This window comes from Sus scrofa, chromosome 13 (assembly GCF_054392235.1).
Source record: "Sus scrofa isolate SSC_HxYL_T2T_F1_AM1 chromosome 13, Sscrofa_HxYL_maternal_Yorkshire_Landrace_v2.0, whole genome shotgun sequence".
Classification (NCBI taxonomy): domain Eukaryota; kingdom Metazoa; phylum Chordata; class Mammalia; order Artiodactyla; family Suidae; genus Sus; species Sus scrofa.
The window spans coordinates 169,449,644-169,521,732 of record NC_139395.1 but is presented as its reverse complement, the minus strand read 5'-3'; positions in this window follow the sequence as shown (position 1 = coordinate 169,521,732).

Sequence of the window (72,089 nt, the reverse complement as noted above, 5' to 3'; positions counted from 1 at the left end):
ACGAACCTTGTTACATATTATGTAACTTTCTGAATGCCATGTGACTAAAATCTTGTAAAATGAAGAAAATAATCCAAATTCATTTGCATTCCCAGTTAGAACATCAAAAGTAAAATAAAAGTGTTGCGCATTTTCATTACAGGAAGAGAATATGCATTGTCAGGATAGTGTAGTGGGTAGAGAATAGGATTATTAAAAATAAGATGAGAAGAGGCTTTATGACAAAAATACTATTTGAAATATATAGTCCAAAAAATAAAGGAAAAATTTAACATCAAAAGGATTTGTATGAGTTAAGTGAAGAGAGAGAAGAAGATGGCTGTTAAATTTCCCCAGTTTTTTTGCCTTTAATGTGGATTTGTATTAGCGCACCTCCTCTGTCTGTAGATTAATAAACAAAAAGAATCATGAACACTTCTCCCTGTCTACAACTAGTTTATACTTTATTTCATCATGAATTAATGTTTTCTTTATGCTCAATAATACATATTTATTTTTACAGGATCCTTCAATATTTAACTTAAAACAATGATCGATGGCAATATTCTATCACACATAGCAATGAAAAGAATATTTAGATATAAGGAGGCTTTCTGAAATACCTAAATGGACATTCTGCAGACTTCTTATACCAGAAGAGACAATGTTAATCATGTTCCATGGTAGTAAGTCACCACTGATAAAGTCCATTAAGGAGCAGAAAAAAATTTACAGAAAATTTAGTGGACCATGTCTTAAGCATCCATTGTATAGAGGTATTTTTTACAAATTTATTAATTTAAACCGCATAACCTACTAGTTAAATTTGTTTTCCTTACTTTAGCAGTTGGGGTAATATGGTCCAAGCTTAAGAATTTATTAATAAATTAAGTTAGTAGGAAATTGAGTGCAAGTCTTCTAGACTCCAAAGCCCTATTGCCCTCATTTATTATAGCAGACTTTCAAACATAGGGAAAATATTGAAAGAATGGAATGTTGAGCACATATATAAACAAAAATTTCAGTATTTGTTAACATTTTACCCTATTTGTTCCATATATCTAGAGAGAGGAGATTTAAATTAAAAATTCACCTTTTTTTGAATTTTGACATATATATAGTAATGTAAACATTATCATAATTAAAATACAGGCTATTTCCAACACCTGAAAACTTCCCATCTATCCCTTTGCTGTCCAACCCTTTAAGCTTGTTACCTGGCAAATTCTTATCTATTTCCTTTCTCTCAAGTTTTACCATTTTTAAAATGTCATATAAACGATTTAAAATCATATTTAGACTTTTGTATCTGGCTTTTACTTTACATGTTTTTGAGTATCAACCATATTGTAGCATAAACAGTAAGTAGTTCATCCCATTTTATCACTCAGTAGTATTCCACTATATGTGTTCAATAAAATCTTTTTTTATCTATTCTCAAATTAATTAAAATTTGGGATTTTTCCAGTATTTAGCTGTTATAATAAAGCTATTACAAATATTTATGTACAGCTCTTTGTATACCCATATATTTTCATGTATCCTTAATAAATATCTAGGAGAAATATCATGGAATTCTATGATAATTATATATATAACTTTACAAGGAAATTCCAAACTGTTTTACAAAGTATTCGTAGAATTTTACACTCCCCAGCAGCAATGTATTAGTTCTCTTTGATCCACATTATCATCAAGACTTGAAACTCATTTCTTTTAATGTTAGCCATTCTATAGGATATATAAATAGGGATTGCATTTTGGTTGTAATCTGTATTTCTTTGTCACATGTGCTTTTTTTCCATGTGTACATTTGCCATTTGTATATCTTTGTTGATATTTTGTACTTAAATATTTTCCATCTAGTATTCAGTTGTAAGAGTGCTTTTAAAAAATACTTTGGATATGGTTCTTTTACCAAATATGTTTTTTAAATACTTTTCACAACCAGCTTTTGTTTATGTTTTTAACAGTACCTCTTGAAAAATTGAAGATTCTAATTTCTATGAAAACTGAACACTATAACAAAGTCCGATTACATTTTTAAGTTTGTTGATAGCTTTTGTGCTCCACGCGTATTCCTTTGCCTTCTGTCCCACATCTTGAGAAGATGATAAGAAATTTCAAGTGCTTCCTCATTTGGTGCTGACAGGACATTCAAACCAAGCAAGCCCCAGGCCAGCGGGGCTTTCTTTAGCTCTATCTTTTAAACACAATAAAACCCCAAAGCCAGTGGTCCTTTCAAGCTCTCAAAATTGAGAAATACCTTAGTCTTCCCAGAAAGTCTTATTGTGTGATTAATAATTTTTTTCATGCCTTCTTAGTTCATATGTGACGTCATCAATCTTGACATAACTATATATCAACCAAATTCCTGCAAACTTTATGGCTTGAAACAACAAAAATGTATTTCTTATAGTTCTTTCTGTTAGAAATTTCACTGGACAAAAATTAATGTGTTAGTGTGACTTCATTCCTTTAGAGAGGATCAAGGGGGAAATTAATAGTTTTGCCTTAGGGAATTCTCATTGTACCCAACTAGTATCCATGAGGATGTGTGTTCAATCTCTGGCCCCACTCAATGGGTTAAGGATCTGGTGTTGCCATGAGCTGTGGTGTAGGTCACAGAAGCGCCTAGGATCTGACATTGCTGTGGCTGTGGTTTAGGCCAGAAGCTATAGCTCCTGTTGGACCCCCTAGTCTGCAATTCTTAATCAGTTGTAGACACCACTTCTGTTCCTTAGCCTCTATCTTCAAGTCTTCTCTCTCAGTGTCCCTATTCCACTCTTAGGAACTGTTATTATTACACTGGACACATCTGTATATTCTAGGGAAAAACCTCACTATTTTAACGTCAGTCAGTTAACAACTTTAATTCCATTTGCACCTAATTCCCTTTTATCATATAACGTTCCACAAGTTCAAGGGCTTAGTATGGGACATTCTCAAGGGGCCATTATTCTTTATACTACATCAGAAACAAATTGTTTCCTCTGTAGGGTGAGCACAAAAAAATACAAAGTTACAAATTTGTTTTCACTGCTTTTTTACAGAAATTTTATAGTTTGTTTATATTTAGGTCTGTTTAGTATTTGTGATAAATATTTTAAATATAGTTTAAGAAATGATAGAGCTTTGATTTTTATATAGTATATTTCCAAAATAATTAATGGATATATATATTTATATATGCTTATTTTATTTATACCATATTTAAATTTATTCCAGATGTATTTGTTTAAAAGACTATTCTTTCCCAACTGAAATCTGCTGGTGTCTTTCTCAAAGGTCAATGAACAATATGTGTGAGAATATATTTATGGACTCTATTTTGTTCCATTGATCTATATGCCTATCCTGACAACCCCACAGTGTCTTTATTGTAATATTTTGGTCAGTCCTGGAATTGAGTAGTATATATTTTTCAATAATGTCATCTAAATTGTTTTAGCTAATTTTAGTCAATTCAAATTTTCACATATATTCTAGAATGAGCTTGTCATATCTACAAAAATGCCTAGTCGAAATTTGAAGTATTGTTGACTTGATAGTCCAATTTGGGAAGACTTGATATCCTAAGAGTATTGAGTGTTCTGATCGATAAGTATCATATATGTTTCTGTTAATTTAGATATTTCTTAATTTCTCTCAATATTTTGTGATTTTTTAGGGCACATGTCTTATTCACAGTAAGTTAAAATTATTCTTAATTACTTCTATTTTTTTCATACTATTATACAAATAATTTTCAACTTAATTCTCAATTTTTTGTTGCTAGTATATAGAAATTTGGCTTTGGTATTAATATATTTGTAATAAATATATTGACTTTGGTATATGTATATTTGACATTTATGGGTGATCTTGGTAACACATTTATAAGTTGTATTGATTATTTGTACAGAGGTTAGGGTTTTCAATGGATAATTTTTCTTAGCTGCAAGTAAATGACTCTTATACTTTCTTACCAGTTATATGATTTTATGTCCTCTCTTACCTCATTACACTTACTGTACTTGTTGCATTCTACGCAGGGTTGGAGAGAAGAGGTGAAAGTATATATCCTTAGCTCATTCTCAATCCTCAAAGAGAAATATTCAGTTTATACCACTAATTGTATTAGGTGTCCATTTCTCTTAGATATGTTTTATCAGATTGGAGAAAATCCTGTATTTCTTGTTCTCCGAAAGTCTTTATTTTCATTAACTGAATCAAATTTATATTTTGTACAAATGTTGATAATGTTGTTTTGTTTATTTTGCTTTGTCTTACGTTTGTTGATATGATGAATTCCATTGATAAGATTTTGAATTTTGAACCAATCATGAATTCCTTTCATAACCCCTTCCTGTCACACCATTGTCTTCTTCATGATGTATTATCATATTTCTGTATTATTGATTTCAATTTGTTAACATTTTATTAAGGATTTGTGTGTGTGTGTTATTAGGAAGTATATTGAGTTATAATTCTTTTTTATTACAATTACTTTGGCATTGGTACTAGGGTAATGTAAGCTTCATAAAATGACTTGGAATGTGTCTTTCCCACTTTTATTTTCTGAAATAAAATGGAGAATTGGCATTTATCTATTTAATGCATATAGGATTTACCAGTGAATTATGTTGGCCTGGGAGTTTTCTTTGTGGAAAGAGGTTAACTACAAATTCAGGATACATACTTTCCACTTATCTATTTCTCCCTTAGTGAGCTATATATATTTAAAGGTACTTTCCACTTCATATTTTTTAAAGTTGTATTGATTTATAATATTCTCATACTATCCATTTAAACTCTGTAGAATTTATAATAATGTTTTTTTCATTTCAGATATTGATAATTTGAGACTTCTCTATTTCCTAAAAAATAATACTGAGAAGTTTATCACTTGCATTCAGGTTCCTATTTTATTAATTTTCACTTTCACCCCAATTTTTTTTTTTTCTTTTCAGGGCCACACCTGCAGCATATGGAAGTTCCCAGCCTAGGGGCTGAATCGAAACTACAGCTGCCGGTCTATGACACAGCCATAGCAACAATGAATCCTTAACCGACTTGAGCAGAGCCAGGGATCAAACCCTCATCTTCATTAGATACTAGTCAGATTCGTTTCTGCTGCACCACAATAGAAACTCACCTCAATTTTTTATTTCCTTTTTCTGTCTCTGTCTTTTCTTTGCTCATCTTTTTTCTAGTTCCCTAAATTGAAATTTTATCTTACTGGTTCAAGACATTCCTATTTTCTAAAATAATTATTTAAACTACGTACTTCTCTCTAAGCATTTAACTGGAGCAATCTACAAATTTTGATATATTGTACTTTTATTTTTATTCAGTAATATTTTTGTTTAGTCTGTGATTTCATCTCAATAGTCAATACAATTTATTTACAAGTGAGGTCTCTAATTTCCATATATCTTTCTATTATATATTACTGTTTTAATTCCACTATGGTCAGAGTACATGACTTATAGTATTTTGATTCTTTTAAGTTTACTAAGATGTTAGCATCACACCTTTAGTTAGTGTTTTATTTGATTTGCAAAGAATGCATTTTCCGTTGTTGATTGGAATGTTCTGTAATTATCAATTATGTCAGATTGGCTACATATTAACTGATTTTTGTCTGCTTGTTTGACCAATTAGAAAGAAAACAGTGCCAAATCTCAGACTGTAATTGTGGATTTGTCTATTTCTTTTCAATTCTAATAGGTTTTTTTAACCTTTCATTTTAAAGTTTTTTTATCAAGTGCATAACTGTTTAGGATTGTTTTGTGTCTTGATTAGTTAATTCATTATCTTTCTGCAATGACTCTATCTCTTTTAAAATTCCCTCTTCTGAAGTCTCCTTTATGTGATGTCAATATAACATCATAGTTTTCTCTTAATTAGTATTACCATGTTATAACTTTTCCCATCCTTTTATTTCTTTACAGTTGCAGTGAGTTTCTTGTGGCTTACTTCTTTAAAAATCAAATCTTATAATATCTACCTATATTCAAGAACTGATTCTTTGCTATGTAGAGTATTAAAATATTTTGCAAAAGTAGGATTTTTTCACTAGATTCTTTTTTTTTTTTTTTTGTCTTTTTTTGTCTTTTGTCTTTTGTCGTTGTTGTTGTTGTTGTTGCTATTTCTTGGGCCGCTGCTGCAGGCATATGGAGGTTCCCAGGCTAGGGGTCGAATCGGAGCTGTAGCCACCGGCCTACGCCAGAGCCACAGCAACGCGGGGTCCGAGCCGCGTCTGCAACCTACACCACAGCTCACGGCAACGCCGGATCGTTAACCCACTGAGCAAGGGCAGGGACCGAACCCACAACCTCATGGTTCCTAGTCGGATTCGTTAACCACTGCGCCACGACGGGAACTCCACTAGATTCTTTTAATATATTAGTTACAGTTATTTTAAAACCCCTTCCCAGTAGTTTTGCCATCTTGGTCATCTCTAAATGCAATTGTCTTGATAGTTTTTTCTTTTGAATGCATACGTTTTTTCATGTGTGTTTCATAATTTTTTAATTGTCAAACATAGTTTATAATGAAAAAGTAGTGGCCTAGGCAAATAATTGTTATGTCCAGAAATGGACCCATCTTTCCTGTTAGGCCAGTGATGTGGTGAGCTGAATCAGTACACTCTGTATAGAAATAATTTTGTTGTTGCCATGGTTACCTTAAGTTTAATGATGGGCCTCAGGCCCTTCAGTTTTGGCCTTATTGCTGTTTCCTCATACTTAGTTGGGAAGAGAGCAGTGATGGAAGGTTTTCAGAAGGCCATGTACACCTGAAAGACACAGAGAAGATGTTTTTCTAAGTTCTTCTAAGTCCTTATGTCAGCTTGGATTCAAATGGGGTCCAGAGTGTGAAAGGCATTCTCCAGAAACTCTCAATCTAGTCTCAGATGTTGGCATTCCTGAATGCTTGTGACATAGAAAGGGCATCTAACAAACCTTTCATGTCTCTGATATTTCTGTTGGGCTCCTGATAGAAATTGGGTATAGAGAAATTGTCTTTGAATTAGATATCTCTTTTGGTCTTTTGTCTCCCAAGGATTTTACACTGTCAGAGTAGCCACACTTGGCTTTCAAAGGTTATTAAACATGTTGCAATTTTTTTCCTGTTTTCCATTTCTCTCTCCTATGTTCTGCCAAAGCTGAGGCATTTTATGTGTCTCTACCTCTCCTCAAAAGGTTTGATACTCTCAGAAATTCTATTCTTCCAGTTGTCTTGCAATCTTATCTTTCAGATAGGCTCAAAATATGTCATTTTGTAGAGCTCATTAATTTTTTTTCGGTTTTTTAAATTTATGATATTCACTTCTGGCTTTCTTAATTTTAAGTAGAAATGCAACCTGACAAAGTACCGTTTAAAGTTCCTTCAGTGTTAACAGTTGAGTCTACATTGGGAAGAATAATCAGGAGATCCCACCATGGCACAGTGGAAACGAATCTGACTAGGAACCATGAGGTTGTGGGTTCAATACCTGGCCTTGCTCAGTGGGTTAAGGATCCATCATTGCTGTGAACTGTGGTGTAGGTCGCAGATGTGGCTCAGATCTGGCATTGCTTTGGCTGTGGCATAGGCCGGCAGCTATAACTCCAATTAGACCCCTAGCCTGGGAATCTCCATGTGCTGTGAGTGCAGACCTAAACAACAAAACAAAAAGAATCATTAAATCAAATTTTTGACAGTATTCTGTGGCCTCACTGAATGGCTAATACCATGTTCTCTTCTCAAGTAATAATAGCACTTTTTTTCCTTTTTTTTACAAAACAAGAGGAGCTTAGATCTGTATCCATTATTCTCATTTAATCATTAACCCCATCCCTTGAGGAAGTTTTATCATTTTCTCTGTTTATATAAAAATCACAAAATGCCTACAGATACACATCTGGAGTGTGGCAGAGATGGGATCCAAGTTATTTGATACAGACCTGTACTCTTAATCACTAAGTAATAAGGAGCCTCCATTTAATAATACATTATTTTCCTGTGGAAAAGTCACACATTTCTGTTTCTTTTCTTGTAGGTCATGACAGAGCTTAAAGTACAAATTTCTGAAATATGTAGTCACACTAGATCTTTCAACCAAGCTTCCATAAATATGTGACCCCAGTATCAATTTTCAGTTATGAAAACAACTCTTGTTCATGTTTTTATATTCCTCCTTTTAATGGGACTCCTGCCACAAGTTTCAGGTTTGTACCAGATGGTTGTAAATTGAAAAACAAATAGAAAGAGAAATAAAATACCCTATTTCTTTGGCTTCTTAGCCACAAGTATCCAATAAAAACAACAGAGGGCAGATTACTTCTGATAATTAATAGACTATTTTACCAGCTAGCATGTTAGCTTAAGAAAAATCTGACAAAAAATGTTTATGCAGCGTTAGAGAATGGGTGTCTTTTTTTTTTTATAAAGTAAGGGAAAAGAACTTCCAAACAAAAGTTGAATTTAAAAAATATGTTTCCTGAAATGAAGTAGTTTATGTCAGTTAAGTTCTAAGTGACTCATTGGTACTGGAGGTTGGCTGGAGATGATGATAGTGGAGGATGAATTTTACTGAATCATAAAAAATACGTCAAATGGTTGAATTCTCTTTTTGACCTGTTCTTCAGCCTTGTCAGCTTACTTTTTTCCACTACATTTAAGAATTTAACAGAGAAGAGACAGAATCAATCTCCAAAAATGCCAGAGGAAAATGGATGTGTCTTCATTCTTTTTGCAAATATTCTCCCTTGTTATGAGGAAGGAAAGGCATTATGACAGAAAAAGTGAAGGCTCTGCTCACTGAATCTACATTCTTTAGTTAGTCCCATCTCCCTTCCTCTGACTACCTTGTCATATTTCATAGTCATTTCTTTACCTTTTCTCATTAAACTTTTTACCGTTTTTCAGATCTTTTCTATTCCTCTTAACAGTGTCTTTTCTCCATTCCCTTCACAAAATATACCATATTTCATTTTTACACAATATATGTTTTCTTTTTTCTTCACTGTGACACTAATTCCTTACTTCTAAATTGAGTAATAGGAAACTGAATTGCTACCTATTTCCTTCTGTTCTAAGTGAAATAGCCAAAAATCAATAACTGGAGACAGGTCAACCAAAGGCCTTGTGGAAGAACATAGATCAGTGAAACAGCTTGTCCGTGTGTGTATGCACATATCTGTGTCTATATGTGGTGTAGATTGGTGATTATGTGTCTGTGTGTACATGATATTTATGTGTACATGATATTTATGTTCTGTGAGTGTGTGATGGTAAAAGGACCCAATGCATAGATAACTCATACAAAAATGCTAAGTGACTTAGGTTTGAATATATTTTTAGTAGATTTGTCTTAAATTTAATCCATAGTAAAGTATATGTAAAAAATAAACTTGCAAAAGTAATACTGTAATAAAGGAATTAAATTACTTGTGTTCTTTACATGTTATAGTTAATAATTCATCTTCACTGCTAATGCAAATTAATAATTTCATTTCTCTTATTTATTCATTGTATATATTCCATTCACAAAAATAATTTGTTTCAGTTTCATCCTCTTCCATATTGTGGAATTTTGAGATCAATGAAGTTTTTTATGTCCAGTCAAAGTAGCCATTGAAATAGTTATGACAAAAAAATTCTGATGATAATAATGGCCTTACTGGTTTGACTATGGTGAAGTTCCCTTGATGCCATCTGAAAAGCTACTGTAATTACAGCTGAAATACTTGCTTGGATACTAGATTCAATCAGACATATAGACATGGCCATGGCTTCAATAAATTCTCTCAAAAATATCTTTTAGACCACAACACTTGTGCTCCACCTCTCTCTCTCTTTCTCTTCCTTGAGAAGACACAGTGAAAAGGCAACCATCTATAAGCAGAAAAGGATTTTCTTAGGAACTGAATCTGTGAGCACCTTGATCTTGAACTTCTCAGCTTCCAGAGTTGTGAGAAATAAATGCCTGTTGTTAAAAATACACATACATTTTAATATTTTTTTTTTTTTTGTCTTTTTGCTATTTCTTTGGGCTGCTCCGCGGCATATGGAGGTTCCCAGACTAGGGGTCCAATCGGAGCTGTAGCCATTGGCCTACACCAGAGCCGCAGCCACACGGGATCCGAGCCGCGTCTGCAACCTATACCACAGCTCACGGCAACACCAGATCGTTAACCCACTGAGCAAGGGCAGGGATCAAACCCGCAACCTCATGGTTTCTAGTCAGATTCGTTAACCACTGCGCCACGGCGGGAACTCCCAAAAATACACATACATTTTAAATGTCACTTCAGCAGTGTATTTATTTGTAGGTGGCAATTTAAAAAATTTTCATTTTCTAGGTTAATGCTGAAAAGGTGAAAATGTTCATCCAATAAATATTACAAGGTATTAATAAGTGGTATTTTCTTTGGTAACTGAAAGTAAATAACAAACAACATGTGTCTCAATATAAAATCCCTAGTTGGTGTTTTTAGTCTTCTAGCCTTATTTTAATACACCCTTATTGGACCAGATGCTCTTTCAAAAAATAGTTTCACAAATTTGTTTATCTCAGAAAAAGTAAGCATGAGAGAAATAAGATGAACAGGTGAAATTGTTCTCTGATATTTTTCTTTGAAGAAATTATGAAGAACCTAATGTAGTCGAGCTAAGCCCTTTGGAAATTAAAAGAAGTTATATTCCTTATTTGATTCCACACAAATATTTCTACAAGTAAAATAAAACCCACCATAAAATTGTAAATAGTTCTGTCTGATAGAAAAATATTGTAAGAAGTATTTCAGAATAATACAAATAATATGAAGAATAACACATAGAACTGGAATATTTGACTCAGTGAATTTATTTTATCCTATCACAGTGACTTTTAGGTAAAACACAATACTAGAATTTAATCTTTGTCTTATAAGGTGTATATTAATCTAGTAAGTAACCAGATAAACCAAGATGATAAATTAGGGTATTAATCATACCCTGTTTTATTTTACAACTTTTTTCTAGAGTACTTGGTATTAAATGTAATGCAGATACACAAAATGGATATCAAATTATACAGAAAAGTTTAAGAAAGTTGTTTCTCATTATACAAAACTTTATTAGAAACACAATACATTTATAGATTACATTTTCTAAAATAGATATTAAAATGAAAAAATATGGATTTTTTAAATATTTGTGATTGTAGAGAGGTAATCTGAATTTGATCAATTCCATAATTTTAATATGTTTACCTTTAAAGTATTTGGTAGGACTTTAATCTGTACTGGTTATGCCAATTCAGCTAAATGAGACAAGAATCTTAGAATGTAATTTTTAAATTTTTTCTATAAAGTTCTCTCCAAATCTCTATCTATTGATTAACAGTCAGCTCTGACAACTTTCATAAAAGTTAAAGAAAATAACATAGTTAATGGATGATCTAAGAAATTGTTCTGGCTCCATCCTCAAAATATCCCTCATCCTCTCTTATTTTTCCTCCTATATAACTGTCTTGGTGATTGGGAACAAAATTGAATTTAAACAGTTAACACTGAAGTTATATATCATTGAGGGTATTAAATCTGAAAAACGGAAATTAGGAGTTTTTTAAAATATTCAATGAAAAGGAATAGTAATTCTGGAAAGTTTTTTTTTTTTTTTTTTATCGCACTTAACGGCATGCAGAATTTCCCAGGCCAGGGATTGGACCCATGCCACAGCAGTGAAAATACTGGATCCTTAACTGCTAGGCCACCAGGAAACTCCTAGAAATATTTTGAATGTAAATTCAACATAGCTTGGTCAATGATTTAATGTAAGAAAGTAAAGGAAAATTGAATCAACTGGCTTCTCTCTTAGTTCACTGGAATTGAGCATAATTCTAATGGAAATGTGTATTTATTTTAAAACTGAACTAATTTAAAAAATGAAAACTATCCATAATTTGCTATCCAGAGAAAAGTACTGTCAACATTTCTTAAATATTCCTTGTTTTATTCCAATACATATGTATATTTGTGTATAATTATATGAAACTTGTGTAATGGGAAACACTTTATAGGCACTTAGTATTAGTTAATTTATAAGCTAACTTTTACAACCATAATTTAATTATACCATACAAACAACTTTTATACATTTAAAAACTTAATGGTATATATAGGCTATGAGTCTTCATTTTATTAATTTTTTTTCCATAACATCACTTAAATAGCTATAGTTCTATAGGTTCTTATGATAGGCAAATGTATATAATGGGTGTTTGGTTTCCTCTACTTTTCTTCTTTGTTGTTTTATTTTGCTTTGCTTTGCATATTTTCATATACCATGATTTTAAATCCTACCAGTGTATAGTCATTTTTCATTTTAAGTGTGGTTCCTCTAAGGAAAAATAATACTTTGTGTATAAATTTATATTCCATTTATCGGTCCAAATATCTAATTATTGAATCAAAGTAAGATTTATTTTACTAAATCAGTTCCTTTTTAACATGTTTTTTTCAATCTAAATATTTCAATTTGTATTCTGTGCTTATTTGAACTCTATGTGTGTTCTCTCTTCCTCGTTTCTCTTCTGTTTTTGTTTGCATTGTGGATTGTAAAGTGAGAGAATAGGAATACAAGAATGAGTAGTTCAGTGGATATCTCTTTTTTTTTTCATAGGTTAATTTTCTTGGCTACTTTATGAGATATTTTACCACCTTTTCTATACTATTTCCCATAAATTGAAAAAGAGGTTATATATGCAAATTTATAAAATAAATATTAAATTATATAATAGCCTAACTAATCATATGATTCTTATTTTTAATTTTATTTTAATTGTTATTTCCAAAATATAATTTTTTTCTACTGTACAGAATGGTGACTGAGTTACATGTACATGTAAGGATTCTTTTTTCTCACATTATCATGCTCCATCATAAGTGACTAGACATAGCTCCCAGTGCTACACAGCAGGATCTCATGGCTAATCCACCCCAACGGCAATAGTTTTCTTCTGTTAACCCCAAGCTCCCAGTACATCCCACTCCCTCCCCCTCCCCCTTGGCAACCACAAGTCTGTTCTCCAAGTCCATGATTTTCTTTTCTGTGGAAAGCTTCCTTTGTACTGCATATTAGATTCCAGATATAAGTGATATCATATGGTATTTGTCTTTCTCTCTCTCTTACTTACTTCTCTCAGTATGAGAGTCTAGTTCCATCCATGTTATTAATTTTTCCAACCCAGGAGCATGAAATATCTTTACATTTCTTTACATCTTCTTTAATTTCCTTGATTAATGTTTTTATAGTTCTCAGCATATAAGTCTTTCACCTCCTTGGTCAGGTGTATTCCCAGGTATTAGATTTTTTGGGGTGCCATTTTAAAAGGTATTGTGTTTTTGTATTCCTTTTCTAAAGTTTCATTGTTAGTATACAGAAATGCGACTGATTTCTGAATTGTGATCTTATATCCTGCTACTTTGCTGAATTTGTTGATCAGTTCAAGTGCTTTTTAGGTTGAGTCCTTAGGGTTTTCCATATATAGTATCATGTCATCTGCATACAGTGACAGTGTTACCTCTTCTCTTCCTATTTGGATGCATTTTATTTCTTTTGTTTGTCTTATTGCTGTTGCTAGGACTTCCAATACTATGTTGAATAGCAGTGGTGAGAGTGGGCATCCCTGTCTTGTTCCAGATTTTAGTGAGAAGGCTTTCAGCTTTCTCCACTGAGTATTGTATTTGCTGTGGATTTTTCATAAACGGCTTTGATTATGTTAAGGTATGTTCCCTCTATACCCACTTTGGTAAGAGTTTTGATCATGAATGGATGTTGGACTTTGTCAAATGCTTTCTCTGCATCTGTTGAGATGATCATGTGGTTTTTTACTATTCTTTTGTTAATGTGGTGTATGACGTTGATTGATTTGCATATGTGGAACCATCCATGTGAATCTGGGATGAATCCCACCTGGTCATGGTGTACGATCTTTTTTATATATTGTTGGATTCAGTTGGCTAAAATATTGTTGAGAATTTTTGCATCTGTATTCATCAATGATATTGGCCTATAGTTATCTTTTTTGGTGGTATCTTTGTCTGGTTTTGGAATTAGAGTGATTCTGGCATCATAGAATGTCTTTGGGAGTGTTCCCTCTTCTTCAACCTTTTGAAAAAGGCTCTAAGCACCTAGAAAGTTGTCCATTTCTTCTAGTCGTCCAATGTCAAATTTGTTGGCATACAGTTGTTCCTAGTATTCGCTTATGGATTTTTGTAATTCTGTAATATCCATAGTGATGTCTCCTTTTTCATTTCTTATTGTGTTTATTTGGGTTTTTTCTCTCCTCTTCTTGGTGAGTCTAGACAGAGGTTTGTCAATTTTGTTTAACTTTTCAAAGAACAAGTTCTTTGTTTCATTGATTCCTTTTATTGTTTTTTTAAGCTCTATTTTATTGATTAACTCTTTGATGTTTATGATTTCCTTCCTTCTGCTGACTTTAGATTTTGTTAGTTCTTTTTCTAATTCATTTAGGTGTTGGGTTAAATTGTCAGTTTGAGATGTTTCTTCTTTTTTGAGGAAGGCCTGTATTGCTACGAATTTCCCTCTGTGCACTGCTTTTGTGGCATCCCATAGATTTGGAGTGATTGTGTCTTCATTATCATTTGTCTTGAGGTATTTTTTGATTTCCTTCTTGATTTCCTCATTGACCCCTGGGTTTTTAGTAGCATGTCGTTTAGTCTCCATGTAGTCAGTTTTTTCTCATTTCTTTTCCTGTGGTTGATTTCTAGTTTCATGACATTGTGGTCAGAGAAGATACTTGAAATAATTTCTATATTCTTAAATTTGTTGAGGTTATCTTTGTGCCCCAGGATGTAATCAATCCTTGAGAATGTTCCATGTGCACTTGAGAAGAATGTATATTCTGATGTTTTGGGATGTAATGTCCTGAAAATGTTGATAAAGTCTAACTTTTCTATTTTGGCCTTTAGGGTTTCTGTTGCCTTATTGATTTTTTTCATCTAGAGGATCTGTCCATTGATGTGAGTGGGGTGTTAAAGTCTCCTACTATGATTGTATTCCCATCAGTTAGTATTTGTTGGAGGTATCTGGGTGCTCCTATATTAGGGGCATATATATTGATGATTGTAATATCCTCTTCTTGAATGGATCCTTTAACCACTAAATAGTGTCCTTCTTTGCTTTCTTTATGGCCTTCGTTTTAAAGTCTATTTTGTCTGATATGAGTATTGCAACTCCTGCTTTCCTGTCTTGTTCATTGGCATGAAATATTTTTTCCTGTCCCCTCACTTTCAATCTATATGTGTCCTTTGCCCTAAGGTGAGTTTCTTATAGATAGCAGATTGAAGGTTTTTGCTTTTTTTATCCAATCTGCCACTCTGTGTCTTTTGAATGGACCATTAGTCCATTGACATTTAAGGTGATTATTGATAGATAATGTATTTATTGCTGTTGTAAATCCTGTTTCCCAGTTGGTTCTATGTATCTCTTTATTTCTGTTCTTTTTTGGGTTGGATAGTTTCCATTTGTTTTATGCTTGAGTACTTTTCTTTTCAGTTTTTGTGAATGTAATATTTGGTTTTGATTTGTGGTTGCCCTGTTTTTTTAAGTATGTTAACCCCTTCCTATATCTGCTTGCTTTAGCCTGAGAGTCATATATTCTTGAACACATCATTAAAATAAAAAAAAAAGAATCTATAATTTCTTACTTTCCTTCCCCACATTGTGTGATTTTGATGTCTTTTTTTTTTTTTTTTAACATCTTCATGTTCAGATCTGTATGCTGGCTTATGTGACTTTCCAATTGTGGTTTCCTCCATCCTAATTCTTCTTTTTTTCTTTTTTCTCTCTTTTCATTTTTTTTTTTAATTGAAAGAAGCCCTTTCAGTCTTTCTTTTAGAGTGGGTTTAGTATTGCTGTACTCTTTTAGCTTTGGTTTGTTGGAGTTATTCTTTATTTCCCCCTTCTGTTTTAAATGATATTCTTGCTGGATAGAGTATTCTAGGTTGCAATTTTTTTCCTTTCAGCACTTTAAATATATCTTGCCACTCCCTTCTGGCCTGTACTGTTTGCCCCTACCACCTGTAGACCATGCATGAAATCAGCTGATAGCCTTATGGAGGTTCCCTTATAATTAATGTTTTGCCTTTCTCTTGCTGCCTTTAAAATCCTCTCTTTACCTTTAACTCTTGCCATTTTTATTAGAACATGTCTTGGTGTGGGCCTGTTTGGGTTCAACTTGTTTGGGGCCACTCTGTGCTTCCTGTATCTTGAAATCAGTATCCTTTTGAATTTGGAAAGGTTTCAGCCATAATTTCTTCAAATATATTTTCAATCCTCTTTTCTTTTTCTTTTCCTTCTGGAATTCCTCTGCATTATTCATTCTGTTCTTGCCTTTAGCTCAGTTTGTATCTCTGCAAATGAATGTTCTAGTATTTTCTTGGCTCCTCCTTATATTTTCTAGTTCCTTTCTTAAGCACTCCGCATTGCTGTTCATATCTTCTCTTAATTCCTTCAGCATTTTCACTGTCTCCCTTGTGAACTCAATGTCTGTCAGACTGCAGAGGTCTGTTTCATTGTTGACTGCTTTAGGTGACTTCTCTTGTTCCTTTAACTGGGAATGGTTTCTGAGCCTCATCTTGCTTGTGTTTTTCTTTTCTGTGAGTTTGGGGAAGCCAAACTATAGACTTGTAAGGCTATTTCTATGCAAGAATACCCCTGTGTATGTTGGGGGGGATTACTATTTTTTTTTTTTTTTTTTTTTGGTGTGGGAGTTTGAATATTTGCTGTCTCTTTCCTTGGTGTGAGCAGGCTCTTATTCCCAGGATGCTCAGTGTGTTTTCAGGGAGAAGGAGGCGATGGGTAGGGCCAGCAGTCAGTGCCTGATCATTGGGCTCTCAACTGCAGCAAGGACCTTCAGGAAGGTGGCACAGGCTCCTCCTAGTTGCAGGATCCTGGGAAGTGGTAATAAGCTCTAGGCAGATCATCAAGGTGACCAGAGCATTTGGCAGTAGCAACAGCAGGGTGAGTGAGTTCCCAAGGGAGTGAGATTAACAATAGCTTGTGTTTGATTGCAATGCCCTCCTCTGAGGTAAATGGAACCACAGGTGGTGCTTGTTCAGGGACCCCTAGTGGGAGCAGGCCTCTAGAGTCAGCGATAACTGTGGTGGTTTGCCCCCACCACCTGTAGACCCTTCATGAAGCAACCTGTCTCACTTAGCCGCCACAGGAGGTGCTGCACAAACTGCTCCTAGTTGTGGGTTCCTGGGAATGGACAGTGATCAAGTGTCTGGCCACTGCCCAGAGTGTTTGGCATGGGCAGCAGCAGGGCAGGTGTGCTCCCAGAGGAGAGAGTGCAACAACAGGTTGTGTTCCATTGCAATGTCCTTCTCTGCGGTGCCCTCTGAGATGGTTGGAGCTGCAAGTGATTTTTGTTCAGGTATCCCCAGTGGTGGTGGGCCATGCCCACCTCTGGAATCAGGGATAACTGCAGACCACGCAAGAAGCACCCTGTCCCACTTAGCCCAGGTAGGAAGTGCTACACTAGCTGCTTCTAGTTTTAGGGTCTTGGGAAGGGACAGTGACCAAGTGTCTGGTTGCCACCCAGTGTGTTTGACAGAGGCAGCTGCAGGGTGGGTGTGCTCCCAGAGGAGTGAGAGTAGCAGTGTATGGTGCTTGATTGCAGTGCCCTCTTTTATTCTTTTTTGCCAACTGCTGAGGTGACTGGGGTCGCAGGTGGAGCCCACTCACAGGCCCCCAGTGGTGGCAAGCCATGCCTCCTTCTGACCTCTGAGATGACTGCAGCAGTCTGTCCCTGCCACCTGTAGATCATGCAAGAGCCATCATATTGCACGTAGCCCCCTGATGCCCTTGCCAGAACAAGAGGTCCTGGCCACTGGTAGCCTGCACAAGAAGTGCCCAATCTCCCCTAAACAAGCAAGAGGCTTCTCACCACCTGCCTGTTCCCTGCGCAGAGCCACCCACCCTCTAAGCCCAGGGGCATGTGCAGGTTTGGTGCAGGGGAGTTTCCTATGGCAGTCCACCCCTCCTCCTCTCACTCTCCCCAACAATGGCACCTTGCCTCTCTGCAGGTCTAGACCTTCTCCTGGCCTCCCTCTGCCATGGTGTTCCCCAACTCATCCCATGGCTACTGCTCCCTAGCCTGTGGCTCACTGCTCCTTACCCCCTTGGGCTGTCCCCACACAGCCAGCCCCAGTCCTCTCCCCAGGGCTACCTTTGGAGCCTGAGTCTCAGCACCCAGCCCCCACCCAAACATCTCAGGCTGTGCTGTTCAGGCCGGTGGTTCAGATGATCTGTGTGGCTCTCACTCTGCTTTGCTATTCTCACTCCAGCTGCTGTGCTTTTCTTGCTGACTTTCAGGTCCCATGACTCGGCTGATCTTTCCCTCATAGGTGGCTTCCCAGAACATGGGTTCCTTTTCTTCAGAGCTCCCTGTCTGGAATGCTACTCTGTCCTGATTCCTTTTCTCTCTCTCTTTTTTTTCTTTTGTTCTACCCAGTTATGTCAAAAGTTTCTTGCCCTTTTTGGAGGTTTAAGTTCTTCTGCCAGCATCCAGTTGATGTTCTGTGCAAGTCGTTTTACAAGTAGATGTGTTTTTTTGATGTGTTTTTGGGAGAGGGTGAGCACGACCTCTTACTCCTCTGCCATCTTGCTCCACCTCTCTGATTTTTAATATAGCAACAAATAATATATGGAAAATAAGGATTTTATCTGTAAAATCACTTGGACATTTTTCCTTCTGTTGAGAATCCCTGATTGACTATGTTTCATGCGACCTCATTAACATTCTGAGATCTGAAACTTTTCCATTTCATTTATTCATTCAATAAATGTTTATCTCAGTAAACCAAGTTTGTGACAGGCAGTTTTCTAGGTACTGGGAATAAATCAGTAAACAAAATGACTCAATATCCCTATGCTCATGGAGCTTGTAACCTAGTAGGGAGAAATAGACAATAAACAAATAATTGAAATCTATAGTCTGGCATATGGTGATAAAGACTAGGGAATAAATTGAGAAGGGAGAAGCATTAGAAAATGCAAAGGCCAGGACACAATTGTAAATAGTGTGCAAACAAGACTTCATTGTTAGGGGATCATTTGTGTAAAAACCTGAAGGAGAGACAGGGAATTAAGCCGTCCAGAGATCTGGCTAAAGTGCATTCAAGGCTTGGGAAAGAGCTGGTGCAGATTCCGAGAGAGGTGGACACTTGCCTGTAGGGAAGCCAGTTTGACTTGAGAGAGAATGTCATTTGTGGTTAGAAGTAAGAGCAGGCTTAGAGCACACATCTCTTTAGGTGACCTTCAGTAGGGTCTTTGGCTTTTGCTCTCAGTGAGATGGTCTATTGGGAGTTTGAGAAGCAAAATTTCATTATTAGTCTTATATAAAGATATAGTCTTATCTCTGTTCAGCTCTATTGTGGTGTCATTTACAAATACAGTTGTAAAATATTTAAAGATTTGGTATATGTATACACTGAAAAGGATTTCCCATCAAGGTAATTAACCCATCCATCACCACTTTTTTTTTTTCTTTGTAAGAAGTCTTATATTTTAAAAGATCTCTCTGGCACTATTCTCTTGGGATTAGGCTCTAGGAGGGTAAGGGAAAGGTAAAAGCTGACACAGTGACAAAGTCTGGTGTTATATTTTTGCAGCATTTCTATGCTTGGAATTTTATCTTGCCAGGCATTGCCTTATGTTACTACTTATTTATGGCTGCATAAAATCCTTTTCCACAATAACATCGCATGGTGTTCTGTGGTTTTCTTTGACATTACAACTGATAAAAGGCATGGTCCCCTTGAGGAAAGCTAAATGACAAAGGTGAGTGGCAAAGTAATTACAGCGTCTCCCTGTATGCTTTATAAGCTCTAATTAAATCCTACCATGTCTTTCTGTAATGCACAAATACCGTTAAACCTATTTTGCAGAGGGTGAAAATGAGGCAAGCTGAAAATTTACCAATTTTAAAAGTTCCAAGATAGGAATTATTCTTTTCTGTAAAAAAAAGGTATCATATTTTTGCACAGATGAAAAACTGTTTTTATCTGCATCATATATTTCTTACTATTTTCTTGATGTTCCATTTTTACCTTTCAGACTTTCTACTCCAGGAGGGAATTAGGATGTAGTGTCATGTGAGGTGCTGAATTGAGCTCTGAAGTTCGTACATGGTAGGTGAACTGTTGGAGATTAATTGCTTACTGACACTGTCACTGCTGAGCACTCAGGATGTTTTAGCTTTACTGGTTTTAGCTTTAATGAAACCTCACTGTCACAGCATTTGGGCCACTGGGTAATTATCCATGCAGCTGAAGAGAAAAGTAGGGATGTGAAGAAACAAAGTTAGTAGTAAAACCCAGGGATTATAAGGTGTTTCATCATTGTGAGAGGCAGTCTAAATGATATAAAAGTTGCTTGGCAATCATTGAATATTGTTTCAAGATTTTTGATTCATTTTATCAAAAACAATTTGAGATTGTCCCTTGCATTGAGATGTGAGCTCTATACATGGATGATAGGAAGAAAGTAACATAAGGACATAGTTAAAACCATAGGCACAGAGTACACGCAACATGTTTTTAAATACAGCCCATGCTATTCAGTAGTTCTATTTCGTTGTAAACATTTCTAAAATTCTCTGTATCTCATTTCTTTATATATAAAATGGGAATAATAATTATAACATCTACTCCTCTTGGTTTTGTAAGAAGTAAAGTAGAAAATATATATAACATGTGCTCAATGTTATGATTGCTGTTGTTATTATTACTATCACTAGAGTAGTATTATTATTACCCTTACATAGGGCACATTCCTGCTTCAAGGAGTTTATATTACGTCCTGAATTTTAAAAAATAGATATTCAAAGGTAGTGTGGCATGTGCGATGAAGTCATTAGTTCTGTAGAAGTACAGAGTAGGAAGGGAATAGTAATGGGGTACAATAATCAGAGAAGGATGGAAGACTTTAAATGTGAATTAGGTCTTGAAGAATGAATTGTATTACAACTGAGGTAGAAAAGATGCAATTCAGGAAAAATGACACATTAGAAGGCAAAAGGAATGTGTGTAAAGTTGGAAAAGCTTCTATAAGTTTGCACCTTTTATAAGATAGGGAGAAAATATGATCATTTGTTAGTATGTAATTAGACTATGAAGGACACAAAAGGCCATGACTTTGAATATGATAGAAAAAAAATAAAAGAGGAATTAGAAGCCTTTGAGCAGAACACTCACTTAGTGCAAGAAGTAGGAAAATATGGCATCGGAGTGTTGGGAAAATGAGTAATTACGGTTTGAATAAGCAGTTCTGAAGCTGACATAATAATAAAAAAAAAAATTGCCAGGTTTGAAGACCCAGAGCTACAATGAAGGCAGATGTACCTAAGATTAGAAATACTTCCTCAGGGGCACAGTCTTTAAGGCTTGCTGTGGCTCCCTTTGCCTGGCAAAGCAATAAAGCTATCTTTCTCTCCTTCACCCCACCCCCAATAAAAAGAAAATGCTTCCCCAAACTTCTTTACAGCCATAGTGACTGATCAGATATAGAGGGAAAGAAACCTAAAAGACTGGAGTGAATGAGAGTGGCTTTAACATTTTGACCAAACATACCCTCGAAAACACTGGTAGACACTAGGAAAATATGAAAAGTTACTGGAAGGAAGAGGAGGGGAAGATATGTTGGTGAGTTCAGATTTGGAAATATCGAGTTCACTAGGATATAGATTTGAGTGGAAAATGTCATTTATTTGACTGGAATTTAAGTGATATAAATATTAAATATAGCAAAGGTATACAGTTTCTAGCATTTATTCAAACCAAAATAACACGTTTCCAGACTGTTGTTCTTATTATAACATCCAGAAGAGTATGGAAACCTGGTCAAATATAATTAAAACCTAGGGACATAGTGAATTTTTTTTGTATTATCATAGTGTTTATTAAAAATTATTTAATTTTTAAAACAATAAATACTTCTTTTTTTTTTTTTTTTTTTTTTTTGTCTTTTTGCTATTTCTTGGGCCGCTTCCACGGCATATGGAGATTCCCAGGCTAGGGGTCTAATCGGAGCTGTAGCCACCGGCCTATGCCAGAGCCACAGCAACGCGGGATCCAAGCCGCGTCTGCAACCTACACCACAGCTCAGGGCAACGTGGGATCCTTAACCCACTGAGCAAGGGCAGGGACTGAACCCACAACCTCATGGTTCCTAGTCGGATTCGTTAACCACTGCGCCACGACGGGAACTCCAAAACAATAAATACTTCTTAATGCACTGTACCACCTCGAAAACTCTACCTACTAAGTGACAGTATTTATCACACATATGTGTTTGTCTTTTGGCTTCTTTGTTATATTACTTAACTGGTCTCACTAATTTCTCCTTAACTCTCATCTGCTTCATTTTTCACATAACAATCCAGGTTGATCTTTATAATCACAAAAATAAATCATGAAATACCCTTCCTGAAAACTCTTCAGTAATTTTCCCTGCACTATCAAGTTGTACTTTCTGGTCAACTTATCTATATTTGACTCTAGAGAATTAAAATCACAACCACAAGGTCTTGGGAGTTCCCATCATGGCTCAGTGGTTAACGAATCTAAGAACCATGAGGTTGTGGGTTTGTTTTTGTTTTTATTGTTTGTTTGTTTTTGTCTTTTTGCTATTTCTTTGGGCATATGGAGATTCCCAGGCTAGGGGTCCAATCGGAGCTGTAGCCACTGGCCTACGCCAGAGCCACAGCAACACGGGATCCGAGCCACGTCTGCATCCTACACCACAGCTCACAGCAACGCCGGATCCTTAACCCACTGAGCAAGGGCAGGGACCGCACCCGCAACCTCATGGTTCCTAGTCAGATTCATTAACCACTGCGCCACAATGGGAACCCCAGGTTGTGGGTTTGATCCCTGGCCTCGCTCAGTGGGTTAGGGATCCGGCGTTGCTGTGAGCTGTGGTGTAGGTCGCAGATGCGGCTCAGATATGGCATTGCTGTGGCTCTGTCATAGGCTGGCAGCAACAGCTCCAATTAGACCCCAAGCCTGGAAACCTCCATATGCCACAGGGGTGGCCCTAGAAGAGACAAAAAACAAACAGACAACAACAACAACAACAAAAAAACAACCACAAGGTCATAAAGGTCATAACTACCTGTCTTCTTTCTAATACTTTCCCAAAAGTTAACTTAGGATATTAAATACTCATAGTAGCACCTATTAAGTACTCAGTAAATACATATTAAATAAGTGACTGAAGAAATAATAAATGCAAAATTATTTAAATTAAAATGACTAAGTGAAAGAAATAAAATTTGTGTTGAACTCAGCTTAATTGGAAGAAAAGAATTACATAACCTTTAAAGTTGCAATATATTCTAATTAAACCATTGATATTTGTGAGAAATGAAAGAAAAATATAAAAGAATCAGCTTTAAAATATATATATTTTACTATTTATTAAAACCAATTTTTCTTCCATCTTTAAAAATCTAAATAGGAAAATTCTATTAAGTAATTTGGACTGAAAGAAATAAAAAAAATAGGAATCCATTTGGAGGACTGACACGGACAACTGTATTTTCACTCTGATTATTTCCTTATATTCATTGGTTGGTATCTGCATAGAGGATTGAAATTAGTACTTCTTTTCCAAAAATTAGTTCTGCCCTATGGCCTTCAAATGTATGCTGCGGGTACATGGAGTAGATATAGTGCTTTACACTATATGGATACAGCTGGTTATGTTTTTCAAGTTCTTGAACTCACTCTTTACAGTTTGCCTTAAAATGGTTATATCTACTCAGGGAAGATAACTCTGATAATCAAGTTTATTAGATGTCTATATAATTAAAGTTAATAGTCCTTGAGTGAGGTCTTGAGGGCCCTTCAATGGAGAAAGGGAGTGAGATTTTAAAGCTTAGACTTCATAAAATTTCTTTTGGTTACTCAGATAAATTTTGTGCTTTTATTTTTGTTTCAGCATAAATTTGAGGTTATTTACTGTTACTCTAAATACATCTATAAATATCTTTTTTAGTGCCATGATATATATACCTTATGAAAACATTTAAAATTCTCAAATTGTATTCAATGTTTATAGAAAATATGGATGATTTTAATATTTAAATTAATAATTAAGAATGTTAAATTGAATATTGAGTAATATTAGGAATTCAAATACCTAAAATTTAAATGTACAGTTTACGACATGCCCTAAACCATTCAAAATTGTACTAAACTGTATTTTAATCCCACTTTGCAATGGGGTTTATCGGGATTTGCAATGGATAAATGATTCTGTTTGATGCTAAAAAAAAATAAAAAATAAAAGGGAGTTCCCGTCGTGGCTCAGTGGTTAACGAATCTGACTAGGAACCATGAGGTTGCAGGTTCAATCCCTGGCCTTGCTCAGTGGGTTAAGGATCCGGCGTTGCCGTGAGCTGTGGTGTAGGTCGCAGATGCAGCTCGATTCCGCGTTGCTGTGGCTCTGGTGTAGGCCGGCAGCTACAGCTCCAATTCGACCCCTAGCCTGGGAACCTCCATATGCCGGAGGAGTGGCTCAAGAAAAGGCAAAAAGCAAAAAAAAAAAAAAAAAGATAGGATTTCTCATTCAGGAGAAATTTCAAACTCCATCCTGTGAGGTTTTCAGGAAACATGAACCTCAGGCTTTTCTACACCAACCCACACTAGCTCTTCCTTAGAAATGTGACTAGATTCTGAGAGATGCATATAGTACCAATTAGTTATTTGACGATGTCTCTGTTGTAAAACTGTCAGGATATGTCACTATAGGATAGGATTGCCTTGCTTCTGGGCCACGCTCAAGCCAGCAAATATTTATAAGACTTCACCACACTTAGGGAACTGTAGACTTTTCTGCTTCATTCCTACAACTGGGGTACAGGAAATTCTGTGAGGCAGTCTATGGGAATATCTGTCTGAACACATTAGACTGTCAGAAAATTCTTCATGATGCAAGGATTACAGTTAATCCTGTACCATCTCTCCTACAACATTCTTATGCTTTCTTCTCCCCAACCCCTTGACCAGCATTTCTTTTTTATAGTGGGATCTAGGGTAGAGTGGCAAGCTCTGTCTCTCCTTCAAAAACAATTTTTCCCCTATTTCATTTGGAGTGGGTAAGCAATGAAATCCTGCTATATAGCACAGGAAACTATATGTAGTCACTTGTGGTGGAACATAATGTGAGCAAAAGAATATATATATATATATATATATATATGTGTGTATGACTGGGTCACTTTGCTGTACAGTAGAAGTTGACAGAACACTGTAAATCAAATATAATGGAAAAAATGAAAATCAAAATAATTTTAAAAAACCATTTTTTTCCCTAGAAATTGAATCATCTTAGTTCCAACAAGAACTCGTGAAATCAAGTTATAGAAATCAAACTTCTCTGTGCTTTGTGCCATATAATACACCTTCCTGTTGACAAGAATAGAGGGCCTATTCCTAATTATATGCCTGTATTAGAATAGGAAAAGGAGACACCCTAGCCCAGGGACTACAGACGGTGAACGTCACATGTTGAAAGTAGGGGGAAACAGAATGAATTGATATTCAGAAATATTTTGTCAAAATAAAATCGGGCTTAGGTAAATTTTTAGATCAAGCATATACTTTCTGATTCAGCATGATCCTCCAAACCCCTATTTTCTTAAACATAGTTATTTCTCTGTTTACTTTTCATATTTTTCCTAATATTCTTATAGGTATTTGGGTTTAAAATACTCTGCTATGACACAACTATTATTAGAGAAAATAATATGTAAGGAACTCAGCATGCCTAAGAATTATTATGATCATATTTGGCTTCATCTAATCTCTAAATTAATGATTCTTAGCCATGGAATTTTACCCCATCACAGCATATGAGAATCTCCAGAGTTCATGTTCAGAAAGATGTGCAGTGATAAAATGTTGCTGGGCTAAATGGAGATACCTCTATCACCACAATATCACCTTTATTTCTGTAAACTTCTCTTTTCAGAGTCTCATAGGCTCAATAAGTAGTAGATACGATCTCTACCTACCTACCTATGTACTTGTCTTTTCATGGGAAGCATTAGATGACCTGAGATAATGTATGTTTTCAGTAGGTAGGCTACTGAACACATCTGTTTGCTAAAGTGATTCTAAAAGATTGGAGTCGCATAAATGCATGGTCTCAATGTGATGAAGAGTGGTACTAACAAAAAAATTCAAACCTGCTTGTAAAAAATCCTGCCTACTCTTTCTCATTTTTTCTTTCAAATCACCTTTTAAAACTGAAGGGAAAAACACAAGCTGTGATATCTTATTAGCAATAGAGCTGATTTGGCTTCTGACTGAAATTCAAATTAATAAACTCTTCCTCAGCTAGCTTCCCTGCAAATATATTTAATTAATTATTGCAAATTAAGGTTCATGAAGATAGGGATTTTTATTTATTTGTTTGTTGATACAGGGTGCCAAAAACAGTGTCTGGCACATAGTTTGCATTTAATAAATGTTTGGCAAATAAACATTTATATGTATTTTGTTGTGAACATATGACATACTGTGACACTCTTGGTAGGGATGCAGATGTATAAAAAACTAGCTGTGTGTATCTCTGTGAAGGAGCACAAAGTTTTTATGTTTTAATATACAAGTAAAATATGACAGCATTTTCTTCTATAAATGTTGAAACATTATATTGGGTATAAATTTGGCCTGCATTTCTTATGAATAGTAGCCACTGATAGCACTTTAGTGTCATTAGCCTTTCTTTATGCATTTAGAAACTGCCTAGAGATATGTTCATATACAATGTAAAACATATATTGTAGATAGCATTCTGTATATACACTTTTAAAGGCGTTTGGGAGGTGTTTGTTTTACATTAAATATAGTATAACATTGTTATTGAACTGCAGCTCCCTTTTGCTCCCAACAGTATGTGCTAGAGATCCATCAATGGTGGTACACATATCTACTTTATTGAAAAATCTGCATGGCACACACATGTGCCACTGGTTTGTGTAGTCCTTCTCTAATACAGATGCACATTGAAGTCATAGCTAATACTACTGTAGAAATTAGAATAATAGCTTAACGTTTACACAACACATGCATAAATTTATCTAGGAAAAGTCCTGAGAATTATTATTCTTAGGGCCTATGAATTTTCATTTAAAAAAATTTTATTGGAGTATAGTTGACTTAACAAAGTTGTGTACAGCAAAGGAAATCATGTGCATAAACATATATCCATTCCTTTCAGATTCTTTTCCCATACAGCTTATTACACAGTATTGAGTAAGTTTCCCTATGCTATAAAGTAGGTTCTTGTTACCTATCTATTATATATATACAGTAGTGTGTATATGTCAATCCCAGCCTCCCAATTTTTCTCTCTCCTGCCGTATTTACCCTTTGGTAACTATAAGTTTGGTTTCAAAATCTTTGAGTCTGTTTCTGTTTTGTAAGTTCTTTTGTATCATTTTTTTATTAGATTCCACATATTAGTGATTTCATATGATATGTGTCACACTAAGTGAAGTAAGTCAGAAAGAGAAAGGCAGTTTCATTTTTAACTGTATAAATTGTACTTCAAAAAGGCTACACTGCTTCACTTTCTCACTGTTTAAAAGTAATTTTCCTCACTCTTGTTAATCATTATTTTTAATCAAAATTTAAATTAAAATTGTGTAACAGATAAGTTATCTCATTTGAATTCTTTAACTGCCATTAAGGTTAAACATTTGTTGAAATTATTTAAAATACCTATAAAGCATTTTTAAGTGATCCCTTAATACTCTATGTTCAACATCCTATTTTTTTCTTGTGGATTTGTGGGGGTTTTTTGCCCATTAAAATATTCTTCCTTTATCCATTATACATGTATTACATACATTAAAAGCATTTTCACCCTGTTTTTCTTTTAAACTTATTTATGGTGACCTTAGAAATAATATATATATTACTTCTATATGAAAATGTATTTCCTATATATATATCTGCACTCACAGCATATGGAAGTTTCCAGCCAGGCACTGAATCTGAGCCACAGCTGCAACCCAAGTCATTGAAGTCAATTTCTTTACCCACTGTGCCATGGTGAGAACTCAAGAAGTAATAAATTTTAAAGTTCATAAAATTTTTGTTCATGTATTTTTTAATCTTGTTGAATAGGAATTACCTTATTCCAAAATTAGAACTATAGTCTCTCTATACTATCATGTTAATATAAATAATGTATGTGCATAATATCTAATATATATACATACATAATTGATAATTAAATCAAAGATAAATATTTTTATTGCTCATTATTTTATTATTTTGTCCTATTTGATGTATTTGATTTGATAATACCATATCCATGATTTTTGTATTTATTTTTGGTAAGTGAAAATGCCTCTATTTTTATTTTCTGAAACTGTCCTTATCTAATTTGGGTACTGAGAACACACTAGCCTTTTGAAATGATTTGCATCACTTCCATTGTCTCAGGGCAAATTGTACAACATGAAATTTACGTGCCTCTGGTGGTTTGGTGAACTTTGACTTTAAAACTATTCCTCTGTGTCTTATTTATTTAACGTATAAGTGTTTTGGTGGGGAACAATTTTTAAATATTGGTTTGCTTTCCTTAAATCATTTTATTCTATTAAATTCTTATTTATTATGGTAATTTAAAGACAAAGTTTTCTGAGTTTTCTGAGTATATTGGTTCTTATAATTTGTTCATAGACTTTAATTGTGATTTTTAAATTAATAGTGTATCTATAGTTATGTTCTTTTTTAAAAATCATAATATCCCACTCTCTACATTATTGTGAACATTAGGCAGTATTTCTAAAAGTTAATACTATAAAAATTTTCAAAGAACCATTTCTTGGTTTTATCTTAATTCATTTTTTTTCCTATTTTTATTTCTGCTAAATAATTTTCAATAAAATACATGAATAATATTATGCAATATAATTAATATAAACGTAACTATGTCAATATCATCTTGCCATTTAGTCTGATTTTGCTTGCTATAGTAGGAAGGATATATTGCTAGCTAAACACCTCTTAATTAAAATATAACACAGTTTATTGCATTTTTCCCTATCTTTCTCATTATTTCGAAATTTTTGAAGAAAGGAATTAAATAAATGCCTAGTGCTTAGCACAGTATCTGCACATATTAAATTCTCAATATGTTTTTTGAATAAAGTGAACAAATAGCTTTACTGAAGAAACTGTGTAATTTTTACTCCATAAAAACCTCTTTGAAGTTTTCAACAAATTGACCTGTATCTCTACCTTATATTAAAAGGTGGGGGAGTTCCCGTCGTGGCACAGTGGTTGACGAATCCGACTAGGAACCATGAGGTTGCGGGTTCGGTCCCTGGCCTTGCTCAGTGGGTTAACAATCCGGCGTTGCCGTGAGCTGTGGTGTAGGTTGCAGATGCGGCTCGGATCCCGCGTTGCTGTGGCGCTGGCGTAGGCCAGTGGCTACAGTTCTGATTCGACCCCTAGCCTGGGAACCTCCATATGCCGCGGGAGCAGCCCAAAGAAATAGCAAAAAGACCAATAAATAAATAAATAAATAAAATAAAAAATAAATAAAAAAATAAAAGGTGGATAGTACAAAGCCTTGTTCCAAATATCTGTAAATTATCAACAGCTTATATATTAGTAGGGTTAATTCTAGCTCTGGATTTTTTGACTAATTAAATGTTATATTTATGTTTCAGTCCTGCTATTGTCTCTAGTATAAGGCCAATAAAGCCATATTATGCAGCTCCTTTTTTGATTTGCTATCCCCACCCAACTAGTCACATAATTCATTTAAATAAATTAAAAATATATATATAAGACCCAATGCATATGACATCTACTATGCATCACCATGGCTTAGATATTTTAACTCATTTGATTTTCATAACAAATCCAGGAGGTAGATATTATAATGATTCCTTTTTTTTTTTTTCACGTGAATAAACTGAAGCACACAAAGTTAAAACAGAGGTCGCAAAGCTAACAAGTATGTCCTAGGATATAAAATACTTTTCATCAGAATCTCTTTGAATACACCCTTTTTTTCACTACCAAATATGATTTTTCACTGATTGTCTTTTCCCAAAGTGTCAGTCTTCTGCTATGTTTTGTCATTAATTCTCTCAATTATTCTCCAACCACCTGTCTACTGTCTTCTCTCATCCTTGCACATTTCTGTTGATTTAGCTATCTCTTACTTTATTTCCTTCCAAACAACAGAGATCAAGTCCACACTCAACAGCACTTGTAAATGTATTTACTATTGAAAATAGTCCCCTGCCTATGAAGAATTCAATCATTAACTGTTAAAATAACAATATTTTTTCTTTCACCTACAATGTATGGATGTAATTAAAATTGCTTTATCCAGGATCTGGTTAAATATATTGCTTTATATTACCATAATGTAGCTTCATGGGAAATATTTGTTTTTTTAATTTCTTGGGAATTTGGGAGATATTATTGGCAAACAGAAAGTCTGGCCTTTTCCTTCTTAGTCGTGCATTACACACACAAAGCATCAAAATTAAAGTAATAGTCAGTCCATTCATACTGACATTGACCTAATAAGTATAAGGTCTTTGCATTTCAACTAAATATATTTACAGTTTATACCCACATGTTCTAAGGCATGTATAGTATTAACAGTTTCCAATAAAATGAAGTAAGAAAAAAACTTCTGAATGAGAATAAAGGCATAGCAGTTGATAATACTGTCACACATCTGTAGTTTTTTGGCCTATAGTGGAAGAAATTTGGGGTTTTGTCTCTGCAAATAGATACATAGTTAGGTTTTATGAAGGATACTGATAAGGGTCTATACTGAAGCAAAAAATAGGAATTGTTTGTTTATATGATATTTCAGAGTAAATGCCCTAAATCATAAATCATTGTTTCTAGATTCAAGTAGAAAGTACCTTTATTTGCTCAAGAAGTGAAAAATCAGGTGAAAAAACCAAAATGGGTGATCTTATACCAAATCAGAATATGAAACCAAGCAATCTGTGGCTACTTAAATATTGCACATTCTTATGTTTTGATGTGCATTCCATGTAATGACTGTGGAGACTATGATTTAACTTGACACTTTATTTACATGAGTGCTATCACTCCCACTTCTTCCAAAAAGCTTGGGTTAATAACTTGGTGGGTATCCTTTCTTAGTTTGCCCCAGGTTTATACACACACACACACACACAAGAATGATGCATATCTATAATATACTCATATATATCTATAGTATATTCATATATATGCACAATATGTATATAAATGATAAAGATCTATCTGGTACAGACAACGTAACTATATAGATTTTTGTCACAATTTGCTTTTTTCAAAATGGAGTTATTTTGTACACACTTTTCAACACTTTTCTTTTTTCAGTTTTCAATTTTAATTGTTCTTTATTGAAGTATAACTGACATCGCATTGTATTAGTTTCAGTATGTACAATACAGTGATTATTTCAATCATATATACAATATGATTTGATATTTATATATATTGCAAAATTATCTCCACAATAAGTCTACTTAACATCCATCACTATACATAGTTACAATTTTTTTTCTTGTGCTGAGGGAAAAACTCTTGGAATTCCCACTGTGTTGCGGTGGTAATGAATCCGACTAGTAACCATGAGGTTGTGAATTCCATCCCCAGCCTCACTCAGTGGGTTAAGGATCCGGTGTTGCATTGGGCTGTGGTGTAGGTCATAGATTCGCCTCGCATCCTGCATTGCTTGTGGCTGTGGCATAGGCCAGCAGCTGTACCTCCCATTAGACCTCCAGCCTGGGAAGATCCATGTGCCACTAGTGTGGCCCTATAAAGCAAAAAATAAAATAAAATAAAAAAGTAAAATAAAATCTACTCATCAATTTTCAAGTATGCAATAATGATATTTGGTAACTGTGATCACTATGCTATACATTATATACACAGGATTTAATTAGGACTGAAAATTTGTAATTTTTGACCTCCTCGACCCATTTTCCCCAACCCACCACCTCCTGCCTCTGACAACACCAATCTCTACTTTTCATCTGTGAACCCGTTTTTTTTTTTTTTTGTTATTGTTTCTATTTTTCAGTTCAACATGTGAGTCATACAGCATTTCACTCTCTCTCTCTCACTTTGACTTATTTCACATTGCACAGTGCTTTCAAGATCCATCCATGTTTTCACAAATAGCAGGATTGCAACCCATTTTTTTTTTTTTTTCAGGGTCACATCCATTGCATGTGGAGGTTTCCAGGCGAGGGGTCAAATCAGAGCTACAGCTGGCAGCCTATGCCACAGCCACAGCAACATGGGATCCAAACCATGTCTGTGACCTACATCTCAGCTTACAGCAATGCTGGATCTTTGACCCAATGAGTGAGACCAGGGATCAAACCCACATCCTCATGGATACTAGTCCAGTTCGTTACCGCTGAGCCATAATGGGAACTCCAAGACTGCATTCCTTTTATGGCTGAATAATAGTCCATTACATATATTGCATATATATACCAAATCTTGGTGTTCCCATCATGGCTCAGTGGTTAGCGAATCCGACTAGGAACCACGAGGAGCAGGTTCGATCCCTGGCCTCACTCAGTGGATTAAGGATCCGGCCTTGCTGTGAGCTGTGGTGTAGGTTGCAGATGCAGCTTGGATCTGGCATTGCTATGGCTCTGGCGTAGGCCGAGGACTACAACTCCGATTAGACCCCTAGCCTGGGAACCTCCATATGCCGGGGGTGCAGCCCTAGAAAAGACATAAATAAATTAAATAAATAAATAAATAAACAAACAAATAAATAAATGCCAAATCTTTGTTCATCCACAGAAGGACAATAAGGTTGTTTTCACATATTGGCTATTGTGAATAATGCTGCAGTGTCCTTGGAGGTGCATATATCTTTTCAAATTAGTGTTTTCATTTCCTTCAGATAAATACCCAGAAGTGTAATTGCTGGAGCATATTTCATTTCTATTTTTAATTTTTTTGAGAAACTTCAATACTATTTTCCAAAGTGACTGCACGAACTTATATTCCGATAAACAGTGCACAAGTGTTCCTTTTTCTCTACATCCAGCCAATGCTTGTTATTTCTTTGCTTTTTGATAACAGCCATGCTAACAGGTGTGGGTTGATATTTCATTGTGGTTTTGATTTGCATTTCCCTGATGCTTAGTGATATTGACCATCTTTGTATATACCAGTTGGCCATCTGTATGTCTTCTTCAGAAAAATGTCAATTCAGATCCTCTGCCCATTTCTAAATTTTAAATTATTTTTGGTTGTTTTGCAGAGTTCTATGAGTTCTTTGTATATTTTGGATTTTAATCCTTATGAGATATATAATTTTCAAATATTTTATCCCATTCTGTAGGTTGCCTTTTCATTTTTGTAGATTAACATTTTACTTTTATTCATAATATCTTACAAATCTGACACATCCCCACTCTCAGTCTGTCAACCTGTGGAATCATAATTCATTCTTGTTAATAGTTGTATAATATGAAAGGTGGACATATTACACAATTTATTTAAACATTCTCTGTTACTGATCATTCATTTTAAGTTTTTTCAACAATACCTATCCTTGAACACATAACTTTTTAACTAGTGCATTTATTTCTAAAAGATAGATTTCTAGGATGAGATTACTCTGTTGAAGGCATAAGCATGTTTTTTCTTAGGGTAAATTATAATAATGCTAGTACGTGAAATTTTAGTTTCTGTGGAGCATATGTGATTGTATACTTTCCTCTACGTCACTCCCTATATATATTTTAAACTTTTTCCAATGTGAATGGTACAAAGAAACAGCTCATTATTTCAATTGAATTTCTCTTAATTCTTTTTTTTTTTTTTTTTTGTCCACAGCATATGGAGGTTCCCAGGCTAGGGGTCCAGTCAGAGCTGTAGCTGCTGGCCTATGCCACAGCCACAGCAACACCAGATCTGAGCCGTGTCTGTGATCTACACCACAGCTCACAGCAATGCTAGATCCTTAACTCACTGAGCAAGGCCAGGGATCGAACCTGCAACCCTATGGTTCCTAGTTGGATTCGCTAACCACTGAGCCATGACAGGAACTCTGAATTTCCCTTAATTCTAATGAGTTTGTTCATCTTTCTATGTTACTTAACCATTTTCTCTTCTGTGATTCAGTATCCACATGCCTAGCCCAATTTTACATTGGCTTATGTATCCGTTTATAGACTATAAGACTGTTCTTATTTTATATTATAAATATACTTTTTTTTTTTTTTTGTCTTTTTGCCTTTTCTAGGGCCACTCCCATGGCATATGGAGGTTCCCAGGCTAGGGGTCGAATCAGAGCTATAGCTGCCAGCCTACACCAGAGCCACAGCGACACGGGATCCAAGCCTCATCTGCAAGCTACACCACAGCTCATGGCAATGCCAGATCCTTAACCCACTGAGCAAGGCCAGGGATCGAACCTGCAACCTCATGGTTCCTAGTCAGATTCATTAACCACTGCACCATGACAGGAACTCCTGTAAATATACTTTTATCTGTCATTTTTGTTGAATTTTTAAAAATCTATCATTTTATTGGCTTTGTTCAGTATGTTTTTACCACAGAAAGGCTTTTCATGTTTACAAAGTCAAATATATTTTTTCAATGGTTTTTGTGCTTTCAGCATTCTCTACTGTAGTATACATTGCTGATTTTTGTTTTCTGTTAATTCATCTGGAATTGATTTTGTAAATGGTTTAAATACTGCTCCAATTGTGTATTCTTTTAAAAAGACAGCATGTTTAATTTTATTTCTTAATAAAGTATCCTTTTCCCCACTGAATTGAAATATCACATTCTTCATATATTAGAATGTCATTTTGTGAACTCTTTCTGGACTGTATAGTTGATTCCTCAGGTCATCAGCTTTAGAGCTATGTTTTGATAACTGAAAAGGACATTAACCATTCATGGCTCTATTTCTGAACATATTTCTTAATTCTTCAACAGCATTTATCCTTCTATATGACTTTCAGAAGAATAAATACTGCTTAAGACAGAGTATATTTTATACCACATTAACAAAAGAAAAGTCAAAACCACATGATCATCTCAATAGATGCTGTAAAAGCATTTGAAAAAAAAAAATCCAACATCCATTCATGATAAAAAATTCTTACCAAAGTGAGTATAGAGGGAATATACTTTAACATGATCAAAGCCATTTATGACAAACCCACGGCCAGTATAATACTCAATGGAGAAAAGCTGAAAGCCTTCCCATTAAAATCTGGAACAAGACAAGAATGCCCACTCTCACCACTTTTATTCAACATAGTATTGGAAGTCCTAGACACAGCAGTCAGACAAACAAATGAAATAAAATGTATCCAGATGACATGATACTATATGTAGAAAACCCTAAGGACACTACACAAAAACTACCCGAACTGTTCAACGAATCCACAAAGTAGCAGGATACAAGATTAACATTCAGAAATTGTCTGCATTTCTCCATACTAAAGTGAAATATTAGAAAAGAAATACAAAAATACAATACTTTTTAAAATCCCCCAAAATTAAATACCTAGCAATAAGCCTGACCAAGAAGGTGAAGGACATATGCTGAGAACTAAAACATATTAATCAAGGAAATTAAAGAGGATTCAAAGAAATGGAAAGATGTTCTAGACTGGAAGAATTTATATTATTAAAATGGCCATATTACCCAAAGCAATCTACAGATTCAATATAATCCCTATCAAGTTACCCATGACATTTTTCACAGAACTAGAACAATCCAAAAATTTATATGGAACTGTAAAAAAACCCAGAATTGCGAAAGCAATCCTGAGGGGGGATAAAGGAGAAGGCATAACTCTCCCAGATTTTAGACAATATTACAAAGCTACAGTAATAAAGACAGTGTGGTACTGATACCAAAACAGACATACAGACCAATGGAACAGAATAGAGAACCCAGAAATAACCCAGACTCTTATGGTCAATTAATCTTTGATAAAGGAGGCAAGAATATAAAATGGGTAAAAAGTCTCTTCAGCAAGTGGTACTGGTAAACTGAACACCTGCATATAAATCAATGAAACTGGAACACATGCTCTCACCATGCACAAAGATAAACTCAAAATGGCCTAAAGCCTTCCCACTAAAATCTGGAACAAGACAAGGATGCCCACTCTCACCACTGCTATTCAACATAGTATTGGAAGTCCTAGCCACAGCAATCAGACAAACAAAAGAAATAAAAGGCATCCAAATAGGAAGAGAAGAGGTAACACTGTCACTGTATGCAGATGACATGACATTATATATAGAAGACCCCAAAAGACTCAACCTAAAAACTACTTGAACTGATCAACAAATTCAGCAAAGTAGCAGGATATAAGATTACCTTTCAGAAATCAGTCGCATTTCTGTATACTAACAATGAAACTTTAGAAAAGGAATATGAAAACACAATACCTTTTAAAATTGCACCCCCCAAAATCAAATACCTGGGAATACACCTGACCAAGGAGGCAAAGGACCTATATGCCAAGAACTATAAACATTTATCAAGGAAATTAAAGAAGAGGAAATGAAATGGAAAGATACTCCATGTTCCTGGATTGGAAAAATTAATATTGTAAAAATGGTCATAATACCCAAAGCAATCTACAGATTCAATATAATACCTATCAAATTACCCATGACATTTTTCACAGAACTAGAACAAACAATCCAAAAATTTATATGGAACCACAAAAGTCCCAGAATTGCCAAAATAATCCTAAGAAACAAAAACCAAGCAGGAGGCGTAACTCTCCCAGACCTCAAGCAATATTACAAAGCCACAGTCATCAAGACAGTGTGGTACTGGTATCAAAACAGACAGACAGACCAATGGAACAGAATAGAGAACACAGATATAAACCCCGACACCTGGAGTTCCCATCATGGCACAGTGCTTAACGAATCCGACTAGGAACCATGAGGTTGCGGGTTCGATCCCTGCCCTTGCTCAGTGGGTTAAGGATCTGGCGTTGCCGTGAGCTGTGGTGTAGGTTGCAGACTCGGCTCAGATCCTGAGTTGCTGTGGCTCTGGTGTAGGCTGGAAGCTACAGCTCCGGTTAGACCCCTAGCCTGGGAACCTCCATATGCCATGGGAGTGGCCCAAGAAATGGCAAAAAGACAAAAACAAACAAATAAACCCCGACACCTATGGTCAATTAATCTTTGACAAAGGAGGCAAGATCATAAAATGGGAAAAAGACAGTCTATTCAGCAAGCATTGCTGGGAAACCTGGACAGCTGCATGCAAAGCAATGAAATTAGAACACACCCTCACACCATGCACAAAAATAAACTCTAAATGGCTGAAAGACCTAAGTATAAGACAAGACACCATCAAACTCATGGAAGAAAACATAAGCAAAACATTCTCTGACATCAACCTTACAAATATTTTCTTAGGTCAGTCTCCCAAAGCAACAGAAATAAAAGCAAAAATAAACCAATGGGACCTAATCAAACTGACAAGCTTTTGCACAGCAAAGGAAACCAAAAAGAAAAGAAAAAGACAACTTACAGAATAGGAGAAAATAGTTTCAAACAATGCAACTGACAAGGGCTTAATCTCTAAAATATACAAATGATTTATACAACTTAAGAGCAAAAAAAAAAAAAAAAAATCAACAACAACCAATGGAAAAATGGAAAAAATACCTAGACATTTTTCCAAAGAAGATATACAGATGGCCTAGAAGCACATGAAAAATGCTCAACATCCCTGATTATTAGAGAAGCTAATAAATCAAATCAAATCCAAACTACCATGAGATACCACCTCACACCAGTCAGAATGGCCGTCATTAATAAGTCCACAAATAACAAGTGCTAGAAGGGGTGTGGAGAAAAGGGAATCCTCCTGCACTGTTGGTGGGAATGTAAGCTGGTACAACCACTATGGAGAACAGTATGGAGGTACCTTAGAAAACTATATATACGTGGAACTACCATATGACCCAGCAATCCCACTCTTGGGCATGTATCCAGACAAAACTTTCCTTAAAAGACACATGCACCCATATGTTCATTGCAGCACTATTCACAATAGCCAAGATATGGAAGCAACCTAAATGTCCATCAACAGATGATTGGATTAGGAAGATGTGGTATATATACACAGTGGAATACTACTCAGCCATAAAAAGTATGACATAATCCCATTTACAGCAACATGGATGGAACTAGAGACTCTCATACTGAGTGAAGTAAGTCAGAAGGAGAAAGACAAATACCATATGAAATCACTTATATCTGGAATCTCATATACAGCACAAGTGAACCTTTCCACAGAAAAGAAAATCATAGACTTGGAGAATAGACTTGTGGTTGCCAAGGGGGAGGGGGAGGGAGTGGGATGTATTGGAAGCTTGGGGTTAACAGATGCAAACCATTGCTTTTGGAATGGATTAACAATGAGGTCCTGCTGTGTAGCACTGAGAACTACCTCTTACAACGGAAAATGACAATGAGAGAAAAAATTATGTATATATGTATGTGTAACTGTTCCCCATGCTGTACAGTGGAAAAAAAATTGTGTTGGGGAAATAACAATAAAAAATAAATGAATAGATTAAACAACCATGACAACAACAACAAAAATATCATATAATCTGCAAAGACAATTATATTTCCTCTTTTAAAATTTGCCTTTTATTTCTTTTGCTTGTCTAATTAATTTGTCCAGGGCTTCCAGGACTATATTGAATAAAAAAGATGAGACTGGGCACTGATGTTTTCTTGATCATGAAGCAAAAGCTTTTAACACTTCATCATTGAGTATGATATTATCTGTGGTTTTGTCATATATAGCCCTTATTATGTTGAAGTACATTTCTTTTATACCAATTTATCATGAAAGGAAGTTGAATTTTGTGAAATTATTTTTCTGTATCATTGAGACAATTGTGATTTTTATCTTTCATTCCATTAATGTGGTATAACATAATGAATTGCTTATATTGAACCATTGCTGCTTTCTAGGGATAAATACCACCTGATCATGGTGTATGATGCTTCTACTGTGCTCTTGAATTTGGTTTGCTCCATGTTGTTGATAATTTTTGAATCTATATTTATCAGCAATATTGTCCCATAGTTTGTAGTGTCCTTATCTGCCTTCAGTGTCAGGGTAATACTGGCCTCATAAAATCAGTTTGGAGTTTTCCCTGTTTTTTAATTTTTTGGAAGTGTGTGAGGAAGATTGGTGTTGATTCTTTTCTAAATGTTTGGTACAATTCACAGTGAAACCATCTGGTCTTGGGGTTTTTTGGTTTGTTTAATTTTTTTTTGGCAGGTTTTTAAAATTACTTATGCATTCTTCCTGTTCACTAGTGAGCTATGGAGATATTCTATTTCTTCATGATTCAGTCTCAGTAATGTTTCTAGGAATTTATCCATTTCTTTTAGGTTATTCAGTTTGTTAGCATGTAATTTTTCATAATAGTCTCTTATTATCCTTTGTATATCTGTGGTATCAAGTGTGATCTCTCTACTTTCATTTCTGATTTTATTTACTTAAGTGTTCTCTATTTTTGTCTCAGTACAGCTAAAGTTTTGTCCATTATATTTCCTTTCAAAAAATCAACCCTAATTTTGCTGATCTTTTTCATTGTTTTTCTGGTCTCTATTTCATTATTTTTGCTCAGATCCTTTTTATTTCCTTCCTTTTGCTAACTTGAGACTTAGTTTTCTCTGTGTTCTAGTTACCAAAGGTGTAAAATTTGGTTGCTTATCTTAAAGCTTTTTTTCTTAATGTAAGCATTCATCACTTTACACTTTCCAATTAGATCTGTTTTTGCTTTGTTCCATATAGTTTGGTACACTGTGTTTCCATTTTTGTTTCTTTCAAGGTATATATTTTTAAAATTTCCCTTTTGACTTCTTCTTTGACCCATTGGTTGTCAGGGAGTAAGTTCTAAATTTTTCTATGTTTACTTGTATGTACCTCTTTTCCTATATTTTCTAATTGATTCAATCTAGTGGACTTTTAAAAAAAAATAACTAGAACCATTTTTTATCTTGGTTTGCTGGATTAAAATGGTATTCTAGTTGAAAAATTCACATTTATTTAAAAGCAAAATAGGAGTTCCCGTCATGGCACAGTGGAAACGAATCCTATTAGGAACCATGAGGTTCCGGATTTGATCCCTTCCCTCGCTTAGTGGGTTAAGGATCCAGCGTTGCTGTGAGCTCTGGTGTAGGTTGCAGATGCGGCTCAGATCTGTCATTGCTGTGGTTCTGGTGTAGGCCCGCACCTGCAGCTCCAATTAGACCTCTAGCCTGGGAACCTTCACATGCCACTGGTGCGGCCCTAAAAAACAAAAAAGACAAAAATAAATAAATAAATAAATGCAAAATATTGATCTTATTTAAGATATCCAACTTGATTTTATAATACATTTCTAAAATGACTTTAATCTGTTTGTATGCATACTATTTTCTTTCTCTTGTCTCTTCATGCAGCAAAACTACACTATTTTAATTACAGAAATTTTGTTATATAGCATCTGTTAGGACTAATCTCCCTACTTTGTGCTTCTTTCAGGAATTTTTTCTGAGGTGATGAATTTGTAAATTAACATAAGGGAATTGACCTAGAAATTATCATGTTAAGTGAAATCAGTCAGACAGTGAGACACCAACTTCAAATGCTATCACTTACATGTGGAATCTAATCTGTATGTAGAACAGCTTTGAAAGAAAACTGTGTGTATACATATGCATGTGTATGTCTGTCTGTATATATATATCTATATGTTATATTTTATTTAAAGAATATTAAAAACAATATAATAAGATTATAAGTAAATAAATTTTAAATTCTTTCAAATACAAAAAATCATAACTCAACATACTTTTAAAGTTTAAATGCAGTGAATTCTCATTGTGGCTCATTGGGTTAAGAACCCAACAGGTATGTGGATTCAATCCCTGGTCTCACTCAGTGGGTTAAGGATCTGCCATTGCCATGAGTTGTGGTGTAGGTCACAGATGCAACTTGGATTTGATGTTGCTGTGGCTGTGGTGTAGGCCAACAGCTGAAGCTCAGATTTGACCCCTAGCCTGGGAATTTCCTTGTGCTTCAGGTGTGGCCCTACACAGAAAAAAAAAAAATTAAAATACATAAGACTTTTCTGTAATCTAAAATGTAGTTATTCATATATTAACTTTGCATATATTTAGCACTACAAACAATGAAAGAAAACCTAAAATATAAAATGTTATGCTTGTGAAATCCAAAAAATGTTAGCAAACGAGACAGTTATGAAATGTAATACTAACATGCTGGAAATACACTCACCTTAAAGCTTAAAGTAAATATTTTCAATTTATTCCTAGAAATTTTCTTTCTAAATAGGCTAACAAATTTTCTATTTTGAAAGGCTAGATTTTTTTATTAGTGAAATATAATTATATTTCAAACCACGTCACAAATGTAATAAATTTGTGCTCAAAATTAAATTGGGCGGCTTTTATTGTGTTTGTAGTTGTTTATCCAGTATTTGATTTCAGTAGCACAGTTTTTCCTCAGATTCTCTTCACTAATGTTATGCTTAATTATGTACTCCAAGGCATGACATCACCTGAACAAAACAAGTCATAGCTGACTCACTTCTTTTGCCCTCTCCCCCATGCCTCATCCTCACTTCCCTGCTGAATAAATGAAGAAAAGGGCTTATCAGAGCTGCCACTTACACTACAACAGAAAATGCTTATTATTAAGCATTATTCCTTTCATTCATTTCTTTCACCTTGTTTATCTAGTGGTAAAGATTATGAAACAAATTGCTCTCAGATCAGAACGAGGTAAAGAGGAATGGGATGCTTCAGTGGCTTAAAAAATATTACAAAAATCTTATGCTTTTATTATATAGGAAGAGAAAGTTTATTCTTAGTAAATAAAACAAAAGATCAAATGACATTTTAATGTTTATCCGACTTGGTTACACATGTGAGTGTATGTGTGTGTGTATAAATCAGATGCTAAATTTCAAATTATATAGTTATACAATGGTGTTTTTAACCCACATTTTATCTCCCACCCATAAATTGTGTATTTATATTATACAGCTCCCAATAGATCTTGGGAATAGATCACAATAAATCTTAACATATTCAGTATGGAGGAAATTTATCTGCAAAATGTGTTATACTTTATTGTGCTTTGCAGTATACTTCTGACGTTGAAGTGGAAACGTTATCTATTCCAGTAATTAAATAAAATATGAAGCCTACCTTATAACAAAAATGTATTTATTAATTATTATTTTATACACATGTCATTCTGGTTCTAGATGCATGTACTAAAATTCAAATGCACACAAATTGATGAATGAATTTTATGACTTGCAAGTCATTAGCCTTTAAACACAGTTTATATAAAATTTATTTCTATAAGCATTTATTTAAATTCAAAAGGCATTAGTGACTAAATATCAACTTTTTTTACTTATTAGAATCTGAGATACTTCTTCATTGTGGTATTCAATGATCAAATATTGATGCCAAAGAGTGTTTCAGTTATATGTTCATTATTAAATGGTTTAACCTTTTGTAAATTTTCCAGTTATTCCTAAGTCATAATACCAACAGAGCATATAAATTTGTATATTTTAATATTCCTTATAAATGTAGGTATCTGGTATATACCTCAATGTACAGATGCAGACATATAAATATGCAATAATATATCATTGGCTCAGAAAATAATCTTGTCTCCCTTTCCTTAATAGCTCTGGGAAAACTGTGGTTCTAGGCAAGTGTAAAAAGTAATATTCCACTGTTATGATATAATCAGATGACTTGAATTATGGAAAAATATAATTATACATAATATTTTTTACTGGTAGGAAAAATTCAAAAACATTGTTTTTCAATAAAATTTTACTTAGTGTTGCTACTGACAGATATGTGAAGGATATCTGAAATTCCCTTTGATATCCCAGTTTTATTCCTTAATACAAATTAGCATGTTATACTTTGGTCTCTATCAAATGAAAGAATTGTAAAGTAAAAATAAATACCTCTGTTATCTTAGATTTGTATTTCCAGTGAAACCCTACAAAAAAGATAGAAGGCAGCTGTTTTTTGGTTTTTTTTTTTTTTTAATTTTTTTCTTCATAGTTTCCATTTTTACTTCATACTATATACAGCTAAAAGATTGCCAGAAAACCATGCTGTCCTGATCTGTGCCCTTTGGATCCCAGAGACACCTAAACATTTTTATGAATTAATGCATCAGGCAATAAAAGTTTCCTAACAGGAACTAAAGATTTAAAAAGAGCAAATCTAACCTCAGGGCCAGCTTTATGGATGTGCCATAGAAGGGCCTCACATTTGGTCAGTGTTCTGCTGTTGCCATCTTGAAATTCTTAATAAATGTTAACAAGTTGTCACCATTTTTATATTGCACTTGTTTTTGCAGATTATGTAGCCAGTCCTTCAACATCTATAGAAAATCAGCAACCTTTACAATGAGGCTTTGGATTGTTCTTTAGGCCACTTGACAGGAATGAGTGTGAATTGTTCTGTTGTTAATCATTTTCCCCTTGAGACTTCCTTTATCCCAAAGATTTTGAACCTCTCCTTTAGGCTGGAACATAGGTAGGAAAATATGTTTTACTTATCTTCATAAACCCATTGCCTAGCATACATGTAATAAGCATTCATTAAATGCTTGCTTAAGTGAATTTGACTTGCTGTAATGTTTAGAGGACATTTATTAGAAATGATAATTGTTCTTTTACAGATACCTTTTGGCACCTGGAAATTACAATAATTACATTTACATAAAAATGCTCATTTAAATGAATAGACAGCAATTCCACTACTCTCATTTTAAAAGATTATATGTGATAAAGTGACAAATATTTGTTTTCTGAAAGTATTTAAACTAAATGGAGGCAAAGGAATAAGAAAAATAAAATTTAAAAATGAATGAATATTACTTATCCCATGTGGAGACCGAGAACATATATATAATACGTAACTACAAGAGGATTTTGTAGAACTCAGAATTTGAGAAAATCATCCCTACTCAGAATTGTTGGACTATCTCCTTTGCAGTTAAGCAAACAGAGCAAATATTCGTATTCCTTACAATAGTTTCATTACAACTTCATGCTTTCTTGTATTCCTTTAATCAAAAATCCTAATGCGCTTATGTGAAAATATTTCTTCAAAAACAAGTAGCTTAGGAGTTCCTGTCGTGACTCAGTGCTTAACGAATCGGACTAGGAACCATGAGGTTGCGGGTTCCATCTCTAGCCTTGCTCAGTGGGTTAAGAATCCAGCATTGCCCTTGCCGTGAGCTGTGGTGTAGGTTGCAGACACGGCTCAGATCCCGCGTTGCTGTCACTGTGGTGTAGGCTGGCGGCTACGAGTCCAATTAGACCCCTAGCCTGGGAACCTCCATATGTCACGGGAGTGGCCCTAGAAATGACAAAAAGACCAAAAAAAAAAAAAAAAAGTAGCTTAATAGTCACATAAAAATAAACGATTTTTAAAGCAACTTTAATTTTGCTTCTTCTTTAAGTTTTTATATATTTCAGAAAAGTTGATCGGCTAATTTGAAGTTTGGCTTATCCAACAATGAAAACATTTCTTCAAATGGGATGATAAATAGCATTTTCTTTTTTCCTTTTCAGCTTTATTGAGGTATAATTGATACATAAATAGTAAGATATTTAAAGTGCATGTGTAATGATTTTAAATATGTATATGTTGTGAAAATATTCCTTCCATCTAAGTAATTAACACATCCACCACTTTTTCTTTTTGATGAGAACTCTCCTAGCAAATTTCAGTTATACAACACAGTGTTATCAACTATGGTTACCACATTATACATTAGATCCTAAGATAGTATTGATCTTATACCTGAAAGTTTATACCTACCAAACCCTCCATATTTCACTTCCCCCTTGCCCTGGCAACCACATTTCTATACTATTTGATTTTTATTTTTTAAGACTCCACATATAAGTGATATTGTACAGACTTGTCTTTCTATGACTTAGTTCACTTAGTATAATACCCTCAAGTTTCACTCGTATTGTCACAATTGGCAGAAGTCCCTTCTTTCTCATGGCTGAATAATATTCATCCATGATTGAAGATTTCTGCTAAAGAAAACTGATTAACTAGATAAGAAATGAATAAAGTTCAATTCTAAGTATTGAATAAAGTTGCAATTTAAAGGCAATAAAAAATATAGGAAAAAGTACTCCTTGACTGAAGAGGTTGAGATACTTTTTACCCATCTATCACATTCAGCCTTCTACCCTTGCCTTTGTTAAGAATTAGACATTTAAAACACTTTCATTTCTCTGTATTTATCCATGTTATATGTGATTGAGGATGAGGTGCAGATAGGATAGACAGAAAATGCAAAAACTTTATCCAAAATTCACAGTACATTCAAGGTTCTACATACACATATATAAATGTCTTGAAACATTTTCTAAGGTTTGGAATTATTGAGGTGTGAGTACAAGCAGCATCTCTCAATGTCTAGTCTATAATTGTACTCTGACATTGGGTCCTATAGCTTTCCTAAAACACATGCAGAATCAGGTTTGTCCAACCACTGTTATTATCACAAAGAACTCAGAAAGCCCATTGGACAAATTTTGTCAAAAATAAAAGATTCGGTTAAATAAATATACTATTATTGGCAGTATTCTCTATCCTCAGTACTACATTTAGAACTAGAACCCCTCCCCTGAAAAAAAATAAATCACCATTCCTACATTCAAGAAGCTTAAATCTGGATAGGCCAGATAAAATAAATGTAATGAACTTAAATAAATTAGAGACTTAACTAATTCAGAAAATAATTTCAGAAAAGTGAATTACTATCAATACTTAGTACTGATTCTGTCCTGTGTTATTTAGGATAATTTTCCTTCTTCATGACAGGATGTCAAATCTTTCAAGAAAATATGACACAAGACAAAACTTAGTATGAGGTTCACTTAGGCTGCAATTATGAAGAGATCTGCTTTTCTTTACATATTTAAGCATATTTATACCTTAATAAGTATTAATAATGAGGAAGAAAGTTATTGCTTTCAGTACTCACCCCTAATAAAATTAATACTAACATTAATTTATTCAACAAATTTCAATTTAGTCCTTAGTATGAGCTTATATTAAAATTGGCACAGAAGAGATAATAAACAAGACAGCCCTTGTTCCATGAACTAGCATCTTTCAAGGGCAATGTTTATTTTTTAAAAAGCACTAAGTAGATAAATGTATACACTTATTGAAAATAATCATTTTTGTTTCAGAGTTTAACTGTGAGTTACCATAAAGATATACCTAAAAACTTGGAAATAAAGGGATTAAGACTGTCATCTGAGCTAAAAGTTAATTCACTATCTTCTGGGTAAGGGAAAAGATCAATCAGCAAAGTCATCATAAAAATAAAGAATGGCTCCCAAATCTTCAAGCAAACTGTGGTGTGATAGAATACATTAACATATCAGAGAATCTGAATGTATCATTCAGAAGGTAGTTGTCAGTCTTGGAAGCAAGGAGAAAAGAGACACTTGGAAAAACATTGGTAGTGCTGCCCAAACATTCTTCTGATCCAGAAGAGGGTGTGATCTTATAAAGGCCTGTGGCTTAATACTGGGCACATCAGGCAACTTTCTGAATGTAATTTGCTTTCTAATAGCATCTGTTTTCAGGAATAGATGTGACTATACTGATAAAAGTATAGTCTATGTGATGTTTTGAATTCTTATTATAAAGTAAGATATTCTGGTTTTATATATCAATCTCTGTGATATTACTGAATGTGAGGCTAACCCTGGAAGCAACCATGCTCAGTATGCTAGATCAATCAGGAAATCTAAAGACCTGAAAGCAGGGCGATGACAAATTCATAAAGACTAAATGCAGTCTATCAAAATACATCAATTGATTTTCCCAGGCCCCAGGGCAATCTAATGGTAAATTACTGGCCATAAGGACATTATTACTCTGAATGTCTACATTGCGTAATTTTTTAGGTTTCTGGGTAAAAAATGGGACTATCAGGGACCTTATTTTGAGATGTATATGCCTAACTTAAACTCTATGGGTTATATTACACAAATCTTATCATAGGTTGTAGGCACTGATAGTTTGATAATCACTTTAGCATGCTAGGCAATATTTTATAAACTGCAGTGCATTGGTGGAAATGAACATGACCAGAACACTGGGAAGATGACTTCAGAAAAGAAATTCTGAAAACAAATATGCTTGCTGGACACATAGAATACCTTAGGACTTAATGAAACTGAATGATTCTAGTAAACCATTCCGAACAATTTGTGCTTAATAACAAGTATTAGAGTTAGCAACTAAACATAGGCTTTTCTCATCCCAAATGAAGCCTTCTAAAAAGCTTACCTCTTATAAAGATATTTATTATTTAACTCTTTACTTCTAGAAATTTCTTGTGAGCTTTTACTCTGGCTATTCTCAAAATTAAATAGAAGAAATGAAAGAATATTTCTTAAAATATGTATAATAATAAAAAGGAAGAGGAGGAGAAGAAACAGCAGCAGCCTTCTTGAGGGGTTGTTTCCTTTTTTCTCTACTTCTTTCCAACATCTGTTTTTCTGTTCTTTAATTTTCCCCCCAATAATTTTGATATACTTGTCTCTCTCATTTCTTTTTTTCTCTCTGATGACATTCTATCAGCCAAATTTTTACGGCAAGATTTGCCATCAGAGTCTTTAATTGAAAATTTTAGGAGGAAGCTGTTGTTGTCATTGTTCAGTGTACTGTTGTTTTAGTCATAAATTCACTGGCAGAATGCTAACTGAACCAGAAATTTCAAGCAAGTCTGTCTACAGATTAGCTCCTTCATGGAGGGAGAGCTGGGGAGAGGACAGGGTAAAGAAGAACAGAAGTTTTAATGAAGTGCAGATCCACTGGCTTTCTCCCAGTGATAACCAGGGGGATTTTAAAGGCAGAAGGTTGACGTTATATTCTTGGCCCAAACTAGTAGAACTGGCATTACTAGTAGTACTAACAAGTTGTTTATTGATTAAGAGTACAAAACAGTGTTTTCCCATGCATTTTTATTAATAATACAGATCATAAAAATTAGTTAATTTGGTTGAATGCATTGGATAAAGGGGGGATAAAAGGGTATCTCAGTGTCTTATGTACCCTTTCTAGCAATTCAACTGTTAATCATCGAACAATCTTTTAAGGTGCATCCTTAAACAGTATGAAGAGCATTAGTTTCAAAAAGGCTAAAAAATGAGTGAGGTCACTGGGACAGAGCCAATGTTCCTGACATAGACTGAGACATTTCTGGAAGAGATAGAGTAAGGAAGTCTGGACAGTCCGGCTAAGGCTATTCTGGCTCTCTCTACCAGAAGAGATACTGACTAGTATCTCCAGCCTTGTCAGTCAGCCTGTCCGAGTTAAAATAAATGCTGGGCAGCTTATCTTTTACTCAGATTAATTAGCTACGGAGTAGCACAATTAAAATTAATTAGGAAAACACTGGGTAAGATAATTCACAGTGCTATCACTGAGAACTGCAAAGTCTTAATGCATGCTGGACCAATAAAGCAGAGCCTGTTGCCACATGTTCAGGATAAATCTGTGTCTGTGCTTTGGAGTTATTTGCCAGAGCCATTGTGTCAAAATCACTGAGCCAGTTCTGGTGATCTCTGATTTCCTGTGAATAATTGTGTGTGTCTTCTAAATAGTCCTCAGGAACTTCATGTAAGACATTAGGTTTTTCCTTTTTCATTGTTTTTGGGTGTTACTTTACTAAAAACAGAAGCAAAAAATGTTTAAATCCATAATTCCAATTAAGTGCTTAATGACAATCAAAATGTAGGAGTTGGGATTATATTCACTAAAAAATGTTATCCTTTCACATTAAATTTTTACAAAAAATATAATATTTCTACATAATCATTTTTAAAACACATCATACCATAAAATTTTATGTATCCCTCACTATTATAATGAAGAGTGCAATGATGTATTTAATTTATAATTATTCATTTTCAATACCTGAAAATTACCTCTGGAAATCTCAATTAAATCTAAAGCTCTCACCTAATTCTGTTTGAACACAGCTCTGTTTAACGTAGTCTATTAAGTTTCCAGGATAATTATTGTTCCTAAAATATAACTATACACAGTACAAGCTGCTGTACATGGAGCAGCAGCTCTAAGCCTGACTCCCAGCAACAGTGTTTTGAAGAGCTTCCAATGTTATTTTCCATAATAAGGCCCACTAGTTGGTGGAACCCCTGGAAGCTATGCAAACAGCAACACATCTGTTCCCTAAGAGGCAAGCAAAATGCTGCATCTCAGTTGAGATGTTTATTCCCTTTACCAGAAATACTGTGAAAGAGCAAAGCCTGGAGCTGGTTAGGAGTTCTCCTTGATAGGCTTGCCTATTCTTCTAGAAAGAATACATTCTGGCAATGGCAAAGACAATGAACCCTTGTACTTTCATCCACGATACTAAGAGAGTGGCCTCCTTTTCGTACTGGAAAAATCAAAGTGTATTCACTATTTTGCATATGTGAAGTCTGAAGCCTGAATAAAGCTGAAGTCCTCGCAGAAAGGGAAAATTTTCAAGTATATTATTGGGTTGCTTAAAATATTATGTCCAGAGCTAATTATTTGTTTAAATAAGAGATTCAGTCTTGATTTTTTGGTACTCATCAGTAAATGAAATGTTTTTGCATTTCACATGCGTGTTTGAATTTCAAGTCTTGTTTTTAACCAAGGAACAAAGTTCAGCTAAGACTTTCCTGTAATTATACCTCTTCTGAGATATGACTTAACCTGAAGGAATACAAAATTACCCTTTACAATAAAAACGCAAACTCTCCTAGAAATTCCGTAATATCTATTTAGCAAATATCATCTCAATTCTAGAAACTTTCAAATTTGCATTTACAACCTTAAGATACTTCTGAGCTTCAAAACTCTTATTTCCAAATAACTTGTGAATATTTAGATATTTTCCCAACTAAAAAGACAACAGGTTAAAGTTCAAAATGCCTTACTTTCCATCCCACAAAACTCTTCCCATCTTCCTTTTGTTTGCATTCCTCTTTGTTGTTGTTTTAAAATAGTACATGCCATTTTTAACACCACTGCCATTCATAGTCATCCAGGTTAAAAACAAAAAAAAAAGAAAATCACTCTCCCACATCCTCTCCAACTAGTCGATCCTATCCATTTCCATAACTGCCTGCCTATTCTGAAGCTTCTTTTCATCTACATACACAGAAAAATTGTCTATATTGTTTTTCCCAGCGAGAATCTGCCTCTCCAATCTGCTATGAACAACACAGCTAGATTCCTATTTCCCTCCTCAAAGGCTCTATTTCTTCCCATGCAAAGTGCAGAGACTTTGCCTCTGTTATCAGAGCTCAGCCTCTACAAAGACTCAGCATGGATTGTTGAACAACCTGAGTGTGGAGCAATTCATTCCATAACGTAGTAGGTGCCAGGGACTACACTGTGCACTAGAACATAACATTAACTGAAGGTACTTTCTCCTTGTAAAGCCTATACAGTAGCCCCTCCCCACCTTAGCCAAGCTCCAAGATCCCCAGTAGAGCCTGAAACCACAAACAGAACAGAACTCTGTAATACTACTTTTGCTATACATACAGACCTATGCTAAAGTTTAATTTATAAATTAGGCACATAAGAGAATATCTGAATTACCAGCATCACTACTCTGGTACTTTGGGGCAATTATTAAGTGAAGTAAGTGTGACTTGAACAAAAACACTGCCATGTAGTGACAGTTCATCTCATAACTGAGTCTGATACTAAGAGACTAACAGGTTGGATATGCTGGACACAGGATTCATGACCTGGGAGGGAAGGAGCAGTGCTTTGTGAGATTTTATCACACTACTCAGAGCTGTGCAATTTAAAACATAAATTGTTTGCTTTGGGAATTTTTCATTCCATATTTTCAGACTGGTTGACTGCAAACAGCTGAAACTTTGAAACACAAAACCGTGGCTAAAAGGGGACTTCTGTATTCTATTGGAAAGCTAATCTTTGTTAATTTTCTTGCTCAACTCATTCCTGGGAGCAAGGGCTGAAATAAGCGACTTGGCTGCTCTTTGCCTCATTTGTTTCACCTATAAAACAATGTAGTCAAGTGTGAGGGAAAGCATTTAGCTTATTGGGTTGATGTAAGGATTAAGTGAGTTAATATATGCTATGCTCCTGATTTAGGGCATTTGTTTTGTGTTTACTCATTATGGTAAGAACAACTTTCCAGTATCTCTAATTAGCAGCCCACCAGATTAGTATTTAACTGTGAGGGCTCTTGCCAGTTTCCTAAGGCAAGCTGCTCCTTCCCCACCCCCCTCATACCTCTAGTTTCACCTTCCATGATTTCTAAACCTCTACTTATCGTGTACCTTACCTTATTATTTAATTAATTTCATTATGGTCATTATTACCATTACCATATTTACTAGTGTTCCTTCAACCATGACCACTATTGTCATTTATTAATGACTTAATTATGACCTAAGCCTTACATTTGTTTTATCGTAACTAAAGAGATATAAAGAAGGTATAATAGTCTTCCCACCTTACAGATAAGAAAACTAAAGTTTGTGGATAAATGGGAAGACACTAAGTAGCTTAGTATCTTATATAGCATCATTTAGCTAGAAAATTGTGAAATCAGAATGCAAATCCACATCTGCTTGACTCCAAAACCCACACTCTTAGCTTCTGTGTTATGGGTCTTGTCACTGGCTACCACCCTTTTGTTAGTCTGCCTAAGCCAGGCAAAGTATGTAAATTAATACATTTGTTAATGTATAATATTTATTAATATATTTATTAAAAATGTGAAATGTTTTATATAACATCTATGTAATGTCTCTCCACCCAGGGATTTGCTTATGTTAGGTATTGAATAAATATTTATTGAATAAATAAATGGGAAGAATGAAGGAATGAAATTAAATTTGTAGAACAGAAAAATCAGGAAGGTAAAGGGGATTTATCAGTTTTCCGTGAGCATCATCCTCTCTAAGCAGCATAGGCAAAAGTGAAATGGAGAGAAAAAAGAGCTACAGCCCATGATGAAGATGATTAAAGAGAGTACAGAGCAGCTGTCAAAGCAAATATCAAGCAACATTAATAACTTTATAGCTCACCATGAGGCTGTCTCAAATATTTCCAAGAAAACAGGATCCTTGCTGTTGCACAAAGTAAGTGAGACTAATAATCAAGTGCAGATTCAAAGAATTTTTTTTGGTCAGACACCTTAAGCTGCAGAATTTAAGAAAAAAATAACTCTTAAACTAATGGAAAAATACATGACTCAGAGGAAAATATTATTGCATTCCTGGTATTTTAATGTGGGGCAGAGTTGATAAGGAACAAGATCTGTAATGTTCGCCACCTATTATCTTAGTTGTTTGAATAGTCAGATTATATCCCCACATCTTCTGATCCTGATCCAAAAATAACTGTGTGATGAAACACCAATAAAATGTCTCAGCATTCCCAAGAATTGATTTTATTTTATTTGTTGTTATTATTATTACTGTCTTTGTCTTTTTAGGGTTGCACCTGCGGCATATGGAGGTTCCCAGGCTAGGGGTCGAATTAGAGGCCTACACGGATCTGAGCCGTGTCTTTGACCTACACCACAGCTCACGGCATTGCTGGATCCTTAACACACTGAGTGGGACCAGGGATCGAACCCACATCCTCATGGATCCTAGTCAGATTTGTTAACTGCTGAATCATGACAGGAACTCCAGGAATTGATTTTATAATGTATTTCAACCTGTCCAGTATGTTTGAAAAACAATCTACATGGATAAAACTGAAAATTTGAGATCAGATGCTAAGTTCTGTTCTGAACATGAAATTATTCATTTAGTTTATATTTTTTAAATGGCAATCAATGACTCTACATATAAATTTCTTGTATATTAGTAAAATTATTCACATGATTTCTTGACTATACTAACTAGCATATGTATTTATTTGCTCATTTACGTAGTTTTCACCACAGTAAGCTTTTGTGGGGTTTGTCTTGTGACCACATGAACTACAAAGGAAACAGATTTGGTCTCTGGTCTCATTTAGCTGACATTTATAGTTTATGTGCATTAGGAATAATTTTTTTAAAAGCCCATTTTTAATTACATACTGATTTGAAAATGTGAAAAAAATAAATATTATCATTGTTCTTCTCAGCTTACACTGCCCTGTTTGATTTTGGATAGAAAAGGTAAGAGAATAGCAAGGGAACAGAAGAGAGGTAAATAATAGGAAAGAACAAAAACAGCTAAGCCAGCCTTGAATAAAATGAAATGCATGTGGTGTAAAGACAACTACGGTGGTACCAGATAGTGGTTCCTGTGTTATAAATGGTCAATTAAGTTGCAGTAAATATATTTTTAATCTTTGCCTGAAATAGTCTTGTTTATCTGTCTATCCCAAGCATTTCAAATTTATACTTAAATGTTGCCTTATTATTTATTTAACTAATCTTTGTGAAGGAATCTACTTACAACCATCCAAAACTACCATCACACAATCAGTAATTGGGAATCTCAGTGTTTCCCAGTAAAATATTTCTCTCATGATGCTTCCAGCCTTGACTATTGTGTTCATCTCTGTGACATTTGGACTTTGCATATGGTAGGTACTTAGTAAGCTTTTGCTGAATGAATTAGCATTCTAGTTATTATTTATCCAAAAGCTTATGTCTATAGATAACATTGCTAGGTTTATTTAGTTTTTTTTTTTTTTCCTCTTATACATTGTGAAACATATACTTAAATGTTAGGACATGATACTAATTTATTTAAAACAGCTGTCTTTCTAAAGGCCTAAATCTCTGGGGATAGAACCACATATTTACATCCCTATAAGAAAGGGCTGTCACGTTTTTATCTAATCTCTCTGTACAGCAAAGTTCTTTATCACTTGCAGAACTCTCATGCAACATGGTAACTTCACCCTGAGTATACCATTTGGAATCTATTTGTGGATCCAGCCACAGCCCTTTGCTTTGATAATGGTCACATTTACAAAGAAAAAAAAAAACATAAGTTTATACAAGGTAGACCAGCAGTATGCTCAGAAAGAAAGACCTAGACTATGTAAAAAATAATATCTCAGAAGTCAACTCTGAATCAAACTAGTATTGAAATCAGTAATCACTTTAGTAACTGGTAAAACAAATTGTACTTTTTATTTTATTAATTTCTTCAAAAACCAGTAGTAAAAGACTGATGATTTTACTTAAGGAGTTTCTGATATTATCAAGCTTAGTGTTCCAAACATACTGTAGGAAAATAAAACAAGTAAGGACCAAAAGTCTACTAGTAAGGGCCAAAACTTCAAGTAAACTGTGGCTGGATCCTTACTTGGCTGATTTTAAGAAAATCCGTATAAACTAAAATGATAAACTAGACCTCGTAACATAGGTAAAGACATTTTCCTATCCCAGTGGCATTTCTTACAAGTCACATTTTTCTTTTTTATAAAGAATATGGTAGGAAATAATTAAATGGATATTCAATTATCTAGCCTTAGGTTTATAATGAAATGTTAAAATGCTAATTCTTGGATCCCTAATCTCTCTGAAATTAGATTTATACTAGCAACAGTTCTCCTATTTACTATTTTTTTTTCAAAACTGCATAATTCAAACATTTTATATGTCCACTATGGCCCCTAATGCAAAAATGAAGGGGAAATGCTCACTTAGAGAACGAAGTGGTTAAGAAAGTGTCTGTTACTTACTAAAAATATAAGGAAAGAAATGAAAACACATTAACTTCTCTTTAGATTTGTGGGAGGATAAGATATATTTCACATCTTATCAGTTAGTGTGGAATAAACAAATCCACCAATCAGAAAGATGTATAGTTTATATGTTTACTATGGTTTATCCATGAATATACTGCTATCTAATGAATACATTTATGGTATACTTTAGATAAAGTAATTAATTGCAAGGAATAAGTGGATTTGAAAACAGTATTTTTTTTTATCATAGAGTTTCAATAAGATTGTCCTATAAAGGATTTTTTTCATGGACTTGAGCAAACTCAAAAGTATGATGATGACTTTTTTTTTGTCTTCATTAGAGAAAATTACGCCAGTTCAGAATGGCCAGAATACCTTTCTTTTGTCCTAGAAGAAAATAAGAATTTAGGGGGCATCCAAACTAGTGAGTGTTGGGAAAAAAACAAAACACACAAAAAGCCCTTCCCTTTTACAACCTCTCCGATGTCAACGAGAACTTTCTTGCTGTTGTCATTAGGAGTCATAGAGACTGATGTTCTCTTTTCCTTCTCAACTCTTCTCCTTAAAAATAGCAAAAGGCATAACATTAACTTTTGCAGATCGTATCTGATTTACCTCTTTTCAGATACCAAAAATTTGGGGGATTTATTTTGTAAATCAATTAGAGCTTCATGAAAATCCTATCCCTTCTGTTCATATGGAGAGGGATGCCTAAAGCCATAGGACATAGGGATTATTAAATATGCTTTTCTATGGAGGAAATAGTAAGACAAAAATGGCCTGCCTGAAGTTACAGTTTATAGATTGGAAAAAAAAGGCACAGACAATTAAAAGATGGAGCTACTTAGGGCAAATTACTTGCAATCAAGCTGCAGCTAAATGAGCTTCTTGATGAGGAAGCCAAATTTATGTTGTTTCAAACCAGGGAGAAACATTAAAGAAGTTGAAAGGTGAGCAAAATGTTACTACAATTGGATCCATATAGGTTGATAAGAGAAGTTATCCAGGCAATTAAAACAATATCTTCTGAAACAGGCATCTCTCTCTCTCTCTCTCTCTCTCTCTCTCTCTCACACACACACACACACACACACACACACACACACACACACACACACACACACACACGAGAATCATACATAAAACAACTCAAGGTAGAAGATTGTATGATTACATATACTTTCAGCCTTTGTTCACATTTTATGTTGATGCCCCCTCTCATCACAAATAGCCCTGTGGCTTAAGAAGCTCAATCACACAATATAATTATTTTCTCCTCAATCTGCAATTTACGGTAGACATTTTATTCAAAAATGATGTATTGTTTAAACTTTAAACAATCAGGTTCCACTGTGTTTCTCCACTCCTTAAGTTATCCTTTGGCAGCTCTTTTGAAAGAATGTATTTGATAATGAATTCAGAACTTATACAAAGCACCGAAGTCACATGAAAGCTTCAAGTGTGAAATATCGCATTTTTTCTTTGTTGCTTGACATGTATTTTTGCATTCAGGATTGCATGTATCAATTTCACTGAAAGCAGGATATTGTATACATATGTCTGTCTAAATGGAATGACTTTCAGGATTTTCTAATTTTGAAAAGGCATCAAGCTAGGCTATCCTTCATCCCATTTCTGTTGCATTGGGATGTTAGGCATAACAAGGAAGACAGAAGAAAGGTATAACAGATCCTTATTGGCAGTCAGCACGTACAAGGAAATGCAGAAAGAGATCATTTTCTGCTGGCATTTTCTCTTTATCTTTATTCCCTTATCGTTTCATGCATTGTTTTGCATGAACAGAATCTGAAAAAAAAAAAATTAACAGCCCTTCTCTGAGATAGACCAAAAAAAAAAAAAATCCCTTTCAGGAAGTAAAAACTCTAATATTCAAGAATTAAAAATGACAATTTTAAAAAATGCGCATATTTAGAGCAACAAATAAGAATGTAATTCTGCTACTAACATGTTTCTTTTAATAGTTGAAATGGCACATTACCAGCACTTCCCTGGCCAGGTCTCTCATTGAAAAACAGTCCAGGAAAATACTCAAATGCCCGCAATAGTTAGACACAAGATCTTTTGCTATCTGATGTTATTCAGCTATATCTTCCTTTTATCAAAATGCAAAGAAATGAAATAGACACTGAGAAAAAGTTTGACCCTGTAAATATATGTGTATCATTTTTGTTTCTTCTGAGTGAATTATAAATATTTAAATACATATTTGAAGCACTTTTGAAAGGCATCTTTAACACTGGCTAAAGGAGCGTTTGGCAACTGAGGTCATACCTGGATCCTGGGTTGCTCTGGTTGTGGTGTAGGCTGACAGCTGCAGCTCCCATTTAACCCCTAGCCTGGGAACTTTCAGTGCCATACATGAGGTCCTAAAAAGAAAAAAAAATATATATATACATATATATGTGTGTGTGTGTATATATATATATATATGTGTGTGTGTGTGTGTGTGTGTGTGTATAGTCCATTGTTAATTGTCCTAGAAACTGTTAATTGAGTGAACAAAAATTGGCATAGTAATGATTTTCATATTAGTGACATTTCTTTGATGCAAGCCTATTGAGGGAAGCCTTCTTTATTTTTTCATTTTTTAAACTTTTATTGAAGTATAATTCATTTACAATGTTGTGATAATTTCTGCTGTACAAAGTGATTCAGTTACACATATACACATATTCATTCTTTTTCAGATTCTTTTCCCATGTAAATAATCACAGAATATGGAGTAGAATTCCCTGTGCTATACAGCAGGTCCCTGTTGACTGTCCATTCCATATACAGTAGTGTGCATATGCCAGTCCCAAAGTCTGTTTTTAAAGAGTAGTGACAAGTACCTGATCAGATACCCCTAAAGTCTGAGACAGCTAAATAACCAATAGAAGTGAATCTTTGTAGTAACAGAATTCAAATGACCTGTATTCTACTGAGTGCCATCATTATCTAGCTTGAAAACTGTGCAGATCAGTCTACCCTTCTGAAAGCCACTTCCTCATCTACAAAATGAAAGCATTGAACTAAGTGATTACTAAGATTCTTAGAACTGTGTGACTCTAAAAATACATCCATACCCCTAGGTCGTCTCAGGCTTCTTAAAAATGTTTTGGTTATGGGGGAAAAAACTTATAAAAAGTGAAAAATTTTCTGCTTCTTTATGCAAAACTAAGGGCAATATCTATTTTAGGGGCAGTTGGCCTGGTGGAAAGTCTCTTGGGGTGCTAGTTTAAAGGGTCCAGGCAGGAAAATCTCGGAGCAGTTTAATAAATTGCTTCTGTCTTCTATACCTAATGAGTCCTTAGAAGTTAGGGTAAATTATTTACTTTATCCATGTTTGTAATACAGTATGAGTGAATATCTCTATCCATCTTCCTCTACAGTGCTTCTATAACATGCTTTCCTAAAGGGAAATGACCATGCATTTTTAGCTTAGAGCTCTCAATACCTAATAAAATTCCCACCATAGCTTCACTGGTCTTGTTTCTCACCACTGCTCTCCTTGGTTCCCAATGTCCAGTTATACACAATACTTTTCACTTTTTTTTTATTTTCTCACATTAGTGATTTCAACTTCAGATTATGTTATTTCTTCTACTTTGATGATTTACTACCCTTTCAAACCACCCCACCCAACTCTAGCACACACACCCTTCACCTTGTAAATCCTTACACATCCTTTAGAAGTCAATTTCCCATCTCTTAGATAATCTTGAACAAGACATTCTTAATTCTCTTTTGTAACAACCAAATTTTAATTATCTAGCCAATTATGTTTATCACTTATCTACTGCTATATAACAATCTTTCCCAGATTCGGTGGCTTCAAAATAAACAAAAGATCAAAAAATGTATATTATTGCTCACATTTGCTAGGTTGGTCAGCTACTTCAACTACTGATCTCACTCAACTAAACAGAACAAACTGGTTTTATTCACTTGTCTGAAAGTTGTTGCTGACTGGTGACCTCTCATTCTCCACTGCTGTTAGCCTGGCTTTCTTACATCATGACAGTCTTAGGGCAACACTATAAGAAAGCAAGAACAGAAACTATAAGGCATCTCAAGACCTAGGATCCAGAATTCACAAATTAAACTTCTGTTTCATTCTGTTACCCAAAGTAGGTTACAAACCTATCCCAGATACAAAGGGTGGAGAGAAAAACTTCACATTTTTTAGAAAGAGCCCAAATATCACAATGCACAGGGCATGCATTCAAGAAGCCATGAGTCATTAGGGGCCATTTTATAACTCTATACATCATTACGTAAAATTATTCATTTAATTTGTACCTTCCCCAGTGGAATATCAGTAGATGTGGACAGGAACTATGCATTTTAAAAATCTCTACCAGCTAACTTAAATTCTATCGCCAGAATTTAATGCAGTCTTTAGCATGTTCTAGGCATCTATACATATTTGTTGAATAAATAATTAAATTAATAAGCTAATGAGCTAATCAATCAAAAAAGTAACAAAAAATTGGAATTTGATTCTCCTGACTGGTGTGAATTGGTACCTCATTGTAGTTTGTTGGTTTTTTAAAATGTTATTGAAGTATATTTGATTTACAATGTTGTGTTTATTTCTGCTGTACAGCAAAGTGACTTAGCTTTATATATTCTTTTTCATATTCATTTTAATTATGGTTTATCACAGGATATTGAATATAGTTCCCTGTGCTATACAGTAAGACCCTGTTGTTTATGTATTCTATATATGATAGTTTGCATCTGCTAATCCTAAACTCCAAGTTTAGCAATCCTCCACCTTGGCAACCATAAATCTGTTCTTTATGTCTTTAAGTCTGTTTCTGTTTTGTAAATAAGTTCTTTGTGTCATTTTTTTAGATCCCTCATGTAAGTTACATCATGTGATGTTTCACTTTCTCAATATGACTTACTTCACTTAGTGTAATGATCTCTGGGTCCATCCAAATTGCTGCAAATAGTGTTATTTCATACTTTTTAATGGATTAGTAGTATTCCATTGAATATATGTACCATATCTTCTTTATCCTTTCATCTGCCAGGGGACATTTACATCACTTCCATATCTTGGACATTATAAATAGTGCTGCAATGAGCACTGGGGTGCATGTATCTTTTCAAATTATGTTTTTCCCCACATATATGCACAGGAATGGGATTGCTGGATCATATAATAGTTCTATTTTTAGATTTTTGAGGAATCCCATACTATTTTCCATAGTGGTTGTGCCATTTTACATTCCCACCATCAGTTTAGGAATGTTTCCTTTTCTCTCCAGCATTTATGTTTATAGACTTATTAATAGTGGCCATTCTGATTAGTGTGAGGTGATACCTCATTATAATTTTAATTTGCACTTCTCTAATAATCAGTGATTTTAAGCATCTTTTCATGAGCTTTTTGGCCATCTGTCTATCTTCTTTGGAGAAATGTCCATTTAGATCTTCTGTTAATTTTTTGATTGGATTGTTTGTATTTTTGATATTGAGCTGCATGAGATATTTGTATATTTTGGAGATTAATCATTTGTTGGTTGCTTCATTTGCAAATATTTTCTCGCATTCTGTGGGTTGTCTTTCTATTTTGTTAATGGTTTCCTTTGCTGTGCAAAATCTTTTAAGTTTGATTAGGTCCCATTTGTTTATTTTTGTTTTTATTTTCCTTACTCTAGGAGGTGGATCAAAACAGATATTGCTGTGCTTTATGTCAAAGAGATTCCTGCCTGTGTTTTGCTCTAAGAGATTTATAGTATCCAGTTTACATCAGGTCTTAATTTGTTTTTAGTTTATTTTTGTTTATGGTGTTCAAATTCGTGTATGGTGCAGAGTTTCTAACTTCATTCTTTTACATGTCTATCTGGGTTTCCTAGCACCACTTGTTGAAGAGTCTGTTTTTCCTCATTGTATGTTCTTCCCTCTTTTGTTGTAAATTAGTTGAGAATAGGTGCGTGGATTTATTTCTGGGCTTTCTATTCTGTTCCATTGATCTATATTTCTGTTTTTGTGTCAATACCATGTTGTTTTTGATGACTGTAGCTTTGTAGTATAGTCAGAAGTCAGGGAGCCTGATTCTTTTAGCTGTTTTTCTTTCTCAAAAGTGCTTTGGCTATTTGGGGTCATTTGTGTTTCCTCACAGATTAAACAAATTTTTTCTCATTCTGTGAAAAATACCATTGGTAATGTGATAGAGATTGCATTGAATCTGTAGTAGTTAGTCATTTTCACATTATTGTTTCTTCCAAGAATAAACTGTAGTTCACTCTATGTGGTGTTGGTTATCTATAAGTTTAGAGCAACATCCCTTATAGTAATCTTCTAGTTGTAAATGCATTTGTGCTTAGGATTCATTCATTCATTCCACTAATACATATTAATTACCTACTATGTGACAGACACACGTTTAGGCAATTTTGTTGACTACTGTAGATTAAAGCCTTGATGCATTCATGTTAGGAAGATGAACATCAGCAAACAACATACACTTTAACAGTGTTAGTAATGATGTAGATAAAACTATATAGAGAATAAATAAGAGTGTTATTTTATGTACAGTAATAAAGGACAGGGACTATGTGGTGGTAGTAACAGACTTAAATAAAGTAAGAAAGGAAGTCATTCAATATTTATGGAGAAAAATTTTAGACACAGGGATGAGCATGTAGCAGGGCCTTAAACCTAAAAGGTTCTGGACTTATTTATAAGAAATATCAAAAGACAGTAGTAGTTGCTTGAGGATGTAGGAATGAAAGTAGTAGATGAAATTAGAGAGATAATTTTAAGGACTAATTCATGTAGGACCGTACAGGCTGTAGCAGGGACTTTGAAGTTTTTGCTTGTTTTCACAGAACACCATTAGCAAGTTATGAGCAGGGGGCTACATGATCTGACTTTTCTTTTAAATGGACTTCTCTGGATACTAGTAGAGAATATATTGGAAAGAAAACAGATGGCTTATAAGGCAGTGCTATGTTTGGATGACTAAGATGAAGGTGAAGAGATGAAGTTTGAGGAAATAATTCCAGGGAACTCCAAATTTAGAGATGAAGATAAGAGGGTCCAGAAAAGAGCTCAAGGAAGTAGCTAAAACACTAGAAGTACATAGAATCTTGGCAGCTAAATAAAGGAAAAAAGTGTTTCAAGAAAGAGGAAGTGATTAACAAACTGAGTAAAAGACTACTTGATACTGAGAAAGCTGAAGACTGAAATTTTTCTTAGCATTTAATATACTTTCAAGTACTTTCAGATGATGGGACTGTTTTACAGGGGCAATAATACAGCAACATGTTTCTCAGCTTGTGTAGTGACTTTCTCATATGCTCAAGCAACACCCAGTAAATTGAAAAATGGATAGGTGCATCTGAGCACTCAAGGTTGAATTTGCCCATAAAGGGCGTAGACCACTGTCCTGGAAATGCCCAATGAAAGTTCTATAATGAAGAAGGTATAGTGTTTTCATCAAGCCAATGAATCTTTTCATCCTACGGTTTTATTCTGTGTCTGAATTATCTAAAAAAATTACTTTTTCATATTCAAGTCAGAAAAAATTTTGTTATCAAATCAGGTAATTATAATGTGTTTTAAAGAATTATTTTAGTTTGTATTCCACAGATTTAATCATTGGGAATATAAGGAAGATATTGCAGTTTTATGATCTCTCATCTATTTGGACTTCTTTCTGATTTACACAGTCTTGGAGTAATCAACCACTCATGATAAGTTTTCAAAGTTTTTGATTTACAGTTGCACAGAATGAATAAATTTTTATTTCAATTACTATTTCATTTGTGTTACTGTTAAGTGTCACTTGTACTGCAATAAGAAAACAGAAAAGAAAAACTCAACTACTCAGGAGTATAAATGAGAAGCTTTTCATTAACTTATCAAATCTATGTAAAATATATTTAAAATTCTTAGCATTTGCCTGAATTTTAGGATGCTATGTAAGATTTGACCCATCCACTGGATAATTCCACGTGTCAGTTCTTTCTTTAAATGTTCTAGTATGCATAACTAGTCTTCAGCATTGTAGAGTCATTTAAGATTCTTGAAAGGCCTAATCCATAAAGGTACCAGAACAAACAGTTACTTGGTAGCATGGGCATGCCTTTTATGTGGAGCATTTATAATAGACCCCAATTTTTAAGTTTATTGTAATCCATGTTTTTGTCATTAGTGCTATAATTGCTCCAGTGAAAAACTTATGCACCATTTTGAAACAAAATATATTGTTATCTTCCATTTATTTAAGACACTCTTAAATTTCCCTAAGTATTTCCCTAAGCCAAGTTGGGTGGATTTGAGGGAGACCATGAAATTTTTGTGTGCATTATTTTAAAGAGGAGTATTGATAGCTTTCTTTAGTGGTCTCATAAACTTAAAGACCATGGTAATTTTGTTCATGTAGGAAACAGAATGATGTAATGCTATGTCACCAGTTTCCTAAGATATATTCAGCAAGAGTGTTTGATCATTAACAGTAGCTTGCACACACTGTTTACACCCAATACATTTTACTCTGATACAACGGAATATGTTCATCATTCAAACAGTAAAGTAGTGCATTCTTTTTTTTTTTTTAAGTTCAAAAGCAGGAATAAGAAGGGGAATTGTGTAAGGAAAGTAATTTTAATATTTAAATTCATTTTCTCATTTGATTTGATTCATTACATATTGAGTCTATTTATAAGAAAACAAGTGCATAGTTTTCTTCCTTGAAAGGAGGTTGTGTAATTCCTGAGAAAGCTGTCCTGGACTGAAAATTAAAGATAAGAGCAAAAACAGACAATAAAATATATTTTAAAAGAAAGAGCAGAAGTTGGAAAATAAAAAAGGGGGTGGCTAAGATTTCTTATTGCTAAAAAATACTTTTAGAGTAATATAAAAAATACTTTTAGAGTAATATAAAAAATATGAAAAAGTAGCCAGTGCATTAACAGCTACATAAAAGTGAGAAAATGTGTTTTAAGTTTTATTTCAAAAGTGGGTCTCTCTTAAAACATGAAGGTGGAAGCTGAATGTTTATATGCGTTATGTTCTTACTATTTGTTTTATTGTGCATAGCTCTGAAAGGAAAAGGTTAAAGTCACCTCTTTGAGGTTGCCCTCCAATGTATTCATTGATTTCCTAAGTGCAATTTTATAACTTAATTTCACTTACTCCAAGTTGAAATTTTTGGGAAAAGGGAGGGGACTTTTAAACCCATTAATTATGTTTAATAAGTTACTTTAGACATGAACAATGTTTCATAGTCCATAATAATTAAAGGTTGCCAGTAAATGTATTTGTGTTTCAACTAAAAGATGTAAATTTACTTCAAGCTCCTCTTCTAACCCCACTGAATTTAGATATTCACAGAATGATCTAAGGTTTATAGCCATTATGTTAAAAGTAGGCCAAGGACTTATTTTATGTCTTCAAAGAGTATATACAACAATTCATCACTTCGAAAGTAAATGCTTTTCCTTTTCTTTAATCTGAAGATTCCCTTTGCATTTGATTTGTTTTTAATTTACCTAAAGCTGATATTTCTGAATTATGGATTTAAACTAACCCTATTTCAAATCTAATCAGGACACATTCTAACTTTCTAAATCTAAAATCAACAGCATATATAATTTGTTCATTATTTCTTAAAATTTTTATTTTATCAAACCCATGAGAGGAAAAGGAAATGTCTTATCTATCTTATTGACAAATAAGCTGATATTATGGTGTATTATTATAAAATTGTATGACTCCAATAAAAATAATACAGGGAACTTTATAGAACAGAAACAAAAAAACAACAAATTTCAAAACCAATTGTGTGGTTACCATAGGACAGACAAAGGTGGGGAGGGAAGAGTGGGAGGATGGGAGTAGCATATACACACTACTGTATAGAGTAGGTGACTAACAAGAACCTACTGTATGGCATGGGGAAATTAACTCAATAGTTTATAATAACCAATATGGGAAAAATATTATATTTTGTGTATATTTGTGTATATATGTATATAATAGTGTGTGTGTATACATAAAACTGATTCAATTTGCTGCACACTTGAAACTAATACAACATTGTAAGTCAACTATACTCCAATTTAAAAAAAAAAGTGCATGGCAGAAAAGTATAAAATAAAGGCTGTTTCCTCAATCTTAAAATGAGGTGGAAATGTATGGAAGTTCCATATTATTTGTTTTTTAAATGAAATCCAGGTATATTTGATACCTATCACTGCATCATATATATTTCAAGTTTTAGGGTATATTTTCAGCAATATAAATGACCAAGTTTTTAATGTATTTAGTTTGTGGACTCAAAGCATGGTTGCCATATTGGAGGCTGCCAGTAGGTGGCAATGTAATGTATAAAGACATTAAGAGAAAGAAAGCAGTGTGAAGGAAACCATTTCTAAAAGAAATGCAATTTATTCTTGAACAGAGAATCAAGATAAACTGCAACTTTTGTTTGAAAATCTTCCTAGGAAAATCTGTGTTACAGTCTAGAATTTTCATTTGGGACGAACTAAAATTTGTGAATAGAGAAAATATTCTGAAAACTGTATGAATTTTGCTAACAGAAATTTTTAATGAATACTTTCAACTGAATAAAATAAACTGGCTCAATTTGTGTTTCTAGTTGAATTGGTAAGTTCACTTGGACTTTGCATAGAATCGATGAATGGCTAGCACTTTAAATTATATTGATTGATACTAAACTGTCACCAAGAATTAATCAAATTATTGGATCAGGAACAGAGCACAGAAACCCATGCACAAAATATCAGAGAAGCCAAAATACATGTTACATGTTCAAACAAAGAACAACAGCAAATGTTCATGAACTGACATATTTCCTGCCCCATCCCCAACATACAAATGCAGAAAAACTTTGGGATTTCACTATAAAATTAAGTTTTCTTCAATTTAAGCAAATTGGAAGTAACACAATAGAAAGTTAAAGAAACTATTGAAGATACATCCACTATTAGCAAAATGGTGATGACTAACAGTGAAGACATTAAAAAACTTCTAAAAATGTAGCAAATTTTGGCAGCTGGAAATTGTTTGCTAGAAAATGAGACTTTTGGAGCATGCAATGAGCTCACATAATTTAAGATAACTCCTGTATTTCTTGTGTTTTGTCCTAATTTTGGTGCTACTGTGTAACCATAATTATGATAGTCAAATAAAAAATATATACATATACACATATACATACACAAATTGAAATATTATTGTTAATCTGGTGTGATTTAATGTAGCAAATGATTTAATGTGGCAAAAAGTATTACTATATACCTCAATGACTTTTCTTGATACAATATATTAAAACTATATTAAAGCATAGTTAATGTCTATAACAATGATAGGGAATATACACATATAAGCAGCATGACAGTTTTGGAAAATATATAGATCTTTGTCATAAATTTGAGGAAAAATTTTAATTTAAAATGACTGAAATAGGAGTCCCTGTCTTGGCTCAGTGGAAATGAATCTGACTAGCATTCATGAGGATGCATGTTCGATCTCTGGCCTCACTCAGGGGGTTAAGGATCAGGTGTTGCCATGAGTTGTGGTGTAGGTTGCAGACACGTCTCGGACCTGATGTTGCTGGGGCTGTGGCATAGGCTAGTGGCCACAGCTCTGATTCGACTCCTAGCATGGGAAACTCCATATGCCATAGGCGTGGCCCTAAAAAAGACAAAATAAAAATAAAAATAATAAATAAACAAATGACTGGAATAGAACTTTGACAGAAAATCAGGAAAAGAACTAAGTTTTAGTATATAATAAGCAGAATGATAACCTTATATAAAAATGTCATCATTGTGGAATTCCCATTGTAGCTCACTGGGTTAAGAACCCAATTAGTATCCACGATCAGGATGTGGGTTTGATCCCTGGCCTCACTCATTGGGTTAAGGATCCAGCATTGCTGCAAGCTGCATTGTAAATCACAGATGCAGCTCAGATCTGGTGTTGCTGTTTCTGTGGTGTAGGCCTCTAACCGTAGCTCTGATTCTACCCCTAGCCTGGGGACTTCCATAAGCTGTAGGTGCAACCCTATAAAGAAAAAAGATAATGTCATCATTGAAACAAGTCTTTGTGATACATTATTTTTAATCTTCATTTTATGAATGAGTAATGTAAGCTTATAGAATTTAAGAAACATGTCAGTGTTGGCACAGCTATTAAAGTAACAAAATTGGATCTCAAACACAGACCCAACTCTAGTGATGCTGCTTCTGCCACACTGTTATTTTAATAATTTGAATAATAGACTGATATAAGGTGGCACAACTTCTAAAATGAAGTGTTAATGTACTTGGTCAGATCAGAGTTTTATTATCAACTTAAAGCATATTTAAACAGACAAGAAAGATCTATTATATATCTAAATGAGATGCTACATTTTTGTTTAAAAGATATGTGGAAGCTATTTGTTCCCATATGAAGTAACTCCAAAGTATATTTGCTACAAATTTTCTCTTTTTTGTATTTAAAAATTTTTATTTGTTGTTTTTTAAATTTCCTGCCAAGTTTTTTCATGTCACTTGTTTTTTCATTCTATTGTGACTACCTCTATCAAATTCTTGCTTCTCTATCTAAATTTTAACTAGCTTTCTATATTCTAAACAAACAAACCACCTGTCAAACTCATTGGAATGTTGTGTTATAAAAAGATGGAATTTCTGATTAAATGTCTATGTAGTTACTATAAATGAAGTATATGAATTCTAGTCCTTGAATTTTTAAGATTTATTTTGTTTAGGGACCTTTTTTTTTTCTTTTTTCTGAATTCTCAAGTATGTTTCAAATGCTTGATTACCTGGCTAAATGAGGACTTCCATTTGCTTTTATGATACAGAATATTTCTAATGTCTGGAAACAATTTCTCAGATGGAATTCATAAATTAAAAATTATTAATATTAGATGTACTTTAACCTCAGCTTTAGGTTTTAGGGTTAAACAGAATTTTAATGTAAACGGTTTCAGAAACTAGAAGAGTTATACAGAATAAATGGTTATAACAGTCCATACTAGTCAATAATTGTGGAAAGTCTTAAGATTTCTTATTTTTCTGACTTTACACATAATATTCTGTTCTTCATCTCTAATTGAAGTTACATAGAGTATCAACACTGTAGAAATAAGAAATTAAGAATAGCAGGGGAGTTCCCATCGTGGCGCAGTGGTTAACGAATCCGACTAGGAACCATGAGGTTGCGGGTTCTGTCCCTGCCCTTGCTCAGTGGGTTAACGATCCAGCGTTGCCGTGAGCTGTGGTGTAGGTTGCAGATTTGGCTTGGATCCCGCGTTGCTGTGGCTCTGGCGTAGGCCAGTGGCTACAGCTCTGATTCAACCCCTAGCCTGGGAACCTCCATATGCCATGGGAACGGCCCAAAGAAATAGCAAAAAGACAAAAAAAAAAAAAAAAAAAAAGAATAGTAGGGATATTTTAAAAATTTGTGATTTAATGACAATAATTTGTGTATATATGGCACTTCCCCCATATTAATTTGGGAAAACTTTATAATATCCTCTCCTAAATCTTTATCAATAGCTCTTCTAGGAAGACAATATATACCATTAGATCAATAGGAAACGAGATGAATAGAAGACATGAAGAAATAAGTAAGATTCAGAAAAGACATTTCTAAATTATCTGTGTACTAATTTAAGAAATCCAAGTAAAATCTACACTAAAAATATTCCATAAGATCAGTGGAACAAAATAAATAATTCCTCTGGAAAGAAGGTATATGTAAATCATAGATGCTGTCCCACAATGCTTAGATTGTGTCTGTCCCCTTAAACTTAAAAAGCCAACAACTTCCCAACTCTCTTGCTACCTCAGGCTAGTTGTTAATTACACAATGTTTTACATGGTTCAGTACATTTGTTTTTGCTAAAATAGATAAACATGTAGACTTTTTGCAACCATATAATCTGTTATTTAGAAGCCGTGGTAGTGCTTTTTAATAGTATTCCCTGACTCCAGGTCTAAAACTGTTTTGCTGTTGTTCCAATTAGATCAAACTTCCAGCACTAGGTTTTACTCTTTTCATTTCTAACACCATTTTTTCCTACCTTGGATAACTATTTTTTTCCAAAGAAGACTTACACAGAAGAAAACAAGTAGGAAACAAAGTCTTAGATCTTAGACCAATTCTTCCTTTTGATATTAGTCCTATGACCTAGGCCAAATCATTTAACCTTTCTGAACCCCATATTTCTAGTCTGAAAAATGAAGGGGTTGGAGTAAGTTATCTCTAAGACCTCTTCCAGATCTATAACACTCTGATTCTCTGTAGAGTATTTCAAAGTAGGTCACCAACTTGAGAATTCCTAGGTTTTCATTTTTAACCTACCCTAAGAAGAGAATTGGTGATACGTAGTCACAAGAATAAATTGGTAGACTGTTTTTGAATGAATCATTTGGAAAGTATTTTAAAATCTTTATTCAAAAAAAAAAAAAAACTATCTTTCAGCTACAATAAGTGCCTAACAATTAATTCGTTTTGGATATACAGTTCTCTTTGTACAGCCAATTTTGTTATTAAGAAAAATAATAATTATTTTATAAGTTAATCAGGTATGGACATGCTAGGTAGGATAGGATAGGGACTCAGACTCAGGTGATTTAAAACAAGCCATTTATCAGTTACCAACAACAGGAGGCCTGCAATCAAACAATGAAGACAAATACAAATATCAGAGGAATGCTCTTCGGAGTACTTCCCCATAACTTTTTTCCCATGCAAAAAAGGCGTCCTTGCCCAGAACCAATCAGAGGATCAAAACGTGCTCCCCCCATACAGATATCCAAACAGGTTAGTGATACAGGAATATAAGGAGAGATCCAGTTGCAGCCAAGGCCAGTCCCTACCCCAGGGTGGTCTGCTCTCTCTGAGGGTTGTAAGTAAAACTTGCTGTACATTGCTACCTGACTCTTGATTGTGACTTCTGAGGCAACTGGCAGGAGCATTTTTCTCTTAGAGCAATGGACCTGACTGGCTCATTAAAAGAGCCCAGGTCAGAGCTGTCACACTGCAATGTCGATTCAAAGGCAAATTCCCTTAGGTCCAGAACCACTCCTGTCCTAAGCTGATCTCTCCTGCCTGGAGAGACAGCCTGCTCCATCCTTGCATAACAAGACCACTGGGTCTATTCCAGTGCTGCTGCAGCACCTCATGGCTGGAACCACCTCCCGCCAGATAGCCTGCCTCGTTCCTTGCGGGACAAGCCCTCTGGTTCTACCCTGCTGCTTTTACAGTGCTTCTCAACCTGCACCTCCAAATCCTTGTTGTGAATGTAGGCAAGGACCTAGCGAGAGACAGAACAGAGCAGAGGGACCTGACACACACGGTTCACATCACACGGTTCACATGAATATCATATCTCGTTATCTTTACATTTTCTTCTCTCCTACAAGTTTTCCTTCTGATGCATCTATTGACTATCTTGTCTACCTAATAATCTTATTTATTTATTTATTTATTTTTAATTAATTAATTAATTTATTTTTTTGTCTTTGTGTATTTTCTAGGGCCGCACCCATGACATATGGAGGTTCCCAGGCTAGGGGTCTAATTGGAAATGTAGCCGCCAGCCTATGCCAGAGCCACAGCAACTCAGGATCTGAGCCTTGTCTGTGACCTACACCACAGCTCACCGTAATGCCGGATCCTTAAGCAAGGCCGGGGATCGAAACTGCAACCTCATGGTTCCTAGTCAGATTTGTTAACCACTGCGCCATGATGGGAACTCCTAATAATCTTTTTTAATCTACTAAGTCCTATAACTTCCAGCTTCAATTTTCTATGTGTAAGGAGAATAAGAAATTATTTTGAGCTAGCACCACTTTCCTTAAAAAGGCAGTCTACTTAAATAAAAATTGTACATTCCATTTGTATGCTATGGTCTTTGGAAGGTACATGTTACATATTTACAAATAATGTACATGATACTTGTCAAGTTAGAGTTATTGTTGCTGAAACTCTGCCTCTGTCTACCTCTGACAAATAGAAACATGGAGACAGAGTTTTGGGTGAAGGAGAAAAAGATAGCTTTATTGCTTTGCCAGGCAAAGGGGGCCACAGCAGGCTAATGCCTTGGGAGAGATTAGGAGGTGGTTTATAGTTTGAGGAGTGGAAAAATAGGGCCATAGGTAAGGATCAGGGTATAAGCAAGCTTCTTTCAAAACTGGTGCTTAGTGGCCCCAGGACTGGTTCTGGTGGTCCTCCTTCTTCCTGGAATAAAGAAAGATTCATCAAGTAGTTCCTCCATTTGTTGAGGGTTTTAATTCTGCAGAAAAGCTCAGAGATATTGTTATGTATATTCCTTGAGGAGAAACCAGGACTCTGCCCCAAGGCTGCACTATTGTCTCTTAATTAGCTCCTCTCTGGTCTCTGCATACTCTCCCTTCCCTAATTAGGTGACCTTTGGAACTCAGGGAAGGTCATGGAGGCTGAAATTTATTCCCTAAAAACAACAAATGGAGGACACAGAAAGGCTTGCTTGCCTAGAAGCCTTACAGGGACCTGAACCATTACAATATGACTGTTACTAGTAATGCTTTGTTTTCTATACCTCTTGATTATGTATGTTACTTTAACAGAAAATGTATATCACTTGTAATACATTGGGAAAAACACTGATCTATGGAATCTGCAGTTCATAGCATATAGTATCTATGCATACTTGGTCTAGCCATTTGAGATTTTATGTGTAAAATGAAGGTTTAACTTATCCTTAAGTTTCTTGCCAGTTCTTGCTTTCTATAAATAGTGAAAATAATTGCCCCTTCATTCTTCTTACTTGGTATACTTATAGAATAAATCTTGTTGTAGCAAAGGTAAAGAGAAAGAGTGAATCAGGGACTCAGAGAGGTGTCAGTTTTCTCATCTGGTCTCTCATTCACTCCCTTAAACTGACTCTTTAAGGACATTTACTCATTTACTTACTTTTCCTATATTGGATTCAAAAACAAGTCCAAGCAAAAAATGTGCACCAGTATGATTTTTATAGTTAAATTTGAATAGAAATCATTAAGCAGTTAGAAAAACATATTCACTTTGCAATCAAAATAATTGTATTATATATCAAAGGAAAAGAAAAAAGCAAAGCTGGGGAGAATGACTAAATAGTTGGACTACCACCTGTGAAAAATGCCATCTTCTGAGAGACAAAAAGCAAATTCTATAAAATTCCTACAGGGATCTGCATCTTATATA